At 44.5% G+C, this 56,310-nt stretch overlaps 3 protein-coding genes across 5 annotated transcripts; all 3 read right to left on the bottom strand.

Moving 5' to 3' along the window:
• Positions 1-5,438: 5,438 nt before the first annotated feature.
• On the bottom strand, positions 5,439-8,756 carry LOC127596058 (uncharacterized). Of its 3 annotated transcripts, XM_052058214.1 has the most exons (5): positions 8,552-8,752; positions 8,321-8,443; positions 8,027-8,234; positions 6,673-6,839; positions 5,439-5,597 (listed from the first exon to the last, which is right to left on the bottom strand). In XM_052058214.1, exons 1-5 carry the CDS (start codon positions 8,591-8,593, stop codon positions 5,574-5,576), a joined length of 564 nt encoding a protein of 187 aa, XP_051914174.1. In that variant the 5' UTR covers positions 8,594-8,752; the 3' UTR covers positions 5,439-5,573. The 3 variants fall into 3 exon arrangements, with proteins under 3 accessions (XP_051914174.1, XP_051914175.1, XP_051914173.1); XM_052058215.1 differs by lacking the exon at positions 6,673-6,839 and having other exon boundaries at positions 8,552-8,756; XM_052058213.1 differs by lacking the exon at positions 5,439-5,597 and having other exon boundaries at positions 5,604-6,839; positions 8,552-8,754.
• A 6,615-nt stretch (positions 8,757-15,371) lies between these two features.
• tcf15 (transcription factor 15) lies at positions 15,372-18,407 on the bottom strand. The gene is made up of 3 exons (XM_052058191.1): positions 17,820-18,407; positions 17,019-17,682; positions 15,372-15,923 (listed from the first exon to the last, which is right to left on the bottom strand). Exons 1-3 carry the CDS (start codon positions 17,894-17,896, stop codon positions 15,867-15,869), a joined length of 798 nt encoding a protein of 265 aa, XP_051914151.1. The 5' UTR covers positions 17,897-18,407; the 3' UTR covers positions 15,372-15,866.
• Positions 18,408-38,862: 20,455 nt separating this feature from the next.
• On the bottom strand, positions 38,863-46,889 carry scrt2 (scratch family zinc finger 2). The gene is made up of 2 exons (XM_052058175.1): positions 46,137-46,889; positions 38,863-43,005 (listed from the first exon to the last, which is right to left on the bottom strand). The coding sequence occupies exons 1-2, from the start codon at positions 46,294-46,296 to the stop codon at positions 42,212-42,214; spliced, it is 954 nt and encodes a 317-aa protein (XP_051914135.1). The 5' UTR covers positions 46,297-46,889; the 3' UTR covers positions 38,863-42,211.
• Positions 46,890-56,310: the final 9,421 nt, after the last annotated feature.

Below are 56,310 nucleotides of genomic sequence, written 5' to 3'. Positions count from 1 at the left end.
CGAAAATAAAGAGATGTTTAGCTCTACTAAATAACTAACAATTTCATTGCAATGCTTGTGGGTAGACAACATTTTTTCGCTAAGATGCCCGCGCGATCGTAGTGAGCCACTGCCTGAGCGGCGCAGTGGCGGCGCAGTGGCGGCGCGCAGCGGCGCGGTGAAGTAGGTACGTTTTGAAAAGGGACAGACGGAAGGACAGACCGCGTGTGGGATGACGCGCAATATATATATAGATAAGATATCCTTTATTTGTCCCACACTGAGGAAATTTACAGTTCCTTGTCAATTGTGTTCTGTTTTGCTGGTTTTATAGCTTTTTGCATAAAGTGGCTCATAGAGCTCTGAGTTGTACATCTAGGCAGTTGTGACATTGCAGCAGCAGCAACAGTTGCAGACACACTAGCACCTTCATTAATAGCTGGTTCCCTTGCTTGTCTTTTCTCTTCGAATTGTACTGATGGGTGGACTTTTCTGATATGCCTGTGGAGGTTATTTATGGAGCCTGATCTATGGGATATTTTAACCTTGCACAGTCTACACGCTGCCTTTGAACTATCAATTAAATTGAAATGAGTCCATATTTCACTGCGTTTCCTATCCATTTTCTCACCTTTCCGCTTTCCACCGTGTTGTTTTTTTCCACTAACTAGCTCTCTCGTCTCCTCGTCTGTCTTGTTCGCGTGCTGCTCAGTGTGCTGCTGTGTGTGTCTGTTCTCTAACCCCTCCCCCTTCTCTAAACCGCAGCGTGTGTGCGTGCGTGTGTGCGTATGTGTTTGTGTGTGCTGCTGTGTGTGTGTGTGTGTGTGTGTGTGTGTGTTTGTGTGTGTGTATAACCCTCCCCTCCGGCAAAGAGCCGGCTCTAATATATATATAGCTCTAATATATATATATATATATATATATATATATATATATATATATATATATATATATATATATATATATATATATATATATATATATACTTATGTTGTTTTACTGTAAATAGTTATATATATATATATATATATATATATATATATATATATATATATATATATATATATATATATATATATATATATATATATATATATATATATATATATATATATATATATATATATATATATATTAACTATTTACAGTAAAACAACATAAGTAAGCATTGAATACCACACAATAAAATTATAAATTAAAATTTGTAAAACAAAAAGAAAAAACAGCATCCAGCTAAAGGTTTTAGCTTGTCTTTAGCGAAGATTGGCCTGAAGAAAAAACAAGTGCCTCAGCTTTGAGGGGTTGATCCTGTTTCTCCTCTCTGTTAATATTTGCCCTGTTTTGGAGAAGATTCTCTCTGAGGGGACAGATATTGCTACAACACACAGCCAACACAAAATGGCTGAAAATCCATTGCAATCATTTTACAAGATACTAGTTGGTTCTATATATATATATATATATATATATATATATATATATATATATATATATATATATATATATATATATATATATATATATATATATATATATATATATATATATATATTTATATATAAGAACTATATAATATACTTATTAAACCGTTAATAACCGTTAGCTAATATACTTATTAAACCGTTAAAACTAATATTATATATATAACATATATATATATATATGCATATATATTAGAGCTGTCAAACGATTAAAATATTTAATCTAATTAAAAATGCAACTATCATAATTAACTCAAATGGACTAAAACATTTATTGTGATTACTCACACATTTTTTATCGTTTCTGAATTTCCTTTTACATTTTTTGTCCTATTTTTCACCCATTTTAATGCTCTCATCAACATGGACTCATGAATATGTTTTCTATGTGCCAAATGCAAATATTTACTGAAATAACAATTTTGATTTTCAATTTTACATGAACATTTTTCACTTGGAGCAGTTATTCACACATAATCTCTCACACAATATTACTGTCCATCAACAACAGTGAAAACAATATTTTGTCACACAACAGCTGCTTTAACAGCTTATTTTTATAAAATCAAAACAGAGCAATATAACATTATAAAGTGCACATCTAAGGTAAACTAGTACTCAGCCTATAGTAGATTTAAACCATGATTACATACTTCGTTTTTCTCAAGTTTACTGTGAACACAGCAGTCTGTTTCTGTATGTTTGTTGAAGAATAACGAGACACCGACACCAGTGTTCATTATGTGCCGCTGTATTCAAAACTGCCCGCCGTACAAAAAAAGCACACGCACTTCTCCCGTGCTGCTGGGGCAAACCATTCTGAAAGAGGGAGGGGGGGGGTCACTCCCCCTAACACAGTCAGGCTATGTTGATTGTGTTGGTCCTTCTTGTGCGGAAGTCTCTCGACAGTTTTTGTGTAGACCTCATTTCGAATGACAACACTGGAGACGTTTTATTTTCCCTAGGTCGCTACCACTGTCAGACAAACACAGAGAAGCTCCACCTGCTGTATTTATATGGACGCAGAACACTGTAACCGTCCACACAAAATAGTTCCAAACAAGTAACAGTGGCATACATCGTATACCTGTATGATACACACAGAGAGAAGAACAGGTAACTTTGGTCTTGTCAGTGGAGCAATCTGGCAACTTTTTAAAAGTAAACTTCCCATTCATAAACTCTTTAAGTATCCGTTTTAGGTGTCTCACGCTGCCGTGGCCGGCAAAACAGACATGGGCGTGGACTTGTGACGTGTGCCGTGTCACAAGCGGCACTAAAAAAATTTAATCCCGTTAAAATTCATTTAAATTAATGCCAATAAAAATGCGCTATGTATATATATATATATATATATATATATATATATATATATATATATATATATATATACACAATACAATACATGCTGATTTATATAGCGCTTTCACAACAGCGGCAGCTGTAACAAAGCGCTTTACAAAACAGTTAACATAAAGTAAAATAATAAACACAACACATAACATAAAACACGGACAGTCGTGCAGTCCTAACCACTTTTCCGTCACACGCTTTGTTGTTTGAAGCGGTTTGAGATGAAAGAGGAGAGAATCAAAGTGTCCTTTAACCAGTGGATCAGAGACGTCATGCTCAAAATGTGCACACGTCGGCTACAAGCTAAGTTTCAAAGTCAACAAGAAGCTGTAGCATCCATTGACGAAAAAAGAGATTGGTTCACTTCTCCTGTCCCATGGAAATCCATTTCAATTCCAAGCGGCAACTCACGGTTCCAAATACGCATCGGCGCTCTTCGCCAACGCTCTTCTCTCCTCATCCTCAACTTCAGCGGCCATCCATCCAGCCGCACCAACGCCAACTGTCCAACAGCGCTGACATAGCCACTGAACAAATCGGGGTTGTGAAAAATGCTGCCCATTACTGGCGCAAAAAACACAAGCGCCCCAGGTCTGTCCAGCACCGACAGTCAATGGCGCCGACATTCCTCCCAATCAAAATCTGTGCTGGTACAGGCGTGCTGCCGAGAAGGCGCAACCACCAAGCACAGATACTGCTCCTTTGACGAATGTCATGGCCAAAAAGCGCTGAAAACAGTCCATATCAGGTCCACACAATGAAACAACAAACAACATGTGACAAAACAAAAGACAAAAACAGCAAAAAAGAACAAAAAAGCAAGGCTCTTGAAGAGCACTTGCCGAAGGCTGCCTACTCGGGCGCCATCTTGGAAATATATATATATATATATATATATATATATACATACTGTATACAGCTAGCGGCCCGGTAGTCCAGTGGTTAGCACGTTGGCTTCAGAGTGCAGATATTCCATCCCCTTCTGAGGATAAAGCGGATTGGAACAAAATAAATAAATTGATTAATGTGTGTGTGTGTGTGTGTGTGTGTGTATACTCATTCCAAAATATCATGGAAAAGTTTGTTTTCATAATTCTATTCAAAAAGAAAGTTTCATAGATGCTCCTCCCTGCCTCCCTCTCCATCTTGCAAAATGTGGCGTTCCCTCTTCGAAACCTGAAAATGCAACTTGTTAGTGAACATTTCTTTCCTATGGTTTTGCTCGGATGTGTTTTCACTGAATAAAATGATGTTGCTTTGTGAATCCTTGTCACATGGCATTAGGGAGAGACTTTTTACGGGTCCTACCACGGCCACCTGCTCCAGTGCTCCTGTGTCAAGCACCGCAGCAAGGAATAGCTCTTCATCGTTCGACTCCCATGACCAGGAGGACTGACAACCACAAGTCCAAAGCAGGTATCATATTTAGGTGTTTATTAACTCGGGGATTATTTTGTTCCGCTGCAGATGTTCATTGGGAAACTGTAACAAGTATGTTAGTTAGTTTGGTTCATTTTAGCTCAGGCAGCATTTGATAGAGCCACTCCAGCAACAACCACAGCAGCAGCGATCCCTGATGATCCCACACAGTGGCCTGATGTCCTCAGCAATCGTGAAAAATGTTCATTGGTGAAACGTTGTTTGTGGTCCCCATCCCCCATTTGCAAAGGGACATCTGCGCCCGCAGCTGTAAATAATTGCCTCCACCTTGACTAAGTCTTCAGCATTAGCTGTGCTTCATTGTACGTATGGGTTTCCTTTGGTGATGAGCAGTGTTGTGTTTGCACCAAACACACATTTTGGGACTGTGGATAAAATGTTAAATCTTGTTTTCAAAATTTTGCATGGACACAATTGAAATCTTTCAGACGTGTGGTGTAAATGTTCTTATTGTCCGACTAAACTAAGGTTGAACTTTTTGGAGTCTTGGTATGTGCATTTGTGCTTAAGTACACAGTGTGAGAATACTTTTGGCACCTCCGCCACAAGCTCTTTCCTATCATTTGAATATTCTGTTTGGCACTCTTGAATGAACACATAGAAATAACTTCCAGAAACGTAATGGCAACTTTTTGGAACATCTCCAAGTTATACAAACTAAAGCGATGAGCCACACTGCCATCTACTGCAATCCGACGCATACTTATTTGACTGTGCAGCACCGCTTACATCATCAAGGTATGTTATATTATTTCCACTATTCATTTTTGCACTGTTGTTGCTTCCAAATTCTAATACACTGTCTTTCTCATTTGTTCTCGGGTCACAGGTGTTTTTCTTTACCTCCAATCACACAAAGGTGATTAAACTAACAAAAAATAAATAAAAATGTAATTGCACTGTGTCACCACTGTCTCCAAAGTTTTCTTGCATGCATTTAGAACAGGGCTCAGCAGCCTTTTTGAAACTGAGGGTTCAGTCATTGTTCATGCGACCTGCTTGACATGAACTTCTGAAACAACGCGTTTTGATTTTGGTTGTTGAAATGTTATTATTAATAAAAGAGACTGGTCATGTTAGTGATTTGTCACAATAGTTAGGAAAAACAAATCTCAATAGGCAAGACTTGACTTTTACAGTAAATCTCTGCCATTGTACACCTTTTCAAATGATGAATACGACAACTTTCTCTCCTGAGGAAAGACATTTAATCTGTGCTGTATGTTGCACATGTAGCACATTTGACAATAAAGTTAACTTGAACTTGAACTTTTCCATTACTGGAGAGGTACTTATATGGTCCTTAGCTAGTCTAGAAGATCACAGACGGCAAGCTTGAATGACCTGCACAATGAGTGACAAAAGAGAAAATTAGGAGAACAAGAAGTTCGTTGAATCCCTCCCGCTTATTTCAGTGGCAAAGCAAATGTTGTCATGTAGACGAAACGCTGCCACAATAGGAAACGGTGGCTCTCATCCTGTGGAGACCACCAGAACTGACTCAAATGACACTTGAACGGACGGAAGAACGCAGGCCTTGTGGCTTCGAGCAGAATACAGTACTGTATTTTCACCACCAAAAGGCGCACTCAAAAGTCTTAAATTTTCTCCAAAATGGACGGGCCGCCTAATAAAGCGGGTTGCCGTGTATATGCACCTAATTCGAAAATCTGGGAGTGCTGTTGTGTGACTTCGATGAGGGTCCTCTTGACTGATTGATGTTGTGCCGACACACTGCTCATATAGAGGAAAGGCGGACATAACTGAGGACAGCATGCGGACGTTAAAGTAAGACGGGTGGGCATGAAAAAGGATGCTAAAGGCACGTCCCCAGTAGGTGTACAGGTATGTGGCATATAGTACATGCATTGTGCAAAACAACATCTGAAAATGGCACCCACGAAGAGACACACTTACGAAACACAGTGCAAGCTATCAGTCACACGCAGGAACCGTGGGAATTGAACAGTCGTGAGAGAATTCAAGATCAACTCATGCTTGGTGCTTTCGTTTTATGAAACGGCGCCATCTATCCATCCGGGCAAGGACGACCGTGACGCAGCAACATCCGGCAAATTACAAGGAAAATCCGGCCATCTTCTGCTCGCACTGCAGTAAAAAGTGTCATGTTTTGTAGTCGAGAGCACACTTCATGGGCAGTGCGAGGCTGTCCAACTCATCCGCAGCGGAGGTAGACACTCAACGTTGCCGACGTCGTGTGACCAAACCCGGAAAACCGGTTAGCAGACTCCCCGAGTGTCGCAATAATTTGTTTCCTACTTACTCATTTTCAATGATTAGGATAACGATGAGTCTGCGAAACTGTTTTCTAGGTTTGTTGACAAGACGCTGGTAACGTTTGCCAGGGTCATTGCGATGCATCATTTTGGTTGCCATTTCCCAATGTAGCTCTATTTACCCGAACGCCAATGCATGAGATGAGCACTTTGGCCAAGCCCACTGCCAAGCAGCTCAGACTGCTCCACACGACTGGCAGCGGCAGTTCCTGACTGGCGTTAACAGCACTTGGAATTGTGATGAGCATTACATTTGTCATTGTAATTGTTGGGGTGTTGGTCACACATGCTGAAGTGGGAGAAAGAAAACAGGAACAGAAAAGGTATTACTGTACTGTCAAAAAGATACACATTTCTCAATCCACATCCATATACAGTATACACGCACAGTGTGTGTGTGGTTCTGTAGCGACACCACTCGAGTGAAGCGCGACTCAGCAGTTGATAGTCCGCTGCTCTCCGCTGTGCGTGCATCGGCGCGGACGTGTACGCACGCATGTCTTTTGGCTTCAACCAATCAGTGCTGACGCAACGGACGTTACACATTAAAGAAACACAGTGCGTGCTGAAAATAAGTCAATTGCTTGCTGAGTTCAAAAACAAATTCAAAAAATAGTACAAACGACCTACATCAATCAGAGTTACAATGACAAATTCTAAACATTAAATATAATGATAAATCAGAACAAAGTTGATAAATAGAGAAAGGTATGGAAATATCCATTATGAATACAAGAGAAAATTGACACAAGAGTGCTAGTGTGTGGATGTATAAAAGTTGTAAAAAATCACGGTTAAGGGTAAAGTATGAACCTTAATGGGGACTTCTTTCTTCTTACTTTCTTTCTTTTCTGATTGATATAAAAATGATTTATTAGAGTTAAACACATAACACGGGGTAGGGCTAGATACATTTTTTACTTCTTCCTACTCCCTTGAACATAATAACTGCGTTGAATGATGACTGATTTCTCTTTCCTTTTTACTATTTTATTTCATTTATTTTCTGTCAAATTGTTTTTATGTTCAATAAACAAACCAAACCAACAAAACCTCTAACATATTTTGAAATGAACACTTGTGCCTCCCACTCTATTACGGTGAAACCTTGGTCATGATGGTGGTGCATGGAAGGCTTTGTATTTTTATTTTTATTTTTTTCCAGTGGGTACTCGAATCACAAGACTGGAAGTGCTTTCACTTTTCTTATCCTAACACTGATGTTGCCTGCAGTGAAAATAAGTTTGACACTTGGGAGATGGTGGAATAAAAGTCACTGTGTTGTTTTTCTGTTGTTAACCACAACTAACTTGGTTCCTGAAGGCAGGTGAGAAGCCATTAGAAAGCCAGTCGGCTATTAGTTCCAAACAGTGTCATGTTGAGTAAAGATGGCCTGTGGTGACAACTCAACAGTAATCTTGCTAACCTTGTTTCGGAATCATTTATGTACAGTACATGTAGCATGTCATGACCTACCACGAACCACGAGGTCGACCACGCAGTCTTTATTTTGACCGCCTACATTTGCAGTGATGGCACATTTGTAGGTACCAGAGTCACTGGGCGTCACGACGGGCAGATGCAGGCTGTCGCCCTCGCCAAAGGTGATCTGCTGAGAAAAGTTCCCCTTCTCCACAGAGCCATCACCGGTGCTGATGAGGAAATGCCTCTTCTGTCCATCCATCTGTCCGATTTTTTTTTTTTGATAACTCGTGTTAGATCCAAATTATCGAATGCCGTTTTGCCCAGAGGCTGTAAAGCGTCACTAACCTTGTACCAAGAGAGCAACTGAAAATGCGTGCTGTCACGACACAGACAGCTCATGTCAACATTTTTGTCACAGTCCGCTTCGACTTTTGCCTTACTGGGGCTGAGGCAATACACAGTAAGTACCTGTTCACAACGCACACAATTTTCTCAGATAGAAGATACAAGTTTGAACTGCGGTTGACGGACCTGCGAGACAATTTTGGCATCATTGTAAAATGAACTTGAGCTCACCTTCACGAAGAGAAGAACTGCGCTCATGGTTTGACTCATCATAGGACACCTGCGGGGCTCATCTGAAGCGATGCTTTGCTGACTCGAAACCAAAAGGCAGTTTCCAGGAACAGATGCACAATTTAGATAGTGGGTGTGGCAGCAGTTTGGTGTAAAGCATGGGCGCTCAAACTTTTAGGACCTTAGATCTAATTTTCGATCAACCAACCCCAATTATATATAATTTTTAAAATCATACTGACGAAACTTTGCTGCTGTAAATTGGGAATTTCTCCATCGTGAGACAAATAAAGGTGTTCTTTCTAAACTCACAACCGGAAACAGTCCTTAAAGTAGAACACTTAAAAACACACTGACTGTACTTACCTACGCACACACGCCCACGCACCCCCCCCCCCCCCAACCTTCCCTCCACACAAATGCACACACGCACACACATACAGATCCAAGGCAACCTCATCCTGTTATTTTGAATGTCAGGGAACTCCCCATTGTCCCTCCTCAAGCAAATTATTTGTAGGTGTCACTCTTGTTGACAAAAGAGGTCAATATGTGGTTATTAATAGTTGACAGCCTTCATGGAAAAGAGAAAAGAATGAAGCTCTCTGTCTGCATAAAACATTACGTCCTTCTGCAGCAGCTGGCGCAGGGTTACAAAAAAAATTATTGACGTTTTCACAAAGCGCGAGTGGAAATGAGCAGTTAGCAACCACTTCCGTCTGCACGCCCCCAGCTTTGCGAGCGTCTCTGGGAAGATGAAATCTCCTGTGTAGGACTCAAGTTCATATGCTCGTTTAAAATGCGACACTTGACATGTTATAACTCTTTCTAAGTTGGTGTGGAAACTGGGCATAAGCGATCTGGCCTGAGTGCAGGCAGTGAGTCATGACAAATAGATGGTGACAATGAAATTAAACAATTTGGAGGGACATGGCAAGGAGCAGGAGCAGGATTTGTGCCGGCAGGGGGACATCTGATTTGGAGGGCATTCACAATAAAGCTTGGGGGTTCGAGTCCGGGATCTGCATATTCTCACTGGGCTTGTGTGGGTTTTTACGTAATACTCCCAAAACCAGTTCCTTGGGTTCAGTGATGACTCCGGCCATATCCACACAGAAACGGAAGCACTGTAATTTGTAATGCTTTCATGTGCACATGCAATCCTTTAAAAAAGATGTGTGTGTCCACACAGATGCCAAAATGCTGTTGAATGGGGTGGGGGACAAAATACCTGTGATCCTTACGAGGATAAGTGATATCAAAGATGGCTGTGTTGATGGAGCTTTGTTTTTGAAAAATGAAACATCACTGCTTTCCTCCACCCACATGCAATGACAAAAAGGAAACATTTTCTCGATTTAGCATCATCCGTCTGTTTAGTGTACGTGGTTGAAATTTGCCGTCGCCTAAACAAAAGCTCGAGGGTGAGTTTGAAGGAACCAAGCAAAAGGGCTGAGATGACCTTAAAATGACCGCTGGGGCTTCTTATATCGGACACGTCTACAAGATGACACAGTGAAAAGTGAAATAAGCACTATGGGGGCTGATTTAAAAGAAAAAAAAATTGGGAGGAGCGCCAGAGAGTTTTTTTTTCTCAAACCCTAAAACATGCACTGCTTCAATCTCGCAAGCCTCATCAAAGTTGTAATTGTGTGACGACTTCATTTGTGTCTGAAATCTGAGTGAGTGTGCATGCACGTGTTGGATTGAAGTGTGTGTTGCAGGTCATTGTAAATCCCCGAGGTTGTTAGCGTGCCCAGCTGCTAGCGCAGGCCTCCATTTCTCTGTCAGCGAGCTTGTTCACTGCACACTCTCCATCCTCTGATTGAGGAAATCCGCTGACTGTTTGCTCCGCACGCTGCCATGAAACGACCCAATGGTTCCGCCGCCTCTCCCCCTGGTCCTTTGCGCTCAGGCTTTCCCATGAAGCCACTGAATGTTTACGGGGGCTGACAGATTTATGGCTCTTGGATGGAGCATACAACTCTTGTACCAAGTTGCAGCGATGCCTAAGCTACAGAGAGCAACACGGAGGTGCTTTGAGTTTTGATGCCCACTGAAGGCCCACGAACCAAATGTACTGCATGTCACTGGTTTTAAACTAGTAAAACAAAGCTAGCAAAATAACTACAACCATGTAAAGATGGGAAAAAAATGTTTGTACGAAATAAAAATGAAAATGCTTTCAAAAAAAATAAAAAACAAACTAAAACTGGTTATAATTATAGCAAAAACTTCCTTCGTTTTTGGCTTTGTCAATTCATATCATACGTAATCTTTCAGCGTTCATTTTAAGTGTATTTATTTTGGTATTGCTGTACATCCATACAGAAAACGGAACAGTCAAACAGTCGCTTGAGTATTAAAGTTTACATTACAATAATTAGTGACCTTTTTGTTTTGTTTTGTTTTCAAATCTTGCATTTGACAAAACCTGCATTAAAAATACCAAATACCAGAAGTAATAAAAAACTAAAACAAAACATTCTGAAGAATAAACAAACAAACAAAAAAGTCATCAATAATTCTTTCCGGGTCACGGGACTTTGACCGGGAAGACAAATCTTTGGAGTATCTTGAAAAACTTAAATTGGGTCACTTTTAACTTGAGATATCGCTAGATATGAAACACGTAAACATTGGTTATAAATTGCACTTGGATCTCTTACACACGCACAGACACACAGATACACACTCAATCCTGTCTTATTTGAACGTCAGCCCATGAGTGCGGACAAGCTACTGAAGGCCGGGGCTCGATTGTCGGAGTCTGGTTCATTTGTATTGTTCTGTAATTTCTTCTCTGGGATTTCCTCGCCGCCCCTCACCTCCTCACCTCACCCACCCATCCGACTTGCTTGCGTCCATCATCCCATATGAGAGCGCCGCCAAATTCTTTGCAGCATGAAAACAATTGTTCCTGAATGTTCGATGAGACCTAACCGGCTCCTCAGAGAGCTCGCCCGGCCCATAACTATCGTACGCCCCCACCCCAACAGAGGCTTGCTTGAAAGTCTGTCAGACTTCCTCGGCATTATGTTGATTGAAAATGTGAACGCAAAGCATGTGAGGCCTCGGCCCAAAGTGATTCGAGGCCTTGAATATCAGATCATGACGAAGTTCAGGCATTCTGGCAAGATGAAAGCCCGTTCAAGGTGAGCAACCATCTGGGAATTACGAGTGCTCACAGATGATGTGGGGGAGAAAGAGTACATCCTTCCTGTCTCTGGATAATCTATTTCGTTTGTGAGTCTGCGCTGACAGAGTCGTGATTTGTGTTGTCGTATAGCTTTCCTCTCAACACTGAACATCTTATACGAAACATTGACTTTCTTCTTCTTCCCTGCCTTTTTGAAGCTTGTTGCAATATCATTTAACTATCTTGGCATGAAATAGTAACTTACTTCAAATATAGGGATATGTTGGCAAGAATGTTGTCAACTGTGTGTTATGAAGGAAATTAGTGCAATGTGCTAAACAGCTTCTAATGAAGACACCTACTACATATGTCTGTATATATATTGTGTGTGTATCGATAATTTTCTCTCTCTCTCTCTCTCTCTCTCTCTCTCTCTCTCTCTGTATATATATATATATATATATATATATATTTGAAATATATTGACAAAGTTTTGCAATCACTCAATTCTGAGGGGAAAAAAATATGGAATCACCCTGTAATTTTCCATGTGTGCGCCTGTAGTGATGGGTCGATTGAGGGAAATTGGCTGCTTGAAAAGTAGATCTTTGGTCAAAAAAGGTTGGACACCCCTGGTCTAATGTACCTGTCCCTGACTTCTTGATTTTTTTTCTGGGTTTTGAAAGCCAGAAAGTGTCAATTTGAATTGACCACAATTTTGTGTCATGTCTGTGGATCTGCTTTTTTTTCCATAAAAAATTAAGCAATAAAACAATAAACATCCTTCAAGACTGCCGCTTGATTTTTGCCAGGAGTTATACACTTCCAACAGCCCCTGACTCTTACCATCAAAATCATTATGGTCACTTTTAAATCTTTTTTGGCGGTGTAACGTGTCTAGCCAAGGACATGGAGAAGTCAGTCTATTTCAAACCTAAACAGCGGACCCCAGGTAGATCCACGTCCTCACTTGTCTGACACGGTCCCACACGAGAGTATCAATGCTACTCTGCTGCAGCTTCCAATTTGGTCCTGACCCTGAATGGACCCACCAGAGAGCTGTACATCTGGGTCCCAGTGCAGGATGATGTCAAGACTGGCGTTGACCCAAAGCACGCCGCACAGAGACTTACTCTGAGAGGTCAGCTGCACGTTGTTTTCCCTTCCTGTGTCTCAGTGACATCTTCCTGTCGGGGGGGAGCCTCAGGGAGCCATTCGAGGGGGCCTGGGCTCTGAGCACGGAGGACTTAGCGCGGCGAATTCCAGTTGTCCTGCCACGGCAGAAGGTTTACTCTAGTGTTTGGACCCCTGGCATGCGACCGAAATTCACTTTTATTACAGCCCCATGTGACACCGCCGAGCCTTTTTCCGTCCTTTTGTTCAGCAAATTTGTGGTGTGATTTAAAGTGATGTTAAACTGCAACTTGGAAGTGTGCATGAGCTGCCACTGCCATGTTATGAAGTGGCGTTATATCGTCTGCATGAATTTTCTAATGCTTTTAACCTCACTTGGTGCACGGGTGGGATTAAAAAAAAGAGGATCTTTTCAGTGGCAATTCCAAAATGAACGTCTGTATGGTAAGCACAAAGTCACTTAGTTGAGTGCAGACCTCAGCCCAGACCAAACGGTCGACCAAAGTGTGCGGGGGCTGGAGGCAAATGGAGCGCTGCCTTGTCCGCTAGCAGACTACATCCTGAGTCATGGACGGTGACAAACAGATGGACAGTTGCATTGTGATTCTACAGGGAGTGTGGTTAGATTCGTGCCAAAATGTACAGTGGGACCTCAATTTTCTCAATTCAATTTGTTTGAATGTGTTCCACAAAGTCAGACTGAAATTGAATCAAATGGAATCCAAGTCAATATTTTCCCAAATAATTTAATCCTTTGCTGACGTGCCAAAATATAAAAAAAATCTATAAAAAACATGCAAAATAAATGAAGTACATAAATGTACACTGTCCATCTCTTTTACCTTTAATGAAGACAATTGCCATTTCTGTACTTGGCTATGAGGGTTTTTTTTTTCGTGAATTCTGTCACCTTTCTTGCCTTCTTCACCAAATGGAAACTCCTAAGTTTCATTTGCATTGTGTAAAAACGTTATTATTAACCACCAAGTCAATATCATTCCTTCACATCTGCGCGGCATCACTTGGACATCAATAAAGATGTGCCATCCTGTCAAAAGTCAGGCCTTCAAATTAACAAGATGCCGTTATCATCACAATTTCTTCAAAAGAGAGGCTCAAGGGAGTGTACTGAGCCTTTTATTCTGAAGGCTAGACTTTGGATAAGATGTCAATAAAAAGATGTTGCCTCCCTGAGTGTTGCTGAGCAGGGGGCAGGGGGAGCTTGTGTTGTCACAAAAAGATTTCCGGTTATATGTAGAACCTTTTTTTACAAAATTTACAAATGAACTTTGAATGAATACATTGACTCTGGGAAATAAGGGGCAGTCAATTTTTTTTGTTTTTGTTCTTGTTTGCACAAAAAGCAAGCATATAAATGAAAACCAGAACAAAAATTTGGACGCCCCGCTTCAATTTAAAAAAAAAGTCAAAAACCAATCATATGGAAATTAGGACATACGTGTCCTACAATTTATTATTTTGCCCAAATGCGTGCTTTGTAAAAAACGTAATTGACAAAAAAAAAAAAAACAATGCTCGTGTTGGCATGACTTTTGCACAGCAATGCATATATCAACAGTTTTCATATTTCTTATGTTGCCAGAAGAACTATTTGTCACGTTCTCGTTCAACCAAACACATGAGACAAAGTAAAGACTATTTTTGCATCATTTGCTTCCACAGCGAGAAACAGGCTTTCACTTTTGACCTCTCACCTCATCTCTCCCTGTCCGTCGGGCCCACGGCAGTGATTTATCCCTCTGGCATACCAACAGCTGTGCTTGGGTTTCCGACCAGAGTGTGTGTGTGTGTGTGTGTGAGGGGGGGGCACTTTTTGCCATGACTAATCTATAGCAGACTTAAAAAAAAAACACCAATTGTGAAAATGAGAAGAAAAAAACCCACACCAGCTAAAGACAGCGGAAATCTCACACTTTTACTGTGCTTCCTGCTTGCTTAGTAAACACCAACTCAACAAGCCTGTGTATGAGTTCATTTGTTGTTAAAAAAAGAGAGAAAGAGAGAGAGAGAGAAAATACATAGAAAAAAAACTAAACCAGACACTCAGTTAAAAAAAGAAGGCGCACAAGATCGAAGTCATCTTTCCGTAAAAAATTTGATCAGTATAAGAATACAATTATTGGTTGACGAGGGTAAGTGAACGACAACTTTTTGGATTTATGATGAGCGGCGTAGGAGATTTCATCAAGTTCTACCAAAGCACATATTTTAAAAATGTGACATTGTCAGAATGCAGACATTTGTTCCGGAGTAAGAAGTACACCGAAACAGAATGTTACGCATCCTGGACCATGTCATAGTATTGCTCCTAAATGACTTGACGGATGGTATACAAATTATTTTTTGTAATTAATATTATTATTAGTCTTAGTTTTTCTTTGTTTAGTATGGAGCGAAAGCCACAGATTGGCTGGCTCAGAAGAACGCAGAATTTGGACATTCCCTTGTTAGGACCATCTTTCACATGATACTTCAACTACACTCTTGGGATTTCATCATGTTTTCTAAATTTAAAGACTTCACATATAACTCACAAACATGACATTTTATTCTGTATTTTACCTTCAACACTTACAGGCATCTTAAAAGCCAACATGAGCCAGAAATAAGCCATAATGGTTACGCAAGGTAGACATCACCTCAGGGGATGGCTCCTATAGTTCATGAAAGATCAATCCGATTACAAAACAATTCAATCGTAAAAATAAAATTTATTCCTTTTTTTTTTTGCAAACAAAGAAGTACAAATGCTCATAAGTCTCAAACAAATGCACTGCATCCTTGAGGGGCTTATGCTTACATTTCTCAGTCAAGTATAAATACTGTAGTCTGGGGGCTCCAAAGTCGGATCCAGCAAGTGTGTGTGTGTGTGTGTGTGCGTGTGTGTGGGCGTGTGTGCGTGTGCGTGTGCGCGCGCGTGCATGCGTGTGTGCGTGGTGCAGCTCTGACTCTTCCCTGAGAAAGTCTTTTGAAAGTCTTTTGAGGGTTTACAGGTTTCCAATCCTTCACCGGTCAGTTCAGTCAGCGTCTCAATCGCAGCGGCCCCAGTCTGCGCATCTTCAAACACTCACTGCTGTCCTTTATTGGAGAGGGACAAACACAGAGATCACTCACTAAATATCAACAACAACAACATTAAGGCTGACTGGTGGCTCTCATCTATTGTTGTTGTTGTTGTCTAGTGAAGCCTTTTTTAAAGTCAGGCCAAGAGTTAAATGTTACATCCTTGACATAAAATAAGAGAGAACACAACAAATGGATTTACAAAGGAAGGTTATGTGTCATCATATATTCTCAGATACTATTTATCGGGCATACACCTTCTCACGTATGATTTTGGTCCAAATTTCCTCTCTATGTTGATGTGTTATTTATAGTTTTAATTAATGACCAATTATTGAACAAAATACATGTGTAGACATAGAATAACTTCTTATTTGTTGAAGTTTTAGGAGAAAAACAGCTCAAGGAATCCGCTCTAAATGAATGAAAGTTCTATTTGTGGGAACTGATTTTGGATACAATTCAGCGCTCACACTTCTAAATGCAGCCAACTACAAGACAGTGGTTTTAGACAGCATCGAATAAGAACTAAATGGTGCTTGGCTAGCAGCGTTCAAGAAATCCTTCATGCTCAAAGACTCAGCGGTAGTGGCCATCTCCCAACCCAGAGGTTGGGGGCTCAATCCCGGCCATTGTGACCTTGTAAAAGTATCCTTCAGCAGGAGTACCAAACTCCCGGCTGCTCCTGATGCTGCGTCAACAGTTGGTAAATTAGGAAACAGTGTAAAGCGCTTTGAGGACCAAAGGTAGAAAAGTGTGAGACAAGTGATCTTTTGAAAGAACTAGCAATGACCTGATATTGTTAGGACTCCTGATATTGTCAATGCTCCGTGGGGCCGAATAAAGAATAAAGCGAACCGCAGGTGGCCCGCAGACCGTGCTTGGCCCACCAAATGAGGAAAGGGCTTACTCGGTAAAAATGAAAAGCAATGAAATAAAAGAGGAATCCGTGCGTCTGGTTTTCGTTGCTATTCATTTCCCAAGCGAGAACATGTCGTTTTGAAATGCTTTATTTTACGCACTCAACTGGATAGTGGTGATGAACGCAAGTGCAGTCTTGTTCAAGACTCCTTTGAATCTGCTGGCTAGGAACGCAAAGTTGTTCTTTACCCCTTTCCTCTGGTTGCTCAAGCAGAAAGTGCAGATGGTCCTGGGCTGCAGGCTCGACTTATCCCCCGCCTGCGCGTGGACCACGTCGAGGCACGGCTGTCCATTCGCGCAGCTGTCGCCGATGAGCAGCACGTTGGCCAAGTGGGAAATGTAGCTGGAGGCCAGTCGCAGGGTCTCGATCTTGGAGAGCTTCCTGTCCACCGGCTCGGTGGGGATGAGGGTCCTGAGGGCGGTGAAGGCGCTGTTGACGCTCTGGGTCCGGCCGCGCTCCCTGGCGTTGGCCGCGCTGCGCTGCTTCATGACCGTCGGGGTGGACTCGCCCTCCGCCTTGCGCGCGGTCCTCGCGCGCGGGCCGCCGCAGTAGAGCCGCTCCGAGCTGTCGTCGCTCTCGCTGCGATTGTCGTCGTCCTCGGACGCGACGCTCAGGTCGGAATAGAAGCGCGCGGCAACCGGGCGCAGCATGGCAAACGTCATCGTTCGGCTTGGTCCCGGCTCGTCTGCTGCAGCTTCACTACATGTCAACACGCCGTTGGCTCTACATCGCTGCACGTGGAAGCCAGGAAGGTTCTCTCCTTGGGATGTGCTCACTTGGCAGTGGCCTGGATGACGGACGGCTCGGCTGGGAAGCGCCGGTTGGGTCGATACTGACGGGTCGATACCGACTCTGATATCACATTCCATACATAGTATATCATGGAGGTATCTGGGTAACACACTATAAATGATACCATTTTACCTCATGACAAATTATGGCATACTCACTTCCCAAATGTACTGGAGCTATATAGCAAAGATACTCACACCCTGTGCTTAATTGTCGTGCATAAACCAATACTGTGGGGAAAGTAGAACTGATTTAACTCTTTAGTAAGCCGCATGACAAAATAAAAATGGGTAAATTCACGACACCGCCCCCCGCCCCCACACAGTGTCGCTATAACGTGCAACAAATTATTTAGCTGCGGCAACTTATTTATGGTTCCATACTGAACAATTGGGTCAGCAAACTGAACACACCCTCTCTATAAACTGTAAGGTCGAAGTAGAGGGTGGGGCTAAAGACAATGGACAGGAGCGGCGCGATTGAATTTTGTCTTAAACTGAGGATAAACTGGCATTGCAGCCCCTTGACAAGGACGGAATAAGAACACATTACTACTAAGAACATTTGAAATTCAGGTAACAGGTTGTCATTGGAATGATATTAAATCCACAAAATAGTATTTCATGCAAACATTCTGCTTTTTTGTGTCCACAAACGACTATATTGTGGCCAGAATTAATACCTCAACCCATGTCACGTCTGGGGCCCTGTGCAATAGATTGCCTTTCTGTGCCAGTGTCTGAAGCTGACATGAAATGCAATGGACTGAGCTGACACTTAACAGGCAACTGAATGCATTTCTTGTGTTTCAAATCATGTTTTAAAGTAATTAATGCTAAACTGAGAAAAAAAATAAAATTGTTGAATATACTCAGATTTATTATGTCATGTCCAGATACATTTTTGAAGTGACCATATTAAGTGATCTGCTTCAAAAATGAATCTGGATACAGATGATTTTATTTCGTGCAACCACTTGACATCGTAAAATTGGGTAAATTGAACAAGTTTTTTTTTTCCATGTGTACTTTCGCGGTGTTTGACTGATAATAAAAGCGTGGGGCTACATTGTGAACATAAGACTCCATCAAAAAACGTTTGTTTTAATCAGACCCAAACAACATTGCCTGAAACAAAACAAAACCCGCCAGACTATTCAAACAAAAGAATCTGCCGAAAGCATTATGAGGTGACAGGACTTCAATTAGTTCTTATCATCTCTGTCCCCAAAGTCATAAATTTATTCATGCACATGAAGCTTCGTAAAATGTTTCCTTTCCATTATCAGTCAATGTGAGTTTGCGTTTATTGCGAGAAAAGAGTCTGTTCCAGAATGTAGTGAGAAACCCGGATCATGAATTTAGATTGACATTTGCATGGACGCGAGTTTAGTAGCTGCGCAGTCAAACCACATTTCAAGAGGAAATTATCCACATTGTGCATTGAACTGTCAAAAGTCCAAACGACATTTGCTAAATGACCACTTTAAGCAGTAATTTGTTGAATTTAAATGGTACCTTCATTGCTGAGAGGAGGAGCATTTTGCTGGTGACATGGGAGTCGACCATCTCGTAAATGTATTTGAATGACATTTTATGGGGTCATCATGTCAATGTCCTGCTCCAATTATGAGGCCAAATGAACATCTGTGATTTTCACAGAAGGAGAACGTCACCGGTAAGTGTGTGTAAACAAACAGCGAAATGATGATTCTGGAATGGCGAGGGTACGTTTATTGGCTTGCCCCAGGTGCAAAAAGAAAACAACAAGGGGCAAAGGGATGATTTACTCTTGCGCTGTGTTGTCTGAGACTTGAAGAGGATTCAAACCACAAGGTTGCTGTTGTGAAAGTGAGATCTTGATTGCATCAAAGAAACACAAGTGATATTTTCCTCAAACTTTGGCTGAATACTGAAGAGCAGGATTTCAGCGGCGTTCAACTTTCCTCGATAGCGGGAGCCCCTTAAAGGTAAAGTAGTTAATTTCATGTGCCGTATGTGTGTTGTTTTTATTTTTTTTTAGCTCGCTCACCTCAAACTCAGGACAGCAAAGTTTTAAGAGCCCCTTTTCTCGGGAGCTCAGAATCGTTTACTGAGCTCCTTCAAAGGAAGTCAATCCATTAATCTCAGTGATGAGGACGCAGCCGCTCGGGTTCGCCACCCACTGAGTCCTTATTGATGATCTGTCTGACGCACAGAACAAAGAGGAGCATGTTCTCCAGCATTTGAAATGACATCCTACTGGCCTCACTTCTTGTTCCCGCAAAAACTTGGCGGTTGGCTTGAAGTTCTCAGCTTGTTCACTGGTATTGAGCAACACTTTTTGCATTTTTTCAGGGTTACAGAGGAGCCTTGCATGGGCGCCGTCATAGCCTAGCTAGTCCAACTCGTCTGCTTTTCCCCTGCCGATGACACATTTGCATTATGTCATAGCCGAGGCAGCTGCTTCATATCCCGCCCCAAGCTTGCTACTGTTAATGCTGGAATTATAGATGCCCAACAATTCCCTGTAATTATTTAAAAAAAGAAAAAAATGGCACTTCGGTCTGATGTACAGTGCGATTAATATCTACACACTGAAAAACATTGTTACCAGGAATGCTCAGATCACACTTTTTCAGACTGAGCATACTAGTACTAATTTGAGTGCTCATTGATACGTACACGCAACGCCCCCCCCCCAAACTTTTATTACAATCAAATTTCCTTGGATGTAGCGCAAGTTTCACTCAAATATAACAGCTTTTGAAATACAAGCATCTCCTGACTAACATTTTTAATTGCAACTGCGCATTTTTCAAACACATTTCACTTGACAAATGTATCCCATAACCCAATGCATTGCAGTTACACGGTGTCTGTCTGAACACTTGGCGGCATCGCACGGAAAAAAAAGCATACAGTAAGCAAGAAACGAAGAAGTCATTAGAGACAAAAGGACGTCGAGTCTGTCGTTTATAAACAAGTAGGAAGGCAGGTGTTGTATTACAGCTGCCTCCAGAATGAAGTAAAGAAAAAGAGATGCAATAATACAACTTCTGGAAAGGTGTGCTCGTTAGCCAATATTGGCTGGAGTTCTGAGGAATGGCTTCACTGTGTTCATGATACTGATGATGCAGTTGCTGTTGCTGTTGAGCAGCCTCCAACTGGGTCCCAAAGCGGCTCCTAAAGCCGCAGGGACCCGGGTACCTGCAGACCCAGTTGTCGGCTCTTGACTGGGAACCGTTCATAGCCCGACGGCACGCCCAACACCGCTTGGAGGTCGTCCCCGAGTTGGGCTGATGATGCAGTTGCTGTGCTCACCTACGCTATTGTTAAACATCTGGGAAATTCAATAACTATGCAAGAGCGGTCTTTCAAGATTTTTCAGCCACCTTCAATTTGATTCAACCAAGGTCTGGAAAGCCGTGGCTCGGCCCCGGTTCAAAACCAACCGTGCAATCAAATTTGTAGATTTACAGGGGCGTATTCTTCGTGAGCAACGTCACTCTTCGGCGGCGGAAGTCCATCCTCGTTCAAACTGGAGCATGGTAGAGATAGTTTGTTAACATCATTCAGCATTAAATCAGTTTAAAATACCAAAAACACAGTCTTGAAAGCTCCAGCGGCTAATAGCACTGGAAGCATTAATTTCAAAAGAAGACGTGCATGTTTTTTTGTTTTTGTTTTTTACATTACGTTTGATCTTTGCTGATTGGTTCAATACGCGGACTGTTTGCTCAGGTTTCCTAGCCTGCGAATCGAGCTCAAACTGACCGTTTCCATGGTATGCGTAGGGACGCTCGTGTGAATTTTTGGTGATGACTGCTCAAGTTTCCTGACACCCCATTGGCGCCTCCTCGGTTAGCACACCAAGCCCGCGTTGTGAAAACGTCATCTTTCCCTTCTGAACTGCCATTGTTCTGCAACGGTGTTCTTGGCGCAAAGCCAGCATTTATACTTTGCCATGAGTGACAAATGGGGGTGGGGTGTGTGTGTGGAGGGTTTGCGGGGGGGACAGACCAGGGGCAAACTGCACTCCACGGTCGAACTTTGTGGTCATGTTTAACTAACAACTAATCGCTGGTGCAAATGAAGTGCGGTTGAAGGTGCTCTCAGTGGCCACGTTTCATTCTTTGAGACTTTTGAAACCTGGCCGTGGCAATGTTGTTTTCATCCGGACAATAAGAAAGACACACATTTAATGTTAAGAATTCCGTGTGGACATCCCAGCAGCAATGGCAGAGGACTGTGCTGCTGTATTATTTGTGCTGACTGCGCATCTCTCGTCCAACGGATGTACACTTATATCACATTTTGGGATCTCCGCCCTAAGAGTGACTTTATTCCCAAAATCTTATTAGTTTTGTCTAAAACAATATTCAACAGAACTCTCTTTTATGTTTCTGTTTATGTTACCACTTTTCCTCCATTTTCCTCCTGTGTGTGCACTATGCCATTCAATTAAGGTTATGCTTTCCAACTAGCTGCACATTGTTCCAATTCCATTTTGGGACTCCAGCTGTGACAGTGAGTCACTACCCCACATGAGTATGTCGGACACCACAGCATGTCTCTCTTGTTCACAAAGTCCCTGTTTGATTGCTCTTTCCTCAAACACAAAGACATGCAGACGCAACCTTTAGGAAGATGAGCAGTTCTCTTAGCACGCGTACTTGCTTGTGCCCGCTGATTTACTACAACGGGGAACCTGTAAAAATCTGGCACAAATTACACGCCTGCATTCAGTTTCAGTTCCGGATAGGAAGCAGTGAGAAATCATTGTGGACTCCTACATCTCAAACCAACTTCCCACAGTGGAAAAAGCAGTGAGAAAGCATTTTGCTATTTGTGGGTGACATTTTGAGGGGGAAACTGGAAAGTGGGGCGGGGGGGTGAGGGGGCTTGGAATTGGCAATTATCATAGTTCATTATATATTGGAATTCTCCAGTTAAAGGTATATGTTGTGTATTTGTTCAGTTACTTCCGTTCTTCACGGCCCTCTGAATAGGGATCGTCGGCCAGCATGGAAGGATCACTCTTTCTGTACTTTTTTTGATACATTTATTGGGACACTTTGCAGCAGAAGTAGTCGTAGATGAAACAGAAGTAGTTGCATTATCAGAAGCAGCTAATGACCCAAAGCACACATAAATGCAGTAAAATGAATATATATTTCTTTCTGCATCACGATGTAAATAGGTATGGAATTGACATTAATTAATACCATTTTAAAAATACATTTAATAAATTCTTTAGTCAACCATGATTTTACCATGTATTATTATTCATTATTGGAAACGCAAGAAACCATACATCAAACATATCAAGTCGACTCGAACAAAAGAACTACAAGTCCCAGAAGTGGAGCACCGGCATGATTAAGCCCAGCTGCAACGCAATTTACTTCGTTCAAGTCGGCTTCACAGTGCAGAGGTACCGGGTTCAATTCCAGCTCCGGCCTCCCTGTGTGGAGTTTGCATGTTCTCCCCGGGCCTGCGTGGGTTTTCTCCGGGTGCTCCGGTTTCCTCCCACATTCCAAAAACATGCATGGCAGGCTGATTGAACACTCTAAATTGTCCCTAGGTGTGAGTGTGAGCGTGGATGGTTGTTCGTCTCTGTGTGCCCTGCGATTGGCTGGCAACCAATTCGGGGTGTCCCCCGCCTGCTGCCCGAAGACAGCTGGGATAGGCTCCAGCACCCCCCGCGACCCTAGTGAGGATCAAGCGGCTCGGAAGATGAATGAATGAATGAATGAAAGATCAAATGGGAAAACACAACAACTATGCTAAATAAAGACACCACTGTTCTAAAAACATATTAGCCCACGCTGTCTAAATTGCCGATTGCGAACGGTAACTGACTGTGATTGCAAACAAAGCACAACGGACATAATGCAAAGCAGACAAACAAAGCAACCGATCATGATCGAATCTAAAGCTAACTTTAAATATCCGGTAAATAAAAGTACAAGCGTAGCTTACCATTGGGCCATGCCGACGACGAAGCGAGTGTATTCACTAACGTAACATAATGCGATCCTGTTTTTTAAACGTCGCGCGAACGGGCACCTGTCAGTGTCAGCCCCGCCTCTCTTAAAGCGCCAGGTGAATCCAACACCTCCCACTTAAGTTCCCGATGTCCCATCCAGGGAACTTACATCAACTCATAATCAAAGACCCCATTCAGTGAAAAATTCACAAACATTAAAACTGTTTTTTTTTTGGGGTGAACAGTTGTCCAATGTTCTCTCCTGTTTTCGGTGAAGAGCATAGCGCCCAAAGTCAATCATGGCCCTCAAGCGGATCAGTGTCTTTATGAGGCGTGGGTGCTCAACTTCGTGTATGTACGGTGTACATTGTGTGTGGGCATGGTGGCAGCGATCCGCCTACACCAACCAACCAGATAATGACTTAAAAGGGTCAAGCCTGCAGCTAGAGTCCGGGTCACAGAGCTGCAGCTGGAGTCAAGTCCTCTGTTGGGATAAGCACAACCAGCCTCCTTACAGCTCTTTGCAGGATGATGGTTGGTGGGAGTTGTTGACGATTATTATCGATGGACGACTGCAGACATGATCTGGAACGAGCCCTATGAAAATGAATGACGCCCACCTACAATGTTTTAAACTACCCATATTAATCGTTACATTCACAAACTGTAGTCCCAAATCAATTCGACATCATTTCAAAGCTAACAACATTGTCCTAAAAAATGGCTTACAGGTCGTTTGATTTGTTGGCGATATTTCTATTGACAACCCAGGCTGCACTTCCCTGAAATACACTAATGTTAGCCTCTCAGACGTGACGTATCGCTTCAGCACACTGTGCTTCTTTGAAACCAATTGTTACTTATCCAATGAGCCGGAGACATAGATAATTATATTGAGAGCACAAAACCTGGAAAATGGGACATTTTCAGCAAACACTGAATTTCTAAAACACTGAGGATAGTTTGCAAGGGAGGAAAAAAACCTCCTTCACTTTTATTCATGGCAAACTGCGAAGAAAAACTAATTCATGCAGTTAGGTACTGCGTTTCATATGAGAGGAGATTTTTTTGGTCTCTGCACTTTTCCCACACTTCTCTGATCAGTCCCAGTTCACATACAGGGCTTGGGTGCTATTGGCGCTTTAGCCAAACGACTGGATGTCGCGCACGCACACACGCACAGAGCAACCCATGGAAAATGTTTCCTAAAAGCAACAGGTGCAATGTGTTGGTGTTTCTTTTTTAATGCTGGTGTTGCGTGTCAAAAGGCCTTTGAGGATCTGGTTACTTCCAGACACTGAGAGTCACAGGAAGGAAATCTCACACACGACACGCACACGCACGCACACACGCACACTCACACGCGCACTCACACGCGCACACGCACACACACGCACGCACACGCACGCACACACGCACACGCACACTCACACGCGCACTCACACGCGCACACGCACACACACGCACGCACACACACACACACGCGCGCATACACACGCACGCACACACAGGGGAAACTGCAAAGTCCTTTTGGGTTTGGTCTCCTTCATTTCCCCACAGCCGCCACAAAGGGAGATCATCAAGGATGACTGACGTATCGGAAAGCCCTCTTCTGTGCATAACAATTTTGCCTTGAATCATTTCCCTGCTCTAGCATGGAGGAAGAGATGTACTCTTGCCACCAGTACTATAGTGCGAGAGTGGGCTGCTGTACATTATGCTGTACTGTCAAATACAGAACAGGAAGTCACCAAGATACCAACACGGTGGGTATCGAACGACGGCTCAGAAGCTGAAATACTTTGTAAATTGGAACACATTACATTTTGATCTCTAATTTCCAGTAGATGTCATCAAATGAAAAAGACTGTCGTCAAGTCAAGTCAACAAGTCAACAGTATTTATAGAGCACTTTCAAACAGCCATCGCTGCATACAAAGTGCTGTACATGGAGCGATTTAACATATACAATAAACAGTAAGACGAATCAGTAATAAGTAATAAGTAATAAGGCGGTAGAAAGCACCAAGCAGTCGTGGTGCACGACAAAGGTTTCGGCCAAAAATAGGAAGTCACTTTAACTCAGGCACACAAAAGCACCCGGTCGCATTCAGAGCCCTCAACTACGTATTAGTTCCATAGAGGAAATACGTCAACAGGCGCCACACCATCACTGCACTGTTAACAATGAGCTTAAAAAGTCCATGTGCAGAGGAGGGAGAAGTTATGATGGGAGTCTGACTTGTGCCGGTGACCGGAGATTTCTTTGGACAGTTCCTAATATACTCGGCGGAGGGCGCTGTTGAACGGCTGCTTGCAAACTGTGATAGGTCTTCCGTCTTCTTCTCATTGCCGATAGACATCAGTCAATGTTTGTCTCTACGAATTTTCAGAAATCGGGTGTTTATAACTTAGGAACCTCCCATTTTCTGCATTGGTGCCTACAGCTCCTTCAGTGTGGATTACAATTTTGTGTTTCTAATCAGTAAAACATTCAAGATTCAAGGTTGTAGAGTCCTGTCAATGAGCACGATTCTGGCTGAGGTCATCTTTAAATATGAAATGGAAGAGATTCCTGTATAACAAAGTCAACAAGGCAACGTTTCATGACAAAGTAACAGGTCGTATGTGGTCTGTGTGAAAGAGCTATGCACACTCATTGTTAGTGACACTAGTGACACTTTTACAACTGTGAGAATAAAATGGAAGAGAAATTGATATCGTGATTAATGTTCTTAATTATTTGCAAAAAAAACAAACATGCAAGGCAACGCAATTTTATTTATTGTACTATTGCAGCATTAAAATGACAAAATAAAAAAGTGTGACGAATAAAAAGCCAACTGATTCAAGCTGCCTGTGTGATAATTTCAGACCAATCTTGCTCGAGATATTGTTCCAAAAGAAACAGTACGGCAGAGGGGCCCATTTTCTTCATTTTCTGAACACAACAATACTTTGTTTTGAAATGTCTCAGCAGATCCAATTCATCAATCTTGCATTGGGAAAATGCAAATGGCCAATTAGGGATGCGCCACTTGCCAATAACACCTCGGCCATCTTGTTCAAACAAGGAAGAACCTCAACATCCTCTCAATAGCAGATTCAAACATTTGTCAAATATTGAATGAACTTAAACTGTAACTTCATCACGCGGGATAAACTCCTTCATGAGAGCACATGGCACACACAGAAACACCTGTCAGAGATCGGTAGCAATTATCGTCTAATCTTGTCAGAATAGCCATGAATTTAGAACAAAAGAGCGAGCGAGAGAGAGGGAGGGAGAGAGAGAGAGAGAGAGAGAGAGAGAGAGAGAGAGAGAGAGAGAGAGAGAGAGAGAGAGAGAGAGAGAGAGAGAGAGAGAGAGAGAGAGAGAGAGAGAGAGAGAGAGAGAGAGAGAGAGAGAGAGAGAGAGAGAGAGAGAGAGAGAGAGAGAGAGAGAGAGAGAGAGAGAGAGAGAGAGAGAGAGAGAGAGAGATGTTAACTAATATGCTAACTGTCTATTACTTTGAAAAAGTGTTGAGTGACACTGGTGCTGAACTTGGTTTGACAAGACGAATGTAAGGCAAATATATATATCGCCCCCTGATGGGCAAACAGACGCTCTGCATCTTCATTCTGTAGAGACAAAGAGAGCAAAATTCTTGTCGTCTCCATACCTGTCAACTCATACGGTTTAGCCATAGTTCATACGGATTTTGTGGTGAATCTTACGTACATGGCCGTATCGCACACATCATACGGATTCTGAAAATCCCCCCCCCCCCCCCCCCCCCCAACAGGTAGTTCCGTTTGCTTTTGCCCAGAATGGTGCTAGTCTACTCGAATGCTTTCATTTCCGGTAACCTTCCAGTAAATCTGATTTACTGATGATGGAGATCTACAATAAATATCATTGAAAATTTCGTGGGGTTTTTTCTGCCGTTATTTTGACATATAAAATGCTTTGGGATGTTATACGGATTTTTTGCTCTTTATAAGGATTTTTTTGGTAGTTTACACAGGTTGGCGCTCCGAAAAGTTGACAGGTATGCGTCTCTGACCTGCGGGGTTTTCCACACAGGCCTGTGGCCAGCACAGATCAGGGCTGGAAGCCTCCACGTATATTCTGACCTCCGTAGATGTTTGATTCTATGTCCTTGGCAAGGATGGTTTTCAACCTTTGGTCTGTGGCAAGGCAATGACAGCCTCCAAAACAGTTGAAATTAATTTCCCCCATCTCTGCCTTTTATCCAGCTCACATTGACAGGAGGAATAACATGGATGCCTGCTCCAGCCTCTCTCTCTATATATATATTTGAAATTCACGCCAGAAACTAATCTGAAAAAACAAGATGCCACAAGCCCTCCATCCGATAACGTCTCCTTTAATGAGGTCATGTCGACTGTTGCGTTACACAGGCATCCTGCTTCAAAGTGCTTAACTTACCGTACTGTTCTATTTTTGCCGAGATTTCAAAGAGCCGCGCAGGTTACTGTGGTAACAAAAGCAGGACATCTGGGCTTGCAGATTTTCTCAGGTAAATTGTGAAAAGATCTATGGAGACAGAATCATTGTTGTCCAAAACATCCCGGTAGCTGTCACGTTTTCTAATGAGACAATTAAAAATGTTATTTTGGACAGAAGAAGCAAATCATTAAATGGAATTATTACAAATCGTTTCAACTACTTTGGTCGGGGCTGACAATTAATTGGTCACACAGGAATCAGTTCCAACATGAAGGAGCTCTGTATATAGTCAGTAATCATTAGCCGTGCCATCTATAGATTATGTCTTTGTAGTATGAAACTGAGCACAACTAATGTTTCGGCGCAGCTATACCAACATTCTTGAGATCATTTTGCTCACATATTCAAGCTTTCTTCCTTTTGAAAGAGCCGTGAGTTGACACCAGTGTAGTGAAAAGACAACAGTCAGGCCATTAAGGAGTGTGCAGCTGCCTCTATGCACGCATTCGTAGTAAATATGTACAGTGACATTTTACCCCTTGGCAATCATCATGTTCTTCAGCATTAAATTTGGGCCGTTGCTACAATGTCTCTCAGAGCGTATCATGTATCACCTTCCCCGCCAAAATAAACTGCATCACTGCAAAAGAAACGACCCTGTCAATCAAGACACATAGACATGGAAATTATCCGAGTCCCACTACACTCTGTTCGACCCTCTGCTGTCAAAGCGGAGATGCTTCTTCTCGCTAACATCTCGCAATGTCTGCAATTGAGTTAGTCACACAGGTGTAGCCGCAGGTCACGCAAGAACAGTTCCTGCATAATGAATTGCTTTTAACATTAGATTTTTGGTCCTCGTGGAATTGTCACACTTAGAGCAGCTGGAGAAAACTACCTGCCAGAAATGAGCTATATTTATTTATAACCCTCCCCTATCCCACTCTCTTCTTTTACACACTGACATGCTTTTAAAGTGATCATGACTCTGCCGCTGACTTTCGGGTGTCATACCACAGCTTTGGGATTAATGACTCTGTCTGAAATGACGGCGGTGTTTAAACAAAAGTAGATGATATTGTGGATTAATGCAAGGCCGACTTGTTCATTGGCGTGGACTGTTTCATGATCACAAAATAACCCAATAAAATGGTGATGCTGTTGCCAGGCCTGATGTGTTTGCAAAGTTGAATGAAAATGTGTTCCTTATTTATATTCTCAGAATGAGCGCTGTTTTATTAGCTCACCCCGTGCTGCTGTCCCAGCAGCAGTGTTTTGCAAAAATTCACAAACTTCGTGTTGCAACATCATGATGGCCTAACCACTCTTCTGAGCATATCTGAGGTAAATCTGGTAAACTTGCTAGGAGAAAAACGTCAAAGAATAAAACATAGACTGTATATATTCTTTAGCCAGAAGGTGGCGCTACCACTATGATGAAAAATAAGTTCGTAGATGTCTTCAGGCCTGCACTCTCATTAAAGGTTTGACATTTTGACGTGATATAAGGAAATGGGTTCAGTGAGAGCAGCTCTTAAAGTCATTTGAAGCAAAATCCGCACAGTGGTGCAGGGGTGCACGAGCACTGGGCACATCAGCAAAAGATTGCAGGAAATGTCCCTTCTGTAAATTTTGTGGCCAACGACATCCCAGCATGCTGCACATCCATCAAAAAGAAAGAAAAGCAGATACTCTACAGCGAAAGACACGTGTGATTTAAAGACTCATTACTCAATGCAAATCTCCTGCAAGGACCTGACCTGACAAGCATGCTGATTGATGGCTTGACCCGCCACATGTCAGCGCCGGCTCTGCGTCACACGCTGTAAACAGGAAGCTTGTCACGTGATGTGGGTGCGGTACGTCAGCACAGGTGGTAAAATCAGCTGCTCGCTGAGAGGAAGTGCTCTTTCTTTTGAACTGTGTTTCAGTGAACTGGGAATCCCTACTTTTTGCTGACCGTACGTACGTACCAACGCAGGCACGGATAACCACACGCACAACTAATCGAAACACACGTTGGACTCACTAATAAGGCATTATTAGTGAGAAATCGGAAATTGTATCATAATTATCAAGCGGTATATTGGATGGAAGATCGTTGCGGACAAGCGACGTGTCTGACAAGGTAAAGACTCCCTCCTCTCAGCCTATTGGTGACTACAAGTTGCTCTTTGATGGTCGCCTCCACACACCCTTCACAGAAAACAAATAATATTTGGCGTATAGCGCATGGTCGTGTTGAGGCTTTCCTGACAAATTTTCAATTGGATTTATTCAACGGGCTCTGTGCGGCAGATTAAAAAGTATAATAATGACGTTTTAAGTCAGCATTCGGTGCCGCTATTTGTATCTCAGAATTGTATCAAATAATGTCTTTTTATGACTATTTATAAACGTGATAAGTTTGAAGAATGTTTGAAGCATGTGCGCTTGAGTTATTAAGCATTTCCTACTTTTTGGCGAAATACATGCTAAATGCAAATTGTGATGCCCCACCCCGATCATCTGGAATTTCGAAAACTCCACCCCCCCCCCCCCCCCCACTCCATGTTCTCTTCCCAGGCCTTAAGATTGTTAAGGCAAAATTTGACGTCAGTCGGATGACTCCTCCAGGACAAGGATGCAAAGTATGATCACTGTAAATGTGCAAAAATGGGCTAAAACCAGACTTTCAAAATTAATAGCTCACTTCCTGTTCATTTTAGACGATGGCTGCAATGGACGTCTGGGGCGGGGTAGGGTTACACATGCTTGCCAATTTTCAAAGGCCTAGTTTAAACGTTGCGTAAGCCATTTTGTTTTCATCGTCTATGACAACTTTAAAATTTTAATTTGTCATCAGGGCTCATTAGTGTGCAAAGTCTAAATGTTCACAAATGTTTGGATCCCCCAAATCAATTATTTTTGTTATTATTATCACTATTGTAGCAAAGTCTCAGCCTACTCCTGAATTTAGAGACCCTGAGTTGCAAGCGTTGGTGACACTCAGGTGCTCACTGACCAATTCTGGTCCAGGCACATGAAGGAGTATCTTCCCACACCTCAGACCAGGCAGAAATGGCATTCAGCTACGATGGAGCTCCTGGAGAAGAAGGCAGTCGTTTTGTTTGTGGACCCTCAGCTGCCCAGGGCTTCGTGGCCCATTGGACGAGCAACTAAGGTTCACCGAAGTGATGACTGGTGTATTCGGTCATCTGAGGTGGACATGAGACTTCATCTGTACACCCGCCCCGTCGCTCGCCTAGCGTGGTTACCCGCTTTACCATCTAGGGAACATGAGACTTCGTTCTGCTATGAGTCTTTGTAAGGGAGCAAAGGTGCTTTGCACATTTGGGGTGGGGACGGCTGTAGCAACGGCTCAGCCCACTCCTTAATTTAGTAACCCTGCCGAGATTATAAAAACGGGTCGCACACGCAATATTCATTAGAATACCTTTGTTTCGACAAGTGGAGGCACAAATAGCCTATTATTTTTAGGAATAAAGCTGCTGCGTTTTTATGATGAACATTTACTGAATGCCTGCTATGCACTGTATTTTTAAGTGGGTTCATCACGGCGGTAAATGGTGAACACTGCTGTATATTAAAGGTATGTAACAATTCCTGTGATAAAAATGTTGAAATAATACAATTCTTACCATGGCTTTGTTGTACAACAGTATGTTTTGGATGGTTTATTTTATTAGAAATGAATTCAGATCAAATGCCATTGCCTCAATATGTTCACATTTATTGAGCACATACTAAAAGCTCCACTGTGTTCCTGCTAACTATCCTAGTTTCTTCCTTTGTTCTCGATGAATGGGTAGAGATGCTATTTAAGGCCTGCTCCCGTTGACTTTTGCTGAGTGCTGATGACAAGTTGGACATCTTGGATGCATAAAAGTGTGATTCTGACATCGCTTCAAAAAGTGAAGCATACGGATGAGGTGGACCCTGTGCCAACAGAGAGACGGGGAAACAGATGGGTTTTCCATAAACGGCGCAAAACATCAAGAACAGTGAGTTAAAGAGCTTGGCAGTCGCACTTGATCAAACACTGAGGAATGGAGCTTTTAATGAGCAGCTCCCCTGTAACGCACAATGTGCACAGACAAACAGTTCATTCCTTCATTGGACACTTTTAGCTCCTTGGGAGCCGCAACCATGCCGCACAACCAGCTATTTGTCAGGGTGCAGAAGATTCTTTGCATTTTCTTGCATTTCACCTTTTCAAAAAAAAAAAAAATTTAAATCCACACTTCCCCTCCGTGAGTCATCACCTTACCGTGGTGGAGGGGTTTGTGTGTCCCAATGATCCTAGAAGCTAAGTTGTCTGGGGCTTTATGCCCCTGGCAGGGTCACCCATGGCAAACAGGTTCTAGGTGAGGGGCCAGACAAAGCACGGCTCAAAGACCCCAATGATGATCGAAATAAATGGATCTAGGTTTCCCTTGCCCGGACGCGGGTCACCGGGGCCCCCCTCTGGAGCCAGGCCTGGAGGTGGGGCTCGTTGGCTGGCGCCTGGTGGCCGGGTTTACACCCATGGGGCCCGGCCGGGCACAGCCCGAAGAGGCAACGTGGGTTCCCCTTCCCATGGGCTCACCACCCATGAGAGGGGCCAAAGGGGTCGGGTGCAATGTGAGCTGGGCGGCAGCCACAGGTGGGGACCCTGGCGGTCCGATCCTCGGCTACAGAAGCTAGCTCTTGGGACATGGAATGTCACCTCTCTGGCAGGGAAGGAGCCCGAGCTGGTGTGTGAGGCAGAGAATTTCCGACTGGATATAGTCGGACTTGCCTCCACACACAGCCTGGGTTCTGGTACCAGTTCTCTCGAGAGGGGTTGGACTCTCTTCCACTCTGGAGTTGCTCACGGTGAGAGGCGCAGAGCAAGTGTGGGCATACTCATTGCCCCCCGGCTCAGTGCCTGTACATTGGGGTTCACACCGGTAGACGAGAGGGTTGCCTCCCTCCGCCTTCGGGTGGTGGACGGGTCCTGACTGTTGTTTGTGCATATGCATCAAACAGCAGCTCAGCATACCCAGACTTTTGGAGTCCTTGGAGGGTGTGCTGGAGACTACTCCTGCTGGGGACTCCCTTGTTCTGCTGTGGGACTTCAGTGCTCATGTGGGCAATGACAGTGATACCTGGAGGGGCGTGATTGGGAGGAACGGCCCCCCCGATCAGAACCAGAGTGGTGTTTTGTTATTGGACTTCTGTGCTCGTCACGGATTGTCCATAACGAACACCTTGTTCAAACATAAGGGTGTCCATATGTGCACTTGGCACCAGGACACCCTAGGCCGCAATTCGATGATCGACTTTGTAGTTGTATCATCGGATTTGCGGCCGCATGTTCTGGACACTCGGGTGAAGAGAGGGGCGGAGCTGTCAACTGATCACCACCTGGTGGTGAGTAGGCTCCGATGGTGGGGGAAGATGCCGGTCCGTCCTGGCAGACCCAAACGTATAGTGAGGGTTTGTTGGGAACGTCTGGCGGAATCCCCTGTCAGAAGGAGTTTCAACTCCCACCTCCGACAGAGCTTTTCCCATGTTCCGGGGGAGGCGGGGGACATTGAGCCCGAGTGGACCATGTTCCGTGTCTCTATTGTTGAGGCGGCCAATCTGAGTTGTGGCCATAAGGTGGTTGGTGCCTGTCGTGGCGGCAATCCCCGTACTCGCTGGTGGACACCAGCAGTAAGGGATGCCGTCAAGCTGAAGGAGTCCTATCGAGCCTTTATGGCCTGTGGGACCCCAGAGGCAGCTGACAGGTATCGACTGGCCAAGCGGACCGTGGCTTCGGTGGTCGCCGAGGCAAAAACCCGAGCGTGGGAAGAGTTCGGTGAGGCCATGGAAGCCGACTTCCGGACGGCTTCGAGGAAATTCTGGTCCACCATCCGACGTCTCAGGAGGGGGAAGCAGTGCACCACTAACACTGTGTACAGTGGGGATGGGGTGCTGCTGACTTCGACTCGGGACGTTGTGAACCGGTGGGCAGAGTACTTCGAAGACCTCCTCAACTGCACCAATACGCCTTCCTTGGAGGAAGAAGAGCCTGGGGACTCTGAGGTGGGCTCTCCTATCTCTGTGGTTGAAGTCACCGATGTGGTTAAAAAGCTCCTCGGTGGCAAGGCCCCAGGGGTGGATGAGATCCGCCCGGAGTTCCTCAAGGCTCTGGATGTTGTGGGGCTGTCCTGGTTGACACGCCTCTGCAACATCGCGTGGTCAACAGGGAGAGTGCCTCTGGTTGGCAGACCGGGGTGGTAGTCCCTCTTTTTAAAAAGGGGGACCGGAGGGTGTGTTCCAACTACAGAGGGATCACACTCCTCAGCCTCCCTGGTAAGGTCAATTCAGTGGTGCTGGAGAGGAGGGTCCGTCAGGAAGTCGAGCCTCAGATTGAGGAGGAGCAGTGTGGTTTTCGTCCCGGCCGTGGAACAGTGGACCAGCTCTACACCCTTAGCAGGGTCCTTGAGGGTATGTGGGAATTCGCCCAACCAGTCTACATGTGTTTTGTGGACTTGGAGAAGGCGTTTGACCGTGTCCCTCGGGGAGTTCTGTGGGGGGTGCTTCGTGGGTATAGGCTACCGAACCCCCTGATACGGGCTGTTCGGTCACTATACCACCGATGTCAGAGTTTGGTTCGCATTGCCGGCAGTAAGTCGGAATCGTTTCCAGTGGGGGTAGGACTCCGCCAAGGCTGCCCTTTGTCGCCGATTCTGTTCATAACCTTTATGGACAGAATTTCTAGTCGCATCCGAAGTGTTGAGGGGGTCCGTTTTGGGGGCTTTAGTATTACATCCCTGCTTTTTGCAGATGATGTGGCACTGTTGGCTCCTTCAAACGGGGCTCTCCAACTCTCACTGGAGCGTTTCGCAGCCGAGTGTGAAGCGGTTGGGATGAAAATCAGCACCTCCAAATCTGAAACCATGGTCCTCAGTCGGAAAAGGGTGGAGTGCCCCCTCCGGGTCGGGGGGGAGATCTTTCCCCAAGTGGAGGAGTTCAAGTATCTTGGGGTCTTGTTCACGAGTGAGGGCAGGAGGGAGCGAGAGATCGACAGGCGGATCGGTGCAGCGTCTACTGTGATGCGGACGTTGTATCGGTCTGTCGTGGTGAAGAAGGAGCTGAGCCAAAGGGCGAAGCTCTCAATTTACTGGTCGATCTACGTCCCAACCCTCACCTATGGTCACGAGCTATGGGTCGTGACCGAAAGAACGAGATCCCGGATACAAGCGGCTGAAATGAGTTTTCTCCGCAGGGTGTCCGGGCTCTCCCTTAGAGATAAGGTGAGAAGCTCAGTCATCCGGGAGGGGCTCAGAGTCGAGCCGCTTCTCCTCCACATCGAGAGGAGCCAGATGAGGTGGCTTGGGCATCTGATTCGGATGCCTCCTGAGCGCCTCCCCGGTGAGGTGTTCCAGTCATGTCCCACCGGGAGGAGACCCCGAGGAAGACCCAGGACACGCTGGAGAGACTATGTCACCCAGCTTGCCTGGGAACGACTCGGGATCCCCCGGGGAGAGCTGGAAGAAGTAGCTAGGGAGAGGGAAGTCTGGGCTTCCCTGCTAAAGCTGTTGCCCCCGCGACCCGGCCCCGGATAAGCGGTAGATAATGGATGGATGGAATCCACACTTCCTGCCTGGACAGCGAACCAACTGGACTAAATGGTAACAGTTTTTTCTGCCTCGATAGTTACACTGCCGGTCACCAACTGCTAAACATAGGGTCAGAGACGAGGCCCATCGATTTTTTTTTTTTTTTTTTTTTTTTTTTTTTTTTTTTAAAGGAATGTTAAATGAGTAAAGATGTTCTCATGACATGGATGACATGCTTCTGGTTGTCTCCTCTTCCAAGTAGTAAATAGCATCAGTTAGCCAGTAAGCCAATTAATGCAACCATTGGTGAGCGCTCATTTCAATTAATTAAATTGTCCAAAATGTCAAAAGATTCAGTTTGCTCCACTTCAGCTGCTTTGGTCTGCTAACTTGTATGCAGGTCATTGTACTGATCTGTTATATCGCCGAAAATATGCAATTGAAGTTGTGTTGGAAGCTAGGGGGAGTACTACCATGGGGAGAAATTGTGGTTTGGATTGATCATATCTTTTTTCACAGTAGTTCAGGAACTTTACAGACACACCTTGTTTACGATACATTACCTTTCAATCGTATGCGGTCACATAGTTACGTCCTCATTTATCTATTTTGGAAAATAACCATTGCTTTAAATCAGGGGTGTTGAACTAATTTTTGTTGCGGGCCACATTGTAGCTACAGTTTCCCTTGGAGGGCTGTTATGAATTTTGAGAAACCATAGAAATGTTTAATCACCTCCACATATTACATACACGGCGCACAACGAATTGATGGATAGACAGTAGTTTTAAAATCAGAAGTCAAGAATAATGACTGTTATTTTGGATTATATATGACACTTTGAAATTTTGGTTCAGACATGATGTGGCGGGATAGATCTGGCCCCCGGGCCTTGACTTTGACACTTAAATGGATGTAGCCTTAAATTAATCACAAACACAAGATATTAATAGATATGAGATATTAATACTAGATACTAGATATTAATGTTTTGAAAGAGAGTGTTTTCCTTGAAAAAAAGAATAAGGATGCTGATGGTAAGAAACTCCGTTTATGATTTTTTGGGATCAGGAAAATGTGAGCTTTCAATTTCAATTATATCCATTTTTAATGGAGACATTTAAAAACTTTAAAACCACCTATTGGGAATGTGCAATCTGCCCACAACCCCACTCCTATCCCTTCCTCCATCTTGGTGGGAGTGACGGGAGGGACTATTTGTTCATTCTAAATCTTTATAATACATCTATAATATTGTCAAAATAACGGTGATCAAAATGTATGTTGATATCGCAACTGAACCCAACTGTATTTCCACAGCATTCTAAAACAATTACTGGTAGGCGTATTTTTAAGAGACAAAACAACAGCATCAAGTATCAAGGTTATGTCAGCACACTCAAGCTGTGCATCAGCTTGCAGCGACCCCACTCCTTCCATCAGACGCCAGGCATATTTTCACTCAAACAATGATTGCTTCCTCGGTTCAATCAATATCTTTGAAGTGTGAGGGTTGTGCGCTCAATTTTGCAGGTTGGCTTCAGTAATTGACTTGATATACTCGGCTCATGTGCAGCAGCGGCCGGCAGTCTTTGTTGATGTGCTTGCTGCGCTGATGAGCTCATAGCTGCTCTTGGGCAGGTGAATGTTGTTCACCCAAATGTGATGTAATTGGACTCCATGGGTCCTCATTTTACAGTCTGTTGCGATGTAATAAAGGCAGTTATCTACCTCATCTATCCATCCAATTTCTGATCTGCTGATCCTCACAAGGGTTGTGGGGCGTGCCGGAGACAATTCCAGTTGTCTTCGGGCAGTCGGCAAAGGACACCCTGAACTGCTTGCCAGCCAATTCCAGGGCACACAGAGACATCAGACCTAGGGGCACTTTAGAGTGTTCCATTAACCTCCCATGCATGTTTTGGAGTATGGGAAGAAACTGCGGTGTCTGGGGAAAAAAAAAAAAACCTGCGCAGGTACGGGGAGAACATGCAAACTCCACACAAGAGGGTCGGGGACGAAATTGAACCCACGACCAGTGTCCTGTGAGGTGGATGTGCTCAGTTGGCTACCATGCCGCTCACAATACGATTCAATGCATCTTTATTCGTATAGCACGTTCACAACAGCTGCAGCTGTGACAAAAACATTTAACATAAAATCGTAATACAACAAGGCCGACCCGGTCGTCGACCGGTTAGCGCATCGGCCTCACAGGGTTTGATTCACTTGTCAGTGTGTCTTAATTCTGTTGGAGTTTTCTCTTTGCTGTGAGTGGAGTTGCCATTGCCACTCTCATCGTAACCTAAGATAAGTGAACCCGAAATGTAATCGATTTTGACAATCTAATACATTTGCAAGATGTTTATTTTATTTATTTACTACTAATCTGCCTACTTAGTAGAAGGGTAAATTACTGACACCTTGCTACTTTTGTTTAACAGACTCACTTATTTTCCACGTGGAAGTGTGTGCAGCTATGTGTCTTGTCACAGGTCGGCCTGCTGTATCGTTACACTGCAGTTGAGCTGCTGGAGACACTGAAGGATGCAAGCAATTCACTTCCAGTGTTGCACATTCTCTCGAACCCAATCTAGAAAAACTCCAGAATTATAATTATAAGTTTTAATTTAGTTCTTTATTTTTCGCCGGCATTGGAGTCACTCAGAAAGAGTTGTTCTGGCAATGTCGCAATGTAAAACAGATGCTTGGGCTTTTCATAATGCAGATGCCTCACAAGCTCTTATTCATCAGGCGCCTCTCGCCACACACTTTTCACAGTAGGTTGTTGGCATTTTTATGCCTCATCGTGCGGACGTTTAAAGTAAATCGACCCTAAAGCTCTTAAATCCACTCAAACAATGACAGAAGAGGTCCCAGCTGAAGGCACGTTACTATCATAATGTTGACTAGGAGTTCTGTAAAAAGACACCGCTTGTAAATACCTTTGCTTCGTGTATATACTGCATACATACACGTAGATGTATTTATATATGTATATTTATGTACATATATGTGTGTGTGTACATATACACCATATCGTAATACATTATGGGAATTCAACTGTATTTTCGTACAAACATTTTTTGTGCTTCATGGAGAAGATGTGAATAATTGATGATTTTACTTTTACAGTGTGATAGATACAGAGTGGCTTAGGAAAGAAGCTTGTAAACCAGAATACCCTTTTAGCCATTTAAGCAAATCATTCACTGCATTCCAAAGAAATAAGAGCAGCCTTAAAGATTGTTTGTGCTATTGTTTTTATTCACGGTATCATTGCTATTGTTGTTCTCATAAATTGTAGCAGAACAAGAGAAACCAAAACACCCCTCAGCAATCATGGCTTAAGTTTGTTTGTTCATGTTGAGAGACGGACAGAGAGAGCGGGACAGAGAGAGACAGAAAGAGATTCACACACACACACACACACGCACGCCCCCCCCCCCCCCCCCCCCCACACACACACACACACTGCGAGAAAGTGGAAAATCTTGATCTTTCCTTTGAGGGCCATATGGAAGGTTTCAAGCAGCCAACCATATGTTGAAGGCTTTTGTCATGGAAATCATATTTATTTGGCACTTCTCTTTGCACAGCCGAGCTGGGCACGTTTAAAAAAAAAAAAAAGAAGAGAAAAAAAGAAAAAAAAACAACAGAGCATGATCAGTTCTTTGAGAATACACTGAAATGTTGTTGCCTTGTCTTCAAATAGTTTGGAAACCAAGACACTCCCTGATTCATGTGTCCACCCGGATTGTAAAATTGGTACCTGTATTGTTTTTACATAAATAAATAAAAAAAATAAGACAGCATGGCGAGAAAAGAGCAATTCAATGTCTACATGCATATTATTGCTGTGATGTATTTACAATTCTATATACAAATTTATCAAAGAGGAACAATGTTGCACCGTGTCTCAATTTGCAAGTGAAGCATCAAGTTGATCCGTCACCTTTGTAATTATTGTCTGTTATCTGATCTGCCGCCAGTTTTAAATAGAATTGCATTTTGGCCCCTTTATCTTCCATATAAAATGTTGTCGCCAGATTTGCAAAACATTTGATCTTTCTCCCACTGTAAAATATAAAAGCAGTGAGAGTGCATTGCAAGCAGTGATTTGTGCATCGGTTCAAAGTTAAATAATTCAGCGATGTGCCAAATGGTGTGGTTTGTTTGGTTTTTTTTTTTTTTTTGCGAGTGGAGATAGGCGACAGGTGGTTTGAATGCTCTCACGCAGTGATTCAGCTGTGGTGCCGAGACAGCCGTCGAGAGGATGAAGCGGATGGATAAACAGAGCGGAAACTCCTCTTTTCTCATCGTATTTTTTTCCCCCTGACGGTGGGGGTTGTGGAGTGTTTCAGGGTTGCATTCGTTTCGTCCATTTGAAATATGCAAATCGCTGACAGTGCATTTGCCTGCTGGTGCTTGACCTTCCCTTTGGAGGTTGCTCTCCAACTCAATTAGGTTCCCTATCTGCTGTCTGTCTGCAAACACCTGTTATCCTCCCACACTTGGCCGCCCTACGCCAATCTCACTTCAGCACATCTCATCCTCTGTTGGGTGTGTTTCGAGGCAGGTGGGATGAAGATGGCTGATGATGTGTGGGGGACTAATGACGTGGGACTTGGATGCGCATTCGAGCGTGCCGCTTCACTCCCAAAAATCTTCCAAGCTTCCAAGCTTCCAAGCCCAATTTATGGGTGCTTAGTTATTTGATGCGGACACCTCCCACAGATAAGTATTTCACGGAGTGGCCAATTGAATGCTGTTAAATCCTTCACTGTCGTCGGTTGCTGCTCTTACACGGCTGCTCTGCATAACAAACGGAGACAATAAAACAAGCTTGAGTAAATAAAATGGCAGCCTGTCACGGCATCGGCATCATTATTGCTTTGAAACCTTGATGTAACACAATCACACCTACATTACTCGGCTCTAATTTGATCCAACATGAAGGGTCACGTCTGAGTCAAGGAGTAGTTGTTTTGTTCCAGGGGGACTGGAAAACTGATACTGAGGAGGAGCGTCTGACTTTTGGAGACAAGATGGAGAATATTCTGGCGTTTAATTTTCATTGTTTTCTTTTTATTGCCCTAGGTTAAGGGAAAACATCTGTGGACAGTTGTGATTGTGGTACATGTCAGTTGCCATGTCAATAAGGTTATTGCCACGGAAAAAAAAGGAAAAAGTAGCTGGTTATTTGCGGACCTCTGCAGTGATGCTGTACATTGTTCCTCTTTAAAAACTAAGTCCCCTGGACTCTCTACAGTTTTCCATGCATATAAACATTTTCTTTGTAGAGCAGCAGCATCTTACAAGTTCAATGAATGTTCATTGTTTTAAGTCATTAATAAATAAATACATAGCAATTAGGTCTTTAATAAATACCCCCAGAATAAATAAATAAACACACAAATAAATAAATACATAAATAAATAAAGTATTCACATGATAATTAGATGCAGCTAAAGAATGGACGGAGCTTTGAGCCACATATAAAGGAGTCACTTTGTAACTGAGGGTGCGCGAGTTAGTAAAGCATCAGGCTGCGGTCACACTGGTGGATGAGGAGAACCTCAAATATCATGTGAGGGGCGCTTGTTCTCGAAAAGACGGTGCCCCGTCAAGGCAGCTTGATGCTTGCTCGCCACCAAATTGGAGGAAGAACGACTGTTTTCTTTGCTATAGACAGAGGGCACCTAAAATGGCCGACCACTTCATCAAGGTGAAACCTGTTAGGCAGGCCTCCCGCACATTTGAACAGCACAGCTCTGACAGAATTCAAACATGTATGACCTGCGATCGCGAAGGGCGTCTTTAAAATGTTTGGGGTACCCACAGTTGCAAAGATGCTTTTAGATCAAGGGATATTGACCACACAAAATATTTTAGAAAAATCAACTATAAAAATAACATTGGTTTGGAAAAGGGGGTTGTCTTTTTGCGTTTTTAAAATGATCTCCCCTTCTTCTTTTTTTTTTTTTTTGCAAATACTGTTATAGTTCATTTTCATAAAAAGTTGGCAGTTGCAAAAGAATTAAATTCTCAGCAAATAAAAAGCAGCATAAAAATACAAGAGGTCATTTTGTCTCTAAAAAAAGCCAAAGAACACTGTCCTTTTTATGTTTTTTTGTTCATTTTCTCATTACTATTTGCTATAAAATATCAGGAATCTAAATATTATTACTATTGATATTAGTATAGTCATTGATAAAAATTCACATGCCAGGCCTCATATATACTTTGTGTGAGTGTGTACGTGCGTGCGTGCGTGTGTGTGTGCGTGTGTGTGAGTGTGTGTGTGAGAGAGCTCATGTTGCTTAGGGTTAGCGTATACAACTATCATCTACTGTTTCTATTTGGGGAAGGATGTTGATTGTAGTTGTCTGTGGACGGTTAGCTACTGTGCAGGGAAAAATAATCCAGCATCTTCTGAAATTGTCTTTGCCGCTGGCGTGAGAGCTTCTTCGTAATCTCAGTGAAAATATTGCTTTCAACAAAATGGAAGAGAATAGGCATGGAGAGCAGAGCGAGCGGGGGTCTGGGGTGGTGAACCCGCAACAGGGGTTGGAATTCTGCATTTTCCACACCATTAGTTGTCTGAGCCAGAGTCGTCTTCGTCCGCAGATCCCTTGAAGCAAGCCGACTCATAGTGCTTGTTCAGGTAGGACTTGAGCGCGAAGGTCTTATTGCAGCGCTTGCATCTGTAGTGCTTGAAGGCAGAGTGTGTTTGCATGTGGGCGCGGAGGTTTGAGCGATCGGCGAAGGCTTTGCCGCAGTGGGCGCAAGCGAAGGGCTTCTCCCCCGTGTGGGAACGCATGTGACCTTGGAGGAGCCACGGCCGGCTGAAGGCCTTGCTGCACACGTCGCACTTGTGCTTGAGGTCATGGGTGAGGATGTGCATGGCCAACGCCGGCATGGACACGTACACTTTGCCACAGGTGGGACACTTGCGGGCCATTTTGCTGTCGAGGCTGCGGTGCGTTTGCTTGTGTCTGCTGAGGTTGGAGGAGGTCGCGTACGTCTTGCCGCACTCGTTGCAGGTGTGGCGAGCCGTGCCGGCAACTCCGCTCTCCTGCAGGGTGGCATTGACGCTGCTGCTTCTCGAGCCCCCCTCGCGACCCTCGCCGTCTCCCTTTCTTCTCGAGCGCCCGTCGGAGATGAAGAAGGCATCCATGGTGTAACCCTCGTCCAGCGCCTCCGATTCGCCACTGTAGAAGCCGCTGGCAGTCATGCCTGACTGGGGGCTGTCGGGGTGCTTCAGGTCGGGGTCGCAGTACTCGCCCCCGCTGCTCACGTGGGTGTACAGCGGGTCCGACACCAGCTTGTGCTCCATCTTCTTCTCCCCCCGGTATACGGACGGCGTGATGTAATTCTGGATGTAGCCTGAGTCAAGAGACGCACAAAAAAAAAAAAGTGGGCCCGCAGTTGTGATGGATGAGGACATGCTAACCCGGCGCTAATTACATGATCATGTTGTTGGATGAAACGGTGAAAGAGCCGCACCGAGATAATTGCATTTCTTTCAGATCCCACAGGTTGTACACACAATAGCCCAATCATGCAGGAAAACCTGATGAGCTTAGCTGCGTTGAGGAAGCTGGCAACTTCCCGCTGAGGATAGCTTATTAAAAATCCCCCAGTTGTTGAAGGTGCAGACTTTTTAGATGAAGGTGATTTTATTTACAAATGACGGCCATAAGCTCCTCCGATCAGTAACCTAAAAACAATGTTCCATGTTCAATTGCCTGCACGGATGCACCTTGTGTCAGACTGGACATCAAGTCCTCCTCAGGGTTAAACAGGGTTGAGACTGATGCAGCAAAGCAGAGGGGGATGTTTCAGTGCCTGAATGCAGTGAGAGATTTTCATTGGCATCATTCAACTCACTCGTTTCCTTCCTGAAGCAGCTCTCGTGCCAAGAAGCTCAAAAGGCTTACTGGCAAACAAAAATGCATCCAAGAGAGTTCAATGCTTTCGGATGCTGTGACACTTTGGGGGGGCTGGGGGGGTGAATATACCTCGCTATTCTTGAGGTGGAATTTCTTCCCTGAGAAACATTCCAACGGTGCGTGAAATTGGTGATTGATGGCTTTTTAATGGAACTCAAAGTTTTGAACGGATCAATAGTCAATGCTGTGTAGAAAAGTGCAATTGTTGAGAGAGGACAAAAGCAGCAGGAGCGATGATCGATGGAGCACAAAGATGGTGTGCTTGAGCGCTGACAATGGACGTCGGCCTGTGGAGAGGGTCACTTGTTTGATGCAACCAGCATGCTCAAGTGTCTTGAAGAAAGCAGTCGGAAATCAGATCAAGAGCTCTCGGAGTACTACATTGCTCAGGATTTCCACTCCCCCAAATGCAAACGGCCACAGCCATGACACCCAGGCTCAGGCGAGCAGCACGCCCATGCACAACTGCACATGCTCATGCTGCACACAGATGGTGTTTGTCTGCCAGGCAGTCACGTACAAGTACTTTGTAATCATCATTGGCAGTGAATAATGCTTCTTTTTTTTTTATTTGTATTATTATTATAAAAATAAAATATTCGGGGCGGCCAGGTAGTCCAGTGGTTGGCACGTTGACTTCACAGTGCAGAGGTACCGGGTTCAATTCCAGCTGGGGCCTCCCTGTGTGGAGTTTACATGTTTTCCCCGGGCCTGTGTGGGTTTTCTCCGGGTGCTCCGGTTTCCTCCCATATTCCGAAAACATGCGTGGCAGGCTGATTAAACACTCTAAACTGTCCCTAGGTGTGAGCGTGGATGGTTGTTCGTCTCTGTGTGGCCTGCGAATGGCTGGCAACCGGTTCAGGGTGTCCCCCGCCTACTGCCCGATGACGGCTGGGATGGGGTGCAGCTTCCCCTGCGACGCTCGTGAGGATTAAGCGGTTTGGAAAATGGATGGATGGATAAAATATGCGTTGCCAACTCGAGTGTTGTAGTAAGTTACAATGCGAATGAAACAAGGGTCCTCAAATGATGTGACTTATTAGTCTCTTTCTTTTCTATCAGAGTTGATTACTCGTTTCACTGACTCAAGGTCAGGTATGGAGCTCATCCTTTCGGACCCACACTGGCCGTATCAGCCTTTACAGCCTCCTCCACTCATTCCTCAGATGCAAAGCAAGCATGTAATTAATGGACCTACTCAGCCAGTCCTCTTTGTTGTCGACAGACACTCAAGTCAAATGTCTCTACAATAGGGCAGGAGAATCTCCTGGCGCAGCAGAAATGCTGGTGCTTGATCTTTGCTGCCAATTCATCTCTTCCCACTTTGTGGTCTTGACATAAAAAAAATAAAAGAAAAAAGGAAAAAAAGAAAATGCTTAAAGTAACAAAAGTGAAGGAATGGAATCTAAAGTACAAGCGTGGGAAGCTTCACAATGACGGCGAATGTATGTATTTAAAAAGGAAAGTGTTTGTGGGGGTGGGGGGTGGGGGGGACAATTCATCCTCCTTTGAAAAGTGCTCCTTCAGAAATTCCCTGAAATTGTCAGCGGCTGTGTTGAAAAACAGGCAGGCATTCTGGCAGCATGACGCTGTGGGCCGTGATGCCTCCCTCGCTGTGAAGCTATCCAAACGATTCATAACAAAGACGCACATATGGTCCCCGAGAGAGGGCCACAAAATGGAAGCGGTGAGCGGAAAGTGGACTGTGAGAGTGAAGGTCGCCCTCTGTGCTGCGGAGTGCAGCTCAGGCTGTCCGAGCTGAGCGTTGGCCGCGGCGCGGCGGTGAGCCTTTCTTCATGTTTACTGTACAACCCGTGTCACGTGACAGACCTCGCCGTTGCCCCAAGCATTTTGGTCTCCTTTTTTTCTCCTTGCCATCACCCCTCGCTTCCCTCCCGGCCGTACTCTACAGCGTGTTGATGTCTCTTGCGGCAGCGATGGGCCTACATGGCTGAAACTCTAACCCCTGCTAGTTTTCAAATGCCCGGAAGGAAGAGAAAGATGCAGCGGAGTGATGGGGGTGGGGAGAATGTGCATGCTCCATTTGGAGGGGAAGAGGGGGGCAAGGGAGGATCGGACCATGTTGGGAAGTCAAGGACAATAACGGCTAAGGACAAATGTACTCGTCTCTCACGTTAATCAGTCGATTAGCTTGCATGATGACCAAATAAAATCGGCTTGTGCTCAGCATTCAGCCTCCACGGGGCTGTTGCGGTCATACAAACACACACGTGATTAGCCACACATTTTGCTCCCCGTTTACATTAGCCGCTCCGTGGCTGTGACCTGAATTGTGTCTGTTCTTCACTTGGAGTTAAAAAAAAAAGTCTAGGAGCAGTGTGGGGGATGGGTGCTTTGGGGGATTATTCGGGATATTGATGCAAATGCCAGCGAGCCCTTAATTTACACTCTACCGACATGTTATTGGCTGACTGGCTCACGCCGCACACGCAAAAACAAAGGAGGATGCCGTCAAGTGTGCCAATGTCAGACATGCAGCAATCAGCAGTCTACACATCTTTGACAACGTCTTCAAGCGGGGCAAAGTGGAGGCATGTAACTCACCATTCTCACTCAGACGGACGCCGAGGCTGGTCACCGAGTCCGTGATGGAGCGTGCGAAAGTGAACGAGTCGTCCAGGTGCTGATGGTGATTGTTGGTGGCCGCATTGGATGAAGAGAAATCATCAATTTTGATCTTCTTCACCAAAAATGAGCGGGGCATGTTTCAGTGGATGATAACACAGTGCAGCGGAAAACGCATGAGCAAAAAGATCAAGCTTCTGAGGGAGCACACGAGCACGGCTAGCTTGAGGGTAATCCTTGTGATGGAGGCAGCGGCCGAAAATATGAGATGATTCCAAAAAAAATAACAAAATAAAAAGAAAAAAAAGAAAAGAAAACCAGTGGTAAATCGCAATGCTGTGTGGTACCCTCTGGCTCCCCCAGCATCCCCCAGAAAAAGAGACAAATGGATAAATAAAAGTGATCCTGTTCAGCACTGGATAGCTCCTGTGATGCAGCTGGGTTTAAAGTACCAGTGAAGAGGAGAAGAGAAGGAGACAGGCACAGAGGAGGGAGTGAGAGAGAAAGAGGGAGAGAGAGAGAGACTGTCAGACTAGCTGAGATCAGCAATCACGCCAGCCTTTATATGGGGCACAGCCAGTGGAAGATCAGGTGGTGCTACGAAATGGAGCTGCTTAGCTTTAATCCATCAAATGTCCCCGGGGACACACATCAAATTACTAGTGGACCGTCTGTGCATTCACACACAGACAGAGGAGAAAGAACACAGTCAGACCCCCCGCTGCCCCCTCTTTTACCCCAGCCCCCAACCCCTTTGCTCTCCCCTCCCCTGCCTCTTTTACCCCACTTACGCTCCATGCTCAGAGCAGGAGTGAAAGGGGTGGGCAGACAATGAAGATGTGGATGCGAACACAGTCAGGGTCCTGTCCCCCATTGTTTTCAGATGAAGTGGCACAGTTTATGTTTGCCGCCCTCATGACGCCTGCGTTACCTCAAACAGTCTCACAGGTTTGTGGCCATCCGAGACACACGTGCCCACATGCTGAGGGAGGTTATCTCCGGTACAACCGGACACCTTCTACCCCCCGCCACCCCCTCCCTCAAAGACGTTGTGGATTCCAGGGCTGTTCATGAGGCAGCGTCAGGGAGCAGCGGAGCAGCTACACCGAACGGCTTCATTCACGTTGCCGCTGCCCAGATGTGTGTCCTACCATGCGTGGTGACGAATTATCTGATTAATTAATTACATCTTTTTTGATTAGAGTGAAATCTAGAATTAGATCCTTGCTCACGAAATTGGCCGCACATCCGACCATCAGCCTATTTTTATTTAGTCTTTGTGTGGACTTTTTTTTTTTTTTAGCTTGTTGTGTGAGTGATTGATTATATTAGTTGTGGTGTTTTTCCTCCAAGCTCCACATTGATTCTCCTTTTCTCATTCAGAATGAATGTGTCTGGAAAACAAGTGAAACAAATGATGCAACTGTTTGAACAACAGGAAACAACATGCTTAATTCTAAGTGGCTTTGAGCTTTAAATTCTGCAAACAAATATTGAGTACTCTCCTTTATAATTACTCATGAGAACATAAATTCTCACTGTTTTTTTTCATGGTATCCCTCATAGTTGGATGATCAATTTGCGACTTCATCGTGCAATAATCAATTTTGAAAAAACAAAAAAACAAAAACACTTCCATTCTGTAAACTTCAGAGCCTTTCAAAAATGTGTGCATTGATCAGGACACAACTGGTATGTTCATAATTGAAGCTGTATATTTGTTGTGTTCTGAGATTTATGAGGAGAGAAATAATAATAAAGTACCATAAAAGGAATCGTATTACACCCTGGGTATCGAGATGCATCTGGAATTGTCTTTTTTGGGAGATATGCACACCCCGAACTCGGTATGATGGAGTGCAGTAGCACACCGCTGCAAATTACACCCACAATACTGAGCAGAATGGCCAGCGTAAAGGTGTACAGTATCTATTGGATTCAATTTGGTCATGAAACGAAGTCACATTGGATCCATTGAGTCAGGGCTGCAAATTTTCACTCAACTGAAGTTACGCACATCGGGAAAAAATAGCGGTGCACCCTGTAAATCAATTTGCAAAGCAAATATTTCTGCTCGAGGCGACACAGTGAAACAACTGGTGAGCACATATGCCTCACAGTACAGAGGTTGAGGGTTCGATTCTTGGCTGCGGCCTTTCTGTGTGGAGTGTGCATGTTCTCCCCGTGCCTGTGTGGGTTTTCTCGGGATACTCCGGTTTCCTCCCACATTCCAAAACATGCCTGAAAGGTTTATTGATCACTCCAGATCAGGGGTGCCCAAAGTTTTTTGACCGAAGAGCAACCAACATCCCGCGATCGATCAGTTACCACACGTGCACGCTCAAATACGCGCACGCACACACACATATGCATGCCATGATGAGCAACAGAGGTAAGTTGGGCTGAGGCCATTTAACGATTTTGAAAAGAACTCTAAAATGTATAGGGAGCCAGTGAAGGGATGCCAGAGTAGGAGTTATGTGCTCCCTCTTACGAGTACCAGTCAAGAGGCGAGCAGCAAGATTTTGGACTAACTGGTGACGCATAATGGAGGATTGACTGACTAGAAGGTAAAGTGCATTGCACTGATCCAGCCGAGATGTGATGAAGGCATTAATTACTGTTTCAAAGCTGTTGAGAAAGCAGAGGCTTTACTCAAGGCAGCTAGCTAAAATGGAAGAAGCTGGATTTAACAACGGCACCGATTTGCCTGGCCAATTTAAAATCACAGTCCAGTTTAAGACACAAGTCCGAGACTGTTGGATAAAGACAAGGAGCCAGGGGGCCTATGTCCACAGGGTGGGATGTTCAAGGGCCACTGGGACCAAACACTATCACTTCTGAAATTTAGTGCTATCCAGGTCTTGATTTCCTCTTGACAGGTTAAAAGTGGCCTCAGAGAGAGTGTCTTTTTTGCTCAGTGTGACATAGATCTGACAGTCATCCACATAGCAGTGGCAGGAAATACCGTGTTTCCTTAAAATGGATCCCAAAGGGAGCAGATACAGTGAGAACAGCAGAGGTCCCAGAATTGAACCCCGTGGAACACCACATGACAGTGTGGCCATTTGTGACTCAGACCAACCAAGACTAACACAAAAACGTCTGGCAGCTAAATCGCACCTAAAGCACTCAAGGGTGCTACTGTCAATGCCTACCAGGTGCTGCAAACAAGCCAACAGAACACCGGGATCCACTGTATCAAATGCAGCAGTTAAAATCAATCAAACCTTTCATTAAAACTATATTACTGATAAATGTAGGAACTACCCCTCCGTGACTTGTAACCTTACAGTGGTGGAGGGGTTTGTGTGTCCCAATGATCCTACGAGCTTTATGCCCCTGGCAGGGTCATCCATGGCAAACAGGTTCTAGGTGAGGGGCCAGACAAAGCACGGCTCCAAGACCCCTTATGATGAGCAAAATATATGGACCAAGGTTTTCCTTGCCCGGACCGGGTCACTGGGGCCCCCCTCTGGAGCCAGGCCTGGAGGTGGAGCTCGTTGGCAAGCGCCTGGTGGCCGGGCCTACACCCATGGGGCCCGGCCGGGCACAGCCCGAAGAGGCAGCGTTGTTCCCCCTTCCCATGGGCTCACCACCCATGAGAGGGGCCAAAGGGGTCGGGTGCAATGTGAGCTGGGCGGCAGCCAAAGGTGGGGACCCTGGCGGTCCGATCCTCGGCTGCAGAAGCTAGCTCTTGGGACATGGAATGTCACCTCTCTGGTAGGGAAGGAGCCCGAACTGGTGTGTGAGGCAGAGAATTTCCGACTGGATATAGTTGGACTTGCCTCCACACACAGCCTGGGTTCTGGTACCAGTTCTCTCGAGAGGGGTTGGACTCTCTTCCACTCTGGAGTTGCTCACGGTGAGAGGCGCAGAGCAGGTGTGGGCATACTCATTGCCCCCCGGCTCAGTGCCTGTACATTGGGGTTCACACCGGTAGACGAGAGCGTTGCCTCCCTCCGCCTTCGGGTGGGTGGACGGGTCCTGACTGTTTTTTGTGCATATGCACCAAACAGCAGCTCAGCATACCCACCCTTTTTGGAGTCCTTGGAGGGTGTGCTGGAGAGTACTCCTGCTGGGGACTCCCTTGTTCTGCTGGGGGACTTCAATGCTCGCGTGGGCAATGACAGTGAGACCTGGAGGGGCGTGATTGGGAGGAACGGCCCCCCCGATCAGAACTCGAGTGGTGTTTTGTTATTGGACTTCTGTGCTCGCCACGGATTGTCCATAACGAACACCTTGTTCAAACATAAGGGTGTCCATATGTGCACTTGGCACCAGGACACCCTAGGCCGCAGTTCGATGATCGACTTTGTAGTTGTATCATCGGATTTGCGGCCGCATGTTCTGGACACTCGGGTGAAGAGAGGGGCGGAGCTGTCAACTGATCACCACCTGGTGGTGAGTAGGCTCCGATGGTGGGGGAAGATGCCGGTCCGTCCTGGCAGACCCAAACGTATAGTGAGGGTTTGTTGGGAGCATCTGGCGGAATCCCCTGTCAGAAGGAGTTTCAACTCCCACCTCCGACAGAGCTTTTCCCATGTTCCGGGGCGGGCGGGGGACATTGAGCCCGAGTGGACCATGTTCCGTGCCTCCATTGTTGAGGCGGCCAATCTGAGTTGTGGCCGTAAGGTGGTTGGTGCCTGTCGTGGCGGCAACCCCCGTACTCGCTGGTGGACACCAGCAGTAAGGGATGCCGTCAAGCTGAAGAAGGAGTTCTATCGAGCCTTTATGGCCTGTGGGACCCCAAGAGGCAGCTGACGGGTATCGACTGGCCAAGCGGAACGCAGCTTCGGTGGTCGCCGAGGCAAAAACCCGAGCGTGGGAAGAGTTTGGTGAGGACATGGAAGCCGACTTCCGGACGGCTTCGAGGAAATTCTGGTTCACCATCCGACGTCTCAGGAGGGGGAAGCAGTGCACCACTAACACTGTGTACAGTGGGGATGGGGCGCTGCTGACTTCGACTCGGGACGTTGTGAACCGGTGGGCAGAGTACTTCGAAGACCTCCTCAACTCCACCAACACGTCTTCCTTGGAGGAAGCAGAGCCTGGGGACTCTGAGGTGGGCTCTCCTATCTCTGTGATATCTTGGAGCTCTTGGAGCTGGACCATCGTCATATTTTTAAGAGGAAAATAAGACTGTTCTGGATCCGAACCCATGGCAAATTTTAAAGGTTCTGATCGTACGCTTTTGCAACATGTGGGGCCCCCTCGTAAACGAAATGTTGCATCTCAAGAGGTAATAAAGAATTTTCGTCTTCATGCAAGACCATTTGTTAAGTCCTCAGGTGCAACTGAATGATCCTTCAAGCTTGAGATGAAAGGTCCCATTACTCCTCCCTTCTCCATGTTGATGTATTGCGCTCAAATGTCATTAAAGATGCCACAAATTTCTCTGGCCATTTAGGGGGCTGTCCTCTCCGCCGCTCTGTATCATCCTCACCGCCAACAGCGACCAAGCGCCTCACGAGGTGACAGATCGCTGCAGTGGGAATTTATCATGCAATTGTAATTGTTCGTTATGTGTTCATGGCGCTGTCACCGCATCCGGTTGCCAAGACAAGGATGAGAGAGGTCAGGGCAAGAGGAATTGTGTGGAAGAAGGATTTTGTGTCTGTGGATGAAAATGCTACAAATGTCCTCACTTCAGCACGACTTGTGCCTAATCGCAGCCTGTTGATGTTTCATTTGGTTTCATGGCTGCTTGAGCTTAGGCATGAAGAGATACTGCTTGTTATCAGCACAGATACTGTACTCGGACCAATGCTCCTGTCATATACTTTGCACTGTTCTATTCACACCTCCCTGATTGCGCAGTGTGCATTTTAGCAGACAGCAAACAGTTTTTCAAAAAGAGTCTGCTCATGTCAAGCTTTTTCTACTGATGTATACTCTAGAAATAAACACACAATTGGTAAGAGAATTAAACACATATGTTTAACCAAAGGCATACTACTTTTTACAAATGCATACGTTTATCTTGGCCATTTTGATGCAAGCACTTAATGCAAAATGCCATAGGCAGGCTACAAATAGCATTGATATAAACCATATAATCCCATAAACCATTACATTAGCATTTGAACACAAATGGCGCAGAAACATGTCGTTGTTGTCCTGTGAAAAAGTCAATTTTCATCATTTAAAAAAAATTATGTTAATGGGATGTCTGAAACGTGAACATCCCATTCATTAATGTAAACATTTTCTTTATTTCCATATATATATATATATACAGTATATATCTATCTATATCTATATGTCTATCTATATCTATCTATCTATATATATGTATATATATATATATATATTAATTTATTTGTAGTCATACATGATAATTTATCCATTAGGGCCTGAGCACAGAGGTTCAAGGACTCAATTCAGATCATTTAGTTTTGTACTATTCCAGCGATGAAATTGCCTTATATTTTATGGTCTGCTCAGTCATAATGAGTACCGGGGACTCATTATTTTCAGGCTCAGTTCCCAAAGATGTCACTCTCTCCCTGCTGTAATAGAAAAAAAAAAAAAAATGCTAAAAATGATCTCCACAATGTGAGATTCGAGAAGCACAAAAGCAAACTGAGAGAATATCTCTCAGTATATCAAGCAACAGTCAAGTGGCTACCAATTGTTTCCACCACCCCGCCTCATCCAGACCGGTGTTCCAGTCCACTTATGGCCCCAAGACTGACGTGGTCACTGCCTCAGGACATTACCATAGTAACCGACCCCCCTCAGGGCGTAGGGATGGTCTTCACTCACTCAGCCGCTCTGGTCGGACGATACAATCAGCCTCATTAACATCCTTTATGGTCCTCCAGGGCCGGGAAGCCGACCTGGCCGGCCGAATTAATGAAGTCAATCTACTTGATTTGTGCCTTCGCTCTGTTCCACAAGACACAGCGCTGAGAATTACCTCTACATGGGAATGTTTATTATCTTTTTACAGCGTGATGCCTCTTTAATCACGTCAGTCCCGATGGCAGCAGAATCGCTCAACAGAATAAGGAACTTTCAGTGGATTTGCATTGCATTAAATCATGTGTCACACTTGGCTCTGCTTATATGAAGTCACTTGGAGCTGGGTGAGAGAGGTGAAGAGTCTGATGCCTAAGACTCCATTAGGCATAGGCATCTATAATTCACCTCTCTCTTGCTTACTGGGTCACTTCAGTGAGTGTTATTTATTTGTTTATTTTGGGCAGGTGCCGTCTTTGAAAAGGGGACAAGCTGCTTAAAAGCTGTAAAATTAAATAATAATAATAATAATAAATTTTATTTATAAGCGCATTTCAAGACACCCAAGGACACTTTACAATAACTAAAAACACAAAACAATACGGGTTGAGCAGTGGCAGCCAAAACGCGCCAGTGTTCACTCAACCCGGAAGTCAGAAAGAAACCACAACGGTGGGAGAGGGGGAGAAAAAAAAACACGCTCGAACTACCCTAATTTTGAGGATAATTTGAGTTAGGCAAAAAACTCCTGCACAAGCATCTGACAGTTACAACAGGTCACAAGACATAAACAATGAAGACGGTGAAACAAGGGAATATATGAAGGAGGGGGTGATGGTGGGGGACTAGCTTCCGTGCATACTTTCATCAGGGGAAGGTTGAGATAGCAAATGTTGTTTTGGTAGCAGGCTGCCCAAGAATTTAAGACAGCCTTGGGTCCGTGGCTTATGTCTCTTTAGTGGCGTCAACCAGCCAAATCAGTGATTTCAGTCAATATTTGAGCACGGATTCCGGTTTCTCCAAGTTCTTGACCATCTTGCAGAGACGCTCCAAAACCGCAACAGTTTGTGGTTGAGCACAGTCTGAGTCTGAGTGTTGGACATCCGCACTATGCCATCCTTAGACCGGCAGCCTCTTCACTTCCAATAGAGCCGCTCCCGTCGGTAGAATTTTGCGATAGATCCGGAAACTGCTAACACCAAACGGCAGCAAACCTGTTATCGGAAGGCCGAAAATGTAGATGTCATCCACATCCTCAATGGACAGTGTTGACAGTCACACCATTCTCCGCTTCCTCCAAGGATCTAGGGTGTACCCAGCAGCAAAAGTCCCCGAGGGGCAAGTAGGCTCCCCACTGCCTGCTCTTCTCATTAAGAAAATTTTGTCGATTGCATCGAGAGACCAGCCAACCATTTCCATGTTTCTTTTTAGGATGAAAATACGACAGAAAAGTCAGACAAAGACAGCACATGGACTGAGTGGCGAGCAGGGTAGGATGGGGGGTGCGAGGAGGGACAGGAGCAGAAAGCAAAAGGCTTCGTCGAGAGCCAAGCAAGAAGTGAAAATATTAATAGAAATATTAGTTCATTCCTGATGCAACAAGTATGCATCACCATAAACGTTTAGCACACATCTGGAGAAATTCTGCCAGAGACCGTTTCACACAAGATTTTAAATATTTTTTTAATACATATACTTGGCTCACTGAACGCAATATATAACAATTTCCTGTGAGGTTACTGTCATGCAAATAAATGCTGCAAATAAAAAGATTTGGAGGTGCTTTGCAATATCAGTGACTCGAGGTTTTTGTTAATTTTTTTTGTTGCATTCTGTGCTGCACAAGTCCTGGATCTCGTTTATGAGCACTGACGTCTTGTTGAGTCTGGTCTGCTTCACACTGGAGACATGGCGGCCTCCACACAACTCCATCGCCGGCTGATAAAATTTCAAACACTGGGCTTTTTTTTTTGCAACATGTGTTTACTCTGTGTAAGGTTTCAGGTACACGTAGCCTGAAAGGACCCAAACTGCCTCCCTCCCCAGTTATACTGCATGTAATGCTCTTTGGAAGATAGTTACGTGGGGCATCATTCATGCCCTATTTGGCTTATGTTTGCCTGTTGTCCTGTGTGCATCTCAGTGTGTGTGCATTTGTTGTCCATGGGCAACTGTTCAGTAAATAGGGCAATTAAGTGTGAAAAGCAGAAACTAGCTTGCTGCTTCCTCTCTCTTTGGGGGGAGAGATAATTTATGCTAATAACATCTCGACCACTCAAGCTGGTCAAAAGTGATAGCAGGTCCTTTTGGCCTCACAAGAATCTTTTCATCCCCTTGGAGGAAGGAGGGATCCAAAAAAAAAAACAGGTCTCTCAACACCTTGCAAATACGACAGCTGTGCGGCAGTCAATGAAGCGCTCGCCCTTCTTCCTCTCGGCCTTTCATCTGCAGATGATCATCTTTCCTCCTTCACTCTATGCATCGCTACTCGTTTGTTCTTCATTTAGCCTGTGGAATACTCCAAACCATTTTCCCCTTTGTTTCACAAGCCTGCATCATAATTTTTCCTTGAAGAGCCTACACTGCGCGTTTGTGGCATGCGTAAGTGTATTCCTGTAAATAGTATCTTTTGCATGAGTGATGCTTTTTAATTTCACTTAAACTCCAGCAGAGAACACTGTTCATGTGGCGCACATTCCTCCATCATAGAGTATATAACAAGTGGCAACCAGGGGCTTTGAGAGCGGGGAGCTATCCTGGCAGTTCAATGTATAATCCCAGTGAGAGTAGCAGCAATAAACCATATGAAATCAGTGACCCCTCGACCAGGCTCAGTGAGGAGCTCTCACGAAGAGTAAATATGCAAGCTTCCAGAGGGAAGATCATTTCTTCTGGTAAAACGACCGCAATCAGAATTCTTTGCAATGTTTGAAGCCTCGTGCTTGCTAACAGTCGTTTGCTCTCCCAACGCGCCACGGCATTTCTACCCTCCACGCCTTTCTCGGGGAGGAATCCAGCGAAAGCTTTTGAGGGAATTCCCCCGGGCTTGGCGATCGGAAGAGGCAATCCCTCCCATTGCTACTCCCACAAGGATCGCGTTGTTAAACGCCCGGTCGCTGACGAACATGACCCATATTCTGAGGGAGTATTTCCTTTCCAATGACTTGGATTTTTTGTGTCTGGCGGAGACCTGTGCAGGTACTGGTGAGTACAACGCTGTGATTGAATTGTTGCCACCTGACTGTGGTTTCCTTGATACCCCGAGGACATCAGGCCGTGGTGGAGGTACGGTGAGCATCTTTAAGAACAATCTCAAATGTAAACGGTGCACATTCACCACATTGGCCACCAGCTTTGAAGCAACCTTCTTTGAAGTTGGTCGTGTTTTCCCGGTGCTTTGTGCTGTCAT

The sequence above is a fragment of the Hippocampus zosterae genome, chromosome 2 (genome assembly GCF_025434085.1).
Source record: "Hippocampus zosterae strain Florida chromosome 2, ASM2543408v3, whole genome shotgun sequence".
Taxonomy (NCBI): domain Eukaryota; kingdom Metazoa; phylum Chordata; class Actinopteri; order Syngnathiformes; family Syngnathidae; genus Hippocampus; species Hippocampus zosterae.
Note: the sequence above shows the minus strand (reverse complement) of the source record. Positions and strands in the feature narration are given on the sequence as shown.

Coding starts and splice junctions, on each gene's coding strand:
- scrt2 (XM_052058175.1), bottom strand. CDS start 46,296: ATGCCCCGCTCATTTTTGGTGAAGAAGATCAAAATTGATGATTTCTCT. Junction 43,006..46,136: donor CGTCCGTCTGAGTGAGAATG/GTGAGTTACATG, acceptor CTCTTGACTCAG/GCTACATCCAGAATTACATC.
- tcf15 (XM_052058191.1), bottom strand. CDS start 17,896: ATGCGGCTTACTAAAGAGTTAAATCAGTTCTACTTTCCCCACAGTATT. Junction 17,683..17,819: donor ACGACAATTAAGCACAGGGT/GTGAGTATCTTT, acceptor ATGTGATATCAG/AGTCGGTATCGACCCGTCAG. Junction 15,924..17,018: donor TGAGCAACCAGAGGAAAGGG/GTAAAGAACAAC, acceptor TCTCCAATAAAG/GACAGCAGTGAGTGTTTGAA.
- LOC127596058 (XM_052058213.1), bottom strand. CDS start 8,593: ATGATGAGTCAAACCATGAGCGCAGTTCTTCTCTTCGTGAAG. Junction 8,444..8,551: donor CAGTTCTTCTCTTCGTGAAG/GTGAGCTCAAGT, acceptor CGTTGTGAACAG/GTACTTACTGTGTATTGCCT. Junction 6,840..8,026: donor GGTCGACCTCGTGGTTCGTG/GTAGGTCATGAC, acceptor CTCCCACTTCAG/CATGTGTGACCAACACCCCA.